General features: G+C 31.4%; 2 protein-coding genes, 2 long non-coding RNA genes and 2 pseudogenes across 4 annotated transcripts; 4 read left to right on the plus strand and 2 right to left on the minus strand.

The window, feature by feature from the left end:
- The first annotated feature begins 31,352 nt into the window (after window positions 1-31,352).
- On the plus strand, window positions 31,353-31,505 carry LOC112295667 (5.8S ribosomal RNA; annotated as a pseudogene).
- Window positions 31,506-40,310: 8,805 nt separating this feature from the next.
- On the plus strand, window positions 40,311-41,750 carry LOC141046513 (uncharacterized). The gene is made up of 3 exons (XR_012219564.2): window positions 40,311-40,723; window positions 40,882-40,974; window positions 41,415-41,750. It is a non-coding gene; the product is annotated as an uncharacterized LOC141046513 (long non-coding RNA).
- A 2,659-nt stretch (window positions 41,751-44,409) lies between these two features.
- On the plus strand, window positions 44,410-45,598 carry LOC149987483 (putative methyltransferase PMT18 pseudogene; annotated as a pseudogene).
- A 247-nt stretch (window positions 45,599-45,845) lies between these two features.
- LOC112295225 (putative methyltransferase PMT16) lies at window positions 45,846-48,283 on the plus strand. Its single transcript, XM_090244272.1, has 7 exons — window positions 45,846-46,013; window positions 46,324-46,391; window positions 46,900-47,209; window positions 47,368-47,420; window positions 47,620-47,687; window positions 48,028-48,156; window positions 48,243-48,283. The coding sequence occupies exons 1-7, from the start codon at window positions 45,846-45,848 to the stop codon at window positions 48,281-48,283; spliced, it is 837 nt and encodes a 278-aa protein (XP_090100398.1).
- Window positions 48,284-49,092: 809 nt separating this feature from the next.
- On the minus strand, window positions 49,093-51,116 carry LOC112295244 (protein SRC2). The gene is made up of 2 exons (XM_024546534.2): window positions 50,275-51,116; window positions 49,093-49,867 (listed from the first exon to the last, which is right to left on the minus strand). The coding sequence occupies exons 1-2, from the start codon at window positions 50,689-50,691 to the stop codon at window positions 49,421-49,423; spliced, it is 864 nt and encodes a 287-aa protein (XP_024402302.1). The 5' UTR covers window positions 50,692-51,116; the 3' UTR covers window positions 49,093-49,420.
- Window positions 50,693-51,365, minus strand: LOC149987484 (uncharacterized). The gene is made up of 2 exons (XR_016498323.1): window positions 51,180-51,365; window positions 50,693-50,895 (listed from the first exon to the last, which is right to left on the minus strand). It is a non-coding gene; the product is annotated as an uncharacterized LOC149987484 (long non-coding RNA).
- Window positions 51,366-72,089: the final 20,724 nt, after the last annotated feature.

Consider the following 72,089-nt stretch of genomic DNA (forward strand, 5'->3'; position numbering starts at 1 on the left):
CAGGTTTGGAGGTGGTGGATGTCGTACTGTAATTACTTACAGTATGTAAAAATTAGTGAAAACATGTAATATGTTTATAAGTCTTAATGTGAGTTAGAATAGTTAGTATGTTAATTTAAAATGAATTGAAATAAGAAAAATTATTTGGAAGTTAATCTAGTTTGATTATAGAGTTTATATTATATAGGATTTAGATAGTTAGTATAAAGATTAAGGGAAGGGAGGAATTAAAAGATGAAAATATAACTAGAAGGAGGCTTATTGGGAAGGATGAAAGTAAGGCATGGTTGGATGAAGGCAAGGGGTGAAGAACTTCATCCCTATTGGTCGAATACCATGTCCAATGGGCTTTGAGGAGGCTGCCCGAGGCCATATTAAGAATTAGGGTTCCTCTTTCGAGGCCATTCGAGCTTTTGAGGCTAGGGTCAGAAGGTTTAGGGTTTTGGGTATAATTTGGGTGAAGATTTTATGTGATTTCGAGTTTTTATGGAAAAGATATGAATGTTCAAAGATAAGGTGTCAATTTTGTACCTACTGTCACTTCTTTTGGGCATCACATACGAATACGGAGAGCAACGGAAGATCGGCGACTAGATTTGGAGGGAGCATTTTCTCGGCTACACATTCTACTTATTGTATAGTGAATTCTAAGATTGGGTGAAGGAGTTATGAGGCGTTGAAGACAGCACTTGTAATTTGAAGGCAATAAGTATATCGTTTTGTTGCTAGTTATGGGTGAAGCCATATCTTGAGTTTTTGGACGAATTTTTTGCTCAAAATTTCCACAAGTGTGTGTAATTGGATTAAAAATCTTTAGATCAAAGTTTCATAGTATTTGAATAATTACTTTGTGAGATATGAAGGAAGTTGTACACGGATGTAAAAAAGCTAGGGTTTGAAGCTATAGTTAGGATTTTCAAGATATAACAAGAACGAATTTACAGTTGAATTTTGGTGTGGTAGTTGCTAAAGATATATCAGTACTCCATGTAAAATTTGGAGTTGTTTAGACGGTTAGATCGTAAGTTATGAGCTGTTGAACTTCGGGAAAAATTCCTCATAAGGATATATAAGTTTTTTATAACACCTTATCAAGTATTTTGGTGTTCTTTGGATTTCAAGGCTTGTATATTGATGTAATTGCTCCAAAGGAGAGGAGTTTATATATATAAAATTGTTACCCTTATATTTCAAACTTGATTGAGTATTTAGTAACAGCCAAAAGTCTAGCGCTTTCTTGAGGCAAACTCTCTCTACCCCAACACCGTGATTCGGCCATAATAGAACTCTACTGATTCCTCTACAAACATCCTGCTATTCATAAAACTTTCTCTAAGCCGATCTTCAAATCCAATTGGTCTAAAATATGTTATGAAGGCATTCTTCAAGGCCTCCCAAATGGAAAATCTACCCAGTGGTTGCCGATTATACCATTCAAAAGTTATATCTTTTAAAGTTGTTGCCAACTATCTCAACCAAATGTCTTCAATTCTACCATTATTAGCCACACAAGCTATCAAGAATTGAGATATATAGTGATCAAGATCAGAGCCCAACTAACCACTAAAAGTAGGTAATGATGCCACACTTGTAGTGCGGTCTCCTACTGCTCCCATTTGTATCGCAATTGGTACTTCTGGCACTCCCGTGGCCATTGGTGTTATTACTAGTCTCCTTGCTATTTGAATTTTAATTTTTCTTCTTTTGGTTTTAATTGTACTTACAATTGCTATTTGTCGTTCTCGTAGGAGATTTCTTATGCATAATTGTTCCTGCCTTTCTTTTTCTAGTCGATTAATTCTTTGATAATCCTCTCTTTGATGATTATTACTCATAATCTTTCAATCTTTTTTATAAAATCAATATTTTCTTGAATTATAACTCACATATTTGTAATCCTAAAACTAATTCTTCTCACATTCTCATTCAACATATAATTCCATCTTCCATACAATCAATTTCTAATATTTCATATTGTTATCATTTTTCTAGCAGCGGCGCCAAAATGTTGTTCTTGTTCTGTTCAAGCTTCAATATATGAAAGCAATTGAATTAATAGAGGTGGGTTCGAACATGGAGAAAGACTGGTTATATGAATTGGATCTGTTAGTGTGAAAATTGACTGTACTCTAGCTATTTGAAATCAATTATCAAACTACAAAACACCAAGGCTTACTACTTTTGTCTTAATTCAACACATAATCCATTCTATGACTATCAATTCAACAATACTTCCATATTCTTATCAGTTCATCTCCCACTTACTCTCTTTGTGGTTTATATATATTCAATTACTGATCTCAAGCTTACTTATTATATTCTATTTCTCAATTCATCATTTAGAATTCAATATATTCACTTAACACAACACAATTTGATAATCTCAATTCTCAAGGTCACAAATTTTCTCCAAAACGGATAGTCCAAAGTCATATTCTACAATATTTTAATCACAATTTCAACAATACTTCTCTCAATCACAATTCTTCATAAGCAAATAATAAAAGCAAAAAAAACAAAGAAGTAGCACAAAGCTTACCCCGACTTATGACTCTCACAGTCTAGCTCCGATCTCCCTTTTTTTAACCTCTTTAAACTACCAAAAGATGGACCATCGGCCAACAGATTCCAAAGGTTATGAACCTTTGAATTCTTAATCATTTGTTCTACTAACAACCTACTGTTATCAACTAAATTGCCTAACCATAAGTCTAATTCTCAAGGTTGTCAATAACCAATCAGTAACTTATCACAAAATTTATTTACATATTCTACAAAACACCATTCAAGTACTAAAGAACTAAAAATTGCCTTATTTGAGAAGTTTGATGGTATAAGATTAAAGATTTATCAATCAAGTACAACTAAAAATTGAACTTCAATTCCAAAGCTATCTAACTCCAAGATCATAACTTAGGTTTATTAAAATATTACTTTTTGGTTTTACCTTATTATAATTTTTATCTTTTTTTAAAAAATCAGATATAATATTGGATAATTTGAAAGTTATTTTGGTGGAATTTTGATCTATATATAGAGAATATGATGTAATTTATGTTGTAATAAACAAGATTCATATTTTATAACAAAGAAATCAATTTGTAATATTATATACTTCATAATTTCAACAACTTATGATTGATATCAAGTAAGGTGATATTATACTTATTAGTCATTTTTTTTATAAATTATAATATGAGGTAAAGAAATTGATGCTCAATTTATTTGATCCTCAAACATCAAGTCTAATAATTAGTTTTGCTGTAAAGTGTGATAATCAACTTTTTGAATTTTGATTTAAAAATTACATAAGTAGGCCTTAATGTTATTATAATTCAATGGAAATACTAACATCTTCTCAAAACATACCTTTGAAAGTAGAAGATATATAAATTAATGTGGTACATTTTAAACCTCTTATTGAACAAGAAAAAACTTGTTGTCATCAAAGAAGATTATGTTTATAATATAAAGAACCAAAATATGCTACTCAATATTATCTAAAGAAGTGATTCAATCATAAAATGAGAAGTATAATTTTCAAAGAAGATAATATATTTCAAAAATAAGTTTATTTAGCTATAATAGAGATTATGTGGTTGGAACCTTGTACAATATCTAGTGAAGATCCTATTATCTCCTCAAAATCCTCTCTTTATTTTATAATAGTTGTTAGTTTAGGATCTAAATATCACAAAGCCTTTCCATTGCTAGATTCATAAGCCTCAGCCAATATCAAGATTTTTAAGATGCATTTGAAAAAAAGAATGTAGATATTCTTCTAGAACATTGTCTCTATGACTGTTCAATTGATTTTTAACAAGGAGATCAATCGTAATTTGGACCAATATATAGTTTATCACAAAATGAGTTGATTGAACTCAAAGATTATATTAAAGAAAATATAGCCAAAAACTTCATATGCCATTCTAAATCTCCAATAGAAGATCCAATTTTATTTATGAAGAAAAAAGATGGATCATTGTGGATGTATGTCAATTATTGAAGATTCAATAAGATAACCATTAAGAACACATACTTGCTACCTTTGATATCTGGACTTTTTGATCACTTGAATAAAACTAAGATTTATACAAAAATAGATCCATAAGGGGCATACAATCTAGTACACATCAAAAAAAAAGATGAATGAAAGATTATATTTCAAACTAGATATAAATATTTTAAATATAATGTCAGGCCTTTTGGATTTAAAAATACACTAGCAACTTTTCAACATCTAATGAATGATGTCTTTTAAGAATTTTTCGATAATTTTATTATTTTTTAACTAAAAAATAACTTTTAATTTATTCTAAGAATATAGAAGAATATAAAATTTATGTTTGTCATATATTATAAAAACTAAGAGATGTGAGACTCTATGCCAAGATAGAAAAGTATATATTTAATGTATACATTAAGCTTTCTTTGGCTTTTCATCTTCAAATTGATAGACAATTCTTTTATCATTGACAGAATTTACTCATAATAATATAGTACATTTTTTTAGGTAACAAATACCTTCTTTTATTAATTGTGATTATTATCTACAACTTAATACTTTTGACTTTTTAAAAGTTGATAATCTTATGGTAGAAGATTTGGCAAATCATTTGAAAAAGCTATATACAATAATAAAGGTGCATTTAAAAGAAATTCAAGAACAAAAAAAGATTAATGCAGATGCCTATCATAAAGAACAATCACAATTCAATATACATAATAAAGTATGGTTATTTTATTACAATATCTAGACTATTTGTTCTTATAACAATTTAGACTGTTGTAAGCTTAAATATTTTCTTATTTATAAAAAAATCAATCATATTATTTATCAATTATATCTACCAAAATTTATAAAGATCCATCTTATATTTTGCATGTTTCTCTTTAAGCCATATAAGATAGTGAATATCTCAAAAAAAAGACAAATGCCACTTCATCTTATAAAAATGAATAATAATCAAGAATTCAAGATAGAAGAAGTTTTAGATTCAAAGTGGCATTGAAATAGATTAGAATTCATTAGCACAAATATGATATTAATAAATGAATATGAAAGCTAGCAAAGAAGATTGAGATTTTCTATGAATAACATTCATTAGAACCTAAATAAAAAAAAAAAAAATTTACTACAAAAAATAAGATCTATAGAAGATAAGATTGTTTCTATTTTTATTTGTAACTTCTGTATATTTGTGATGCAAAAAAATAGAAAAATAATAACTAGCAGATTCAATTCAAGAGCTATCACTTGTTGACTTATTGATTGAAATATTACAATTGTCACAATCTTCAAGACAATATTATCAACATAAAGATCCTCAAGAACAACATGTTATTCTTTAAATAGATGGCAAGATATAACATGTTTGATATCACAACTTTAAAAGAGACTTTTGATATTTGGTGATTTTATTGAAAGTAGGAATGAATCCTAATGATGTTTCAAATGTTTTATTTGAAGGGAGTTATGAAGGCTTGAACAATAATCAAATAATAAGGTAGTCTTCTTATCTTGGTATAAAATACTATTGATTGCTGAGAAGATCTATTATTTATCTTTCAAGAAAACAAAGATTAGAGTATGTAGCAAATATAATTTGGTACATGGATTTTCTCAACATATGATAATTACTCTTTGTGAAACTCGTCTCTAAAAAGAGCGATGATGTCATGAATATATAAAATCAAAGTATCATCTATAAAGCTTTTAAGAAGCTTCTTTAAAAGATATTATGAAATAAATTTATTTTTATCTATTTCTATTTTATCATTTAGATAAACATGTTGACTTTACATGACATGTATTTTGACTTGAAGATGCATAAACCTGAGAAATTTGTGTCAAAAGAAAAGTGACAAAATAGAAATAAAATAGAATGTATATTAAAAAGAAATTACAATGCCTATTGCTAAAAGACAAAGAAACTTGAGACTCTTGAATTTAGACTAGAAGCAAGAAAGGAATTAATAAGAGTGAAGAAGGCTTCACTCTTGCCTCTATATATACTATCTACTTAGGATCTATTTGGCGATGTTCTATTGAACCTCCAAAAATATGTTGACTTTACATGATACGTATCTTAACTTGAAAGGCAAGTTTTCTATATGGCTGCCATATAATTAGCTTGTTCTGTAAGCTACAAATACATGTGGCACATGGGTAGCTTGTTGACCAATTTTTTAACCTACCAATCAATTACAAACATATGTAAAGTCAAAATAGTATCTAAGAAACTTCTAGGAGGCTTTTCTAAAAAGTATTATTAAATTAATCTATTTTTATCTTATTCTATCTATCTAACTAATGAGTAGGTATATATCCATAATATTATCCTTCTTTCTAGAGATAAGTTCCACAAGGAGTAGTAATCATATGTTGAGGAAGTCTAAGATGTGGCAAATTATATTTGCCATATATTTTGATCTTTGTTCCTTTTGAAGATAGTTGATAGGTCCTCTCAGCCATCAATAATGTCTCATTTCAAGATAAAAAGACCACCTTGTGATTTAATTATTGTTGAAACCTTTCTAACCTCCTTTAAATAAAGTATTTACAACACTATTAAGATTCATGCCTACTTCTAATAAAATCACCAAGCAACAAAATTCTTTTTTCAAGTCATGATATCAAATGTGTTGTATCTTGCTATTTATTCGAAGAAGAACATATTATTCTTGAAGATCTTCATTCCTATTATATTGTCTTGAAGGCTGTGATAATTATAATGTGTCATCCAATAACTTAGCAAATGATGGATCTTGAGTTGAGTCTGCCATTTATTGATTTTCTATCTCTTTGATACTACAATTAGATAAAAATTAATAACAAAGATAAAAGATAGAATGTAATCTTTCTTAAATTATATTTCATTTATAGCAAAGGTTTTGTTGAAGTTCAGCAAGTTCTTATTTAGTTACTACCACATAAAGATTAAGTATAGTAAATTATTAATAGTCAAAAGGTACCAAAAGATTAAAAGAAGTTACTATGGCGGGAGCTAGGATTTTAAGGTGGCGGCTAGATTAAGATGAATCTAGATCTAGATCTAGATTGAAAGGATAAAGGTGACTCTGGATGAAGTCTATGTACTTAAGATGTAAACTCCACCTATAAGTAAAGGGTATTGGAAGTAAGAGATCTCTTTCTCTATACTTCTCTTAGAGTACAATCTTTGCTGATGCTAAGTATTTGTAGCTTTTAGAATTCTTTTCTTCAATAGGTTATGGGCCCACTCACATTTGCTTGAGTATTTTTTGAAGTTCTTTGAAGTGGTTTTGTAAGTGTGGAGTATATCAAGTTGTTGTTGCTGATGTTAGGCTTTAGAAGTATCTAACTTTTAGATTCAGATCTAGATCTAGATCTTGGTTTGTTTTTACTTGTGGTTAAGAGCATTTTGATATTGGTATTTTTTTTTTTCACCTAAAGGCAAAGTTTGCATTGTACTATTACTGAGATAGATCCTTGGTGATCTAACTTTATAATTTCATGTCTTAAAGTTATTGATTATACTTAAAATACCTCTTATGGTATATAGAGGTGATTTGTGAGCATAAGAGAGATTTTAGAGTGGAAAATCAGATTTGAGACACTTTGATAGGTTATTAGACTTGTGAAAAGTCTTAAAAGTGAAGTTGAGAGTATTTTTGAGGGTTAAAATATTAGTTTGTTTACAAAGAAGGATTCTTTGATTTTAAGGTAGTAAAACCTTCTCGCTATTTTTGAGAGCATTAGGACTTCTTCTTACAATATTTTTTGATACAAATCTTCCTTAGACATGGCTTCAAGTGAGAGTGAAGGATTGAGAGTTATTGAAAAGTTTAGAGGTGAAAATTTCTACCATTCAGAGGTAAAAATGGAGCTTTTATTGGCATCTTTGGATCTTTGGGATATTGTAGATGAAAGTCAAGAGGCTCCAAGCAAAGATACTGATATGAAGGAGAAGAAGGAGTTCAAACGTCATGAAAAGAAGGCTTTTGGATTGATTGCAAGCAATGTGGATGAAGCCAACTTCTCTCATATTATTTCTTGCAAAGAACCAGCAGAAGCGTGGAAGATTCTTTGTAATAAATATGAAAGCAAAAACTTATCCAACATCATCTATACAACGAAGAACTTCTTCACTTGTAAGATGGAAGAAGTTGAAGACCTCATGGCTCATGTCAATAAGGTAAAGGCTCTTACAAACCAACTAGCAATTGTTGACAAGTCTTTAGAAAAAAGTGATATTATCATGACCTTATTGATGAACATTCTTGAATCTTACAACTACCTTATTGTAGCATTAGAGTCCATCAATCTAAAAGAGCTTACAATAGACTATGTGACGGTAAGACTTACCCATGAAGTAACCGAGAAGAAAAAAAAGAAGCCCCAAAGTGAAGATTTAGTATTCTATTCACGTCAAGGTAAGGGCAATTATCCAAATCAACAAGGTAATGTTAAATCTTGCTTCATTTGTGGCAAAGTAGGCCATTTTACTCGAAATTGCTACAAAGGCAAAAAGATGGAGAAGGAGAATGTAAATAGTGTACAAGATGAGTTTGGAGGACAAAATTATGCATTCACGACTACAAATAGGACCTATATGGCTGCCATGTCAAGATTGAAGAAATCCTTGTATGGATTGAAACAATCACCAAGGGCATGGTACCAACGAATTAACACCTTCTTTATCAATGAAGGATTTATGAGGAGTGAGGCTGATCATTCATTGTATGTGATGTAATCTAGAGAATTCTTGCTAATTGTAATCCTTTATGTTGATGATTTAATCATCTTGGCTAATAATATAGAAAAGATGGATTGGATAAAGGCCAAATGAAAGAAGAAATATGAGATGAATGATTTGAAAGAGTTGCACTACTACTTGGGAGTGGAATTTATAAAAGATTGTGATAACAAGACCATTATAATGAGCCAAACCAAGTACATTGAAGAAGTGTTGAAACAATTCAACATATAGGAATGCAAGTCCATTGAAACACCCTTGGAGGCAAATTTGAAGTTGATAAAATTCACGGATGAGGAGTTTACATAAGTTAAAGGTGACATATAAAGTGTTCCATACAAGGTAGCAATAGGCTCACTCATGTACACAATGGTGGCCATAAGAGTGGATCTTGTATATGCAGTAAGTGTTATAAGCCAACACATGTCTAAGGTTGGACCAATACATTGGACAATGATAAAAAAGATATTGAAGTACTTAAAAGGTACAAAAGACTTCAAATTGTGACTTGGTGGTAAGAACATTGATTTACAAGATTATTGTAATGTGGATTGGGCTAGAGATCCAAATAATAGAAGATCCACAATAGGATATGTCTTCTTCATTGGAGTGGGAGCGATTTCATGGAATTACAAGAAACAATCTATAATTATAAGATTAAGAATAGAGTCAAAGTACATGGCAGTAAGTCATTAAGCAATAGAGGCGTGTTGAATAAGGCAAGTCTTAGAAGACATTGGTCTAGTACAACTAGAAGAAATTCTAATTATGTGTGACAATCAAGGATGTCTTGCATTTGCCAAGAATCCAAAATACCACTCAAAGACCAAGTACATTGATGTTCAATATCATTTTATGTAAGAGAAGATTGAAGATGGAATAATAGGTATGAAGTATTGTGTTACAAAAGACATGCTTGTTGATGTGCTTACAAAAGCATTAGTGAAGGATAGACATCATGATTTCATTTAGAGATTAGGATTAAAAGCCTTTTGAAAATTAGCAAAGTAGGAGTGTTGAAGATCAGCAAGTTTTGACTTAGTTACCACCATATAAAGATTAAGCATAATAAATTACTAATAGTCAAAAGGCACCAAAGGATTAAAAGAAGTTACTATGGCAACAGCTAAGATTTTAAGGTGGCAGCTAGATTAAGATGAATCTAGATCTAGATCTAGATTGAAAGGATAAAATTGACTTAGAATGTAAACTCCACTTGTAAGTAAAGGATGTTGGAAGTAAGAGACATCTTTCTCCATACTTCTCTTAGAATACAATCCTTGCTGATATTAAGTGTTTGTAGCTTTTAGACTTCTTTTTTTCAATAGGTTTGCTATCCTTCATCTTAATTTTGATGGATGTCATTGATAAAAAGTCTCTACCATCTTTGTTGTATTTGTAAGATTCTTTGTTGGCTTCCATATGCATTCACTAATATTATTTCTATGCCAATAGAGAAGATATTCTAATTTATTTTGGCACTGCCTTGAGTCCAAAATTTCTTTTACTTCAAACTCTTCATTATTTTTTACTTCTATAGGAGAGAGTGGAGTATATCTTCTTCTTGGTATGTTCATAGTCTTGTATGGTTCAAAAAGAGACATGTAGAAGATAGGATGGATCTTTATTGACTTTGGTAGATATAATTGATAAGCAACTAGATTGATTTGTCCACAAATAGGAAAAGATTCAAGCTTGTAGTAGTCCAATTTATCACAAGAACGAGTAGTTTTGATATTATGAAAAAATAACCATATATTATTACTTATATTGAATTGTAGTTGTTCTTTTTGATAGGCATCTGCATTGATCTTTTGTCATTCTTGAGCTTCCTATAATTACACCTTCATTATTGCATATAGCTCAAATAAATATTTTACCAAATCTTCTGTCATAGGATTATCAACTTTTAAAAAGTCAAAAGTATCAAGTTGTAGATGGTAATCATAATTGGTAAAAAAATGTATTTATTGCATAGAAGAATGTACTGTATTATTATAAGCAAATTCTACCAATAGTAAAAGAATTTATCAATTGTCTTATTGGTAATTAATCCTATATCTTAAATATTATTCTAAAACTTGGTTTACATGTTCTATCTATCCATCAGTTTGAAGATGAAAGGCCAAAGATAGCTTTATATCTATCTTTAAAATCTTAATAAGGATTCTCAAAAATCTTGATACAAATTAAGCCTTCCTATTTGATATAATATCTTTAGAAAATCCATGATATCAATAGATATTGTCAAAAAAAAACTTGACTATTTCTTCACCTATGATAGATTTTGTACTTGGTACATAATGAGCCATCTTTGTAAAATGATCTATTATCACAAATATAAAATTATACAAACTTGAAACTAGAAGATCCATGATAAAATCCATAGAAATAAAAGACCATGGTTGTTTTAGAATAGGTAATGGCTCAAAAAGTCCATAAGATCAATGACGAAGAGTTTTTGATCTTGAACAAATATCACGTAATTGAACAAAAACTTTGACCACATTTTACATTTGCAGCTACCAAAAATCTCTAGATATTAGCTCTATAATCTTATTGTATCCAAAATGTCCAACTACTAGAAAATTGTGGCATGCTGGAAGAATACGTAAATATGCTTCTTCTTTTGGAACATATAAGTATTTTTCAAAATAGAGTAGGTTTTTTTTGAATTCAAATTTTGAAGCAACATGAGACTTGGAAGAAGGATTCTTGATATCATGAACAAGAATATCAAAAGACATGATTAATTGAATTTATTTGACAAAAGATGAATCAATAATTAATGTTAATTTTATTATTCAAAGATGAAAATACTTGAGCTTTAAAAGAATCATTCTTTGTTGATTAAAGGATGCATCTCTTTTTTTAGATACAAAATAAGAATGTCTAGAAAAAGAATCTAACAAACCTTGTTTTTTTTTATCAATATGTGATCTTTAAATCAAATCTTGATATAAACATGCTCCAATGAACTTAGCAACAATTTAAAATACCTACTGATTTGAAGTATTTAAGATTCATATAATCTGTATATATAGTGATTGGATTAGAAGTGCCTTTTAAATAATGATATCATTCTTGAAAAGAATCCACTATTATAAAAAACTATGTATCTCATAATTAATCTTAGCTACTGAAATTTTTTTGGAATAAAAAGCTACTAGGTGAGGTTTATCATTTGTTTCCATTTGTGATAATACAACACACAAAGCAAAGTTCAATGCATCTATTTCCATAAAGAATGCCTTAGAGAAGTCAATGCAATACAAGATTGGTGCAAAAATAAAGGTTGTCTTTAAATCTTCAAATGTTGCTTCCACTTTTGGATTCTACAGAAGTTTGTCTTTATAAGTTAAATGTGTATGCGAAGCTGCAACTAAAGAAATGTCCTTGATAAAGATTTGATAATAGTTTATAAATCCTAAAAAATATTGCACATCTTGTACTATTTTTGAGATCTTCCAATCTATAATAATTTGAACTTTCTTAAGATCCATTATAAATCTATCATTTGAAATAATATATCCTAAAAAATTAACTTAAATAGTATAAAATATATACTTTTTTTTATCTTGGCATAGACTCTCACATTTTTTAATTTTTATAACATATGACAAATATAAAGTTCATATTCTTCTATATTCTTAGAATAGATTAAGATGTCATCTAAATAACACACAATAAAATCATCCAAAAATTCTCAAAAAAAATCATTCATAAGATATTAAAAAGCTACTAGTGCATTTGTAAGTCTAAAAGGTATGACATTATATTCAAAATATCCATACCTAGTTTGAAATGCAATCTTTCATTTATATCCTTTTTTGATGCATACCAGATTGTATGCTCTTCATAGATCTATTTTTGTATAGTTCTTAGCTTGATTCAACAGATCAAGAAGCCTAGATATTAAAGATAGTGGGTACTTGTTCTTGATGGTGATCTTATTGAATCATCATTAATCAATAGACATCTACAATGATCTATCTTTTTTCTTCACAAATAGAATTGGAGCTTCTATTGGAAATTTGGAATAGCATATGAAGTTCTTGGTTAGATTTTCTTCAATATATTCTTTGAATTTTGTCAACTTATTTTGTGTTAAATTGTAGATTGGTCCAATTGGAGATTATGCTCCTTCTTGAAGATCAATTGAACAGTTATAAAGACAATGTTTAGGAAGAATATTCACATTTGTTTTTTTTCAAATATATCTTGAAATTCTTAATATTGGCTTGAAATTCCACTTGAATTTCTTGCACCATTAGAAACAGGTGTGATATAAATGACACAAGGTGATCCTTTTTTTGCAGCATATAAGAAAGTTCTTGTACCTATAAACACAGGTTTAATTGTATTATGATTTTTTATTTAATTAAATACACTCTTAGTTGTACTTTTAAAAAAATTTAGAATACAAGAAATCTAATTATTCAAGGGTTGTATTTTTCTAACCACGATAAGCCTAAAATGATTGGATTAGAAGGAGATCTAATGATATTAAATACCATAAAGCTATCATGATCATTGGTTATTACTTCTATAGGATGGATTTTATGAGTAATATTTCTAAAAGAAAACAAACGACCATCTATAATTTCTACATGAATAGGTTTAATTTTCTTCACTAAAGAAATATTAAGTCTTTTAGTAAATTTTTCATTGAAGAAACACTCTGAGGTTCTTGAATCTAATAAGACAGAGGCTTTGTAATATTTAGGTTCTAAAATAATATTTAATATAAAATAAAGAGAAGATTTTGAAGAAAAAATAGAATTATCATTAGATATTATATAAGATTCTAACTGCATAGTTCTTATTATAGCTGGACAAACTCATTTTTTGACATATTATCTTTTTTGACATTCATACTTCTCATTTTATAATTGTATTACTTCTTTGAATATTGTTGAGTAATGTACTTAGGTTTTCTATAATATAAGCATAATCCTTCCTGATAGCAATGAATCTTTTCTTGCTTAGTAAGAAATTTGAAACATATCATATCAATTTGCATATCCTTTACTTTTAAGTATATATATTAAGGAGGCATTGGTGTTACCATTGAATTATAGTAATGATGAAGCCCACTTGTTTAGCTCTCAGAGTGAAATTCAAAAAGTTGATTGTCACACTTTACAACAAAGTTAATTACTTGACTCAATGTTTGAGGATCATATAAGTTGAACATCAATTTCTTTACTTAATATTATAATCCATAGAAAAATTGGCTAATAAGTGCACCATCATCCCACTTGATATTAGTTGTAATTTGTTAAAATTGTGAAGCATATAATGTTACAAATTGATTGCTTTATTCCAAAATATGGATCTTGTTGGTTGTAATATGAGTTGCATCATGTTCTCCATACATAGATCAAAACTCTATTAAAAAAGTCTCCAAATTATCCAATATTAGAACTTATTGTTCAAAAAAAGATGAAAACCATGATAATGCTGAATCTGAAAGAAGTGTATCAATGAATCTAACTTGTGATCTTGGAGTTGGATAGCTTTGAAATTGAAGTTCAATCATAAGCTATATTTGATTGATTAATCCTCAAAACTTGGATCTTGTGCCATTAAACTTCTTAGATAAAAAAACTCTTAGTTCTTTAGTACTTCCACTCCTTCCCTAAGGTGTTGAATGATGGCTCACACTAAACCAAGATTTGTAGCCATGATGTTAAGAGGTCAGTCCAATTTTTCATAGTAATGCCAAATTATGAGAGACATAGAGATAAACTTAGAAAAAATTCCATGGATTATAAACATGATAATTTTTGGGATTTTTAGATTACACACATGAAGCATGGATAGCCAAAAGTACAAAAAAATTATCTATTATAACATATCCCAATGTACAAAGAAGTAGTTGTAAGATTTGGAGTTTGACAAAAGATAGATGTATAAATTTTCAAAATATTAAAGATTTGGATTCTAAGTATAGAAGATCAATTAAGAAGATAGAAGAAAAATTAAAAAGAATTGGTGTGATTTTGAGTGATGAATCTATTTCTAGAGTTATTGAAGAAGAAGGATTTTCAAATGATATTTTATAAGTTTTAAAAACTTTGCAAGAAGAAGATATTGTATTTATTGATATAATGGTCAAGATTCATTCAAGAAGGCTATATAAAGAAATATTAAAGATAACTACTAATATAAATTTGATTGAGAGTTATGGCTTAGAGATTGAGGTAATAGTGAATACGAAATATAAGACTATAACAAAGAAAGTAGGCCAGTGGTAATACAACTGCCATCAAACTCTAAAGATTATATTAAGAAGGCTGAAAAAGAGCTTGGACTAAGAAAGATAAGAAAGATTAGATACAATTTTATAGAGGAGATATTGACTAAGCTAAAGATTAGATGGAGTGAGTTTTTGAAAGAATCAAAAAGAAAATATTCAAAGAAATGATCTTCAGGCATGGTAAGACTTTTGCTTCATTATCAAATGAAATTGGATTTGTTAGTCCAAAGGTTGTTGCAACAATGGTCATTTTTACTATTCCACATGTACTTTGGAATTTGAAATCAATTCTTGTGCTAAAAGCTTTGCTACCTAAGTTAGTGAGTCTATTGAAGAAAAGATAAAAATGAGAATACTTGAATTATTTATGGCTCTATATTCTAATCGATGGTTCATAGTATCAAAGAAGTCTAGAGCTTTGAGATTCATTCAAGACATGCAGCGAGCTAATAAGGTGACAATAAAAAATAAAAGATTGGAATTGATTGTGGATGAAGTTGTTAAGGCTTTTATAAGATATGCCATCTATTCTATTAAAGATCTTTATTTTGATTATGATCAATTTCAGCTTGTATTAGAAAGTAGAGATTTGACAACCATGAAGACTCTATTAGAACTTATGAAGATGTGTACTTTGTCTCAAGGTGCCATTAACTTATTAGCTCATATGCAGAATGCCATGAACTAAATCTTGAGGAATTTTGTGCGTGAGAAGTTTATTCTCCTTGTAGATGATATACCTATGAAGGATTGCAAAGAAAAAGCTAGAGACTTGATGTTGGATACTAATGGATGTAGAAGATTTATAAAAGATCTCATTGAAGATATGGAGAAGATTTTGAAGACGCTCGAAGAAGTGGATTTAACCTTGTTGATTGATAAATTCAAGTTTGGAGTTGATGAGATTTTGGTGGTTGAATACTTATATAGAAGATATGGAAAAAAATTTAATCCTAATAAATTTGATATTATTGTTAGAATAAAAGTATGTAATAGTATCATTGAAGTAAGGAGGTTTTTAGAAGCTTGTATCTTCTATCAGATTTGGGTTCTTCACTTTGCTCACATAATTGAGCTATTATATAATCTCTTGAAGAAAGGAACTAAATTCATATGAGAAAAGGCAAGGACTTATTATTGATGGTCTAAAGGAGATTTTGAAGTCACCACCAGTCTTGAGGCAAGTTAACTATAATTGTGGCAAACTAGTTATTGTTATTATTGATACAAGTCCTATTACTATTGGATGGGCTATTAGTTAAGATGATGGAGAAGGTAGGAAGTTTGCCATAAAGTTTGGAATAAGAACTCTCATGAATAAATAGAGAGCATACTTACAAGTAAAGTAGGAGCTTTTGAAAGCACTTACAATTATAAAAATAGACAAAGTTACTTAATTGAGACCAATATGGTGCTACAAATTGAATACTTATTATTATTGGATATGATTGCCAATTTTTCTATTCTTGATATTGCTATGTTGAGATGGACAATCTATATTAGATCACTCAATCCTATATTGGTACATATTTCTAACAAGAAAAATTCTGTGAAAGATATGCTATCTAGAGTTAGATATATTTGTAAAAGAGAGATGGAAATATAAGAGATTGGTGAAAATGATGAAGATGAGGACTATAGCTATGTGCTAGCCACAAATAGAATAAATACAAGTGATAAAGATGTGGTTTTTAGAAAAGATCTTTGTGGAGGCAAGTTAAAAGACATTGATATCTATTTAAATACTATAAAGAGACAAGAAGGTTGGTCAAACAAGGCTTTCAAAGACATCAAATATCAATCTTGTGAATATATTTTGAGAGATAGTTTCTTATAGAAGAGGCCAAAGAGGATGGATGGAATACCATTAAAAGTGGTAGATGATGCAAAAATCAAGAATCAATTTTTCAAGGAATTTCGTGATATACTTTAGGCAGGCCGTAAAAAAATTTGAGCCACTTAATATAAGATCAAAGAGCAATATTGGTAGAAGGTCCTCTACAGAGATGTGGAAGAATTTACGGCTTCTTAAATTAAATGCCAATTTTAGTCCAAAGTTAGATTCATAGATGAATTACATCTTATTTATCTACTTGATATATATTTTCAATAGATGATTGACTTGGTAGCTATGCCATTCGGATTATGGGACATAAAGTATCTTTTTTTGGCAAAAAAAGAGTTCTCAAACTATATTGAAGAGAGCTTTGAAGACCAAAATCATAGAACAAGTGTGTAAATTCATCTTGGAAGATATCTTTAGTAGATATGGCAACATTGGAAGGATGAGGGCTGATCAAGGAGAATTGAATGTAATAGAGGCCAAAGATTTTTTTTGAAGATATGGTGTGAAGTTGAAGCTGACAATTGCTTATAATCCTAAAGCTAATAGCAAGAGTGAGAGAAGACATCCTCCTATTATTAATGCTCTTGTCAAGGATTGTAGAGATAAGCCAAAACAATGGCAAAGACTTCTATCATTTGCTTTATGGGCAGATAGAACTACTCATAGCATTATTACTGATTATATGCCTATTGAGTTAATGTTGGACTAAAAGCCAATCATGTCTGTGGAAAATTTTATACTTACTTGGATATTGTTGGATTGGAAGGATGGTATCACAAGAGAAAGATTATTGGAGCTCTGGATTCAATACCTTAAAAGATTACTTGAAGATGAAGAGATAGTATTAGAAAAACTAAAGGTTGCGAAGTCAAGTAATAAAGAGAGGTTTGATAAAACTCATCATTTGAGGTCCAAATCAATTAAAGTTGAAGATTGGATATTAGTGTTTGATAGTAGTTTGGAATATTAACATAGCACTCTTAAGAAGTTTATTTGAAGATAGTTTGAATAATATATAGCAGTAGCTGTGTATGATAATACTTTTTGCCTTTTTTTTTTTTTTTTTTTTTAATCCATCACAAAAAAGAATGCATAAGTTCTCACTTAGGGTTAGAATGAACGATGGAGAATCTCCTCATCTTGTAAAATGGGACCATCTTTTAAGATGATGGCTTTATTACCTGGTGGTGCTTGGCTAGAGTTTGGTGGTGGTAGTCTACCTCTAGTAAGATCAAATAATTGATTCATCTGCTATGCTTATGTTGCTCCTACCTTGGCCAATGGAAATCAATGATACTCCAAATAAGATGGCATGATGTGGTAGTACCAAAGGAGGACATTTGAAGGAGAAGAAGGGCCGAGCCTCATGAAACTTAGTTGTGTCAGATTATGTGATGTCGAAGTCAATTTTTTGTGGCTGCCATTGTAATTTCGCCTCTTCAAATTAGAATCGTTGTTACAAATGAGAAATACTACAGAAGAGTTGTTTGGAAAAGATTTGAGAATTATTTATGAAGTTACCTTATTCAATTGATCTAAGATCCATTATATTCATTATCAAACTATAAATGCTTATAGTATATAAAAATTAATTAAAACATATTATATGTTAATAAATCTAAAAGTGTGTTAGAGTGGTTAGTAGAAGAAACTTTACTTTGATTTATTTATTTATTTATTTATTTATTTATTTATTTACTTATTTTAATTTTGGCATTGAAAAAAATATATAGGACCTATATGTTTAATATGAAGCCTTGGAATAAAGTAGAAGCCTAAAGATGAAAATCTAAACTAGTAGGAAATTAATTGAGATGGATGAAAGCAAGGCATCATTGAATGAAGGTAAGGAATGGAGAACTTCATCCCTATTTGTTGAATACCATGCCCAATGGACTTTGAGGAATCTGCTCACGACCTTAACAAGGATTTTGGCAACTTTTAAAGAGGCTTTTGAGAATTAGAAGCTAGGATCATAAAATTTAGGATTTAGACTACAAATTGTATATAAAAATTAGAAGATTTGGAATTAGAATGAAGAATATATAGCCATTTGAAGTTAAGGTATTAATTTAAGATATATTGTTACTCTTTTGAGGATATGAGGTGTTGTACAATAGCTTTTGAAGATCAAAAGATGAGGCTAGAATGGCAATATTAAAGCCTATATTTTGTATAAAAGAATTATTATTTTTGGAGTTTATATGAAGGAGTTATAGGGAGTTTAATGTGGTACTTTCAAATCAAAGCAATTTTGTTTATAATAATAGTTGGAGCCATAACTTGAGTTTTTAGACAAATTTTTGGGTTAAACTTTTTAAAGAATGTAAAATTTTGTATTAAAAATCTATACATATAAATTTTGTAGCATTTGAATCTATATTTTTTGAGATATGAAGAAAATTGTATGTGGATGTATAAAGATAAGGATTTAAAGTGAGTGCTAGGATTTTCAAGATATCTCAAGATTCACAACAAATTTTTAGTTGAAATTTATTGTAAAATTTAATAAGAATACATTAGTACCTCATATAAAATTTGACGTTGTTTGGATAGTCGGATTAGTTCCTCCAACCCACTTTGGCTGATTGAGGGATTCTAGGAGCAAATTTTGGTGGCCAATGTTGGAATAGAGAGAACTTGCTTCCAAAAAATACTAGGCTTTTGGTTATTCTCTAATTGTTCAATCAAACTTCAAAGTAGAGTAAGCCATATCTCCTAACTTGGTTCAATAAGGATTACTCTATATGCTAGCCTACATCAATATAAGATGCAAGTTAGTTGTTTCTCCCCCCACACACTATTGCTTAGGAAGTGGACTGTTGATTTTCTTTTCTATCAAAGATTTGGAAACTAGGAAATAGAATGTATTTCAAGTAGTGCGGAGGATAGAAGCAAGAGGTAGATGAAATCGATGGGATGAGGTGATAGAAGGGCCAACTTTGTAGGAAGTTCTAGAGGTGTTCCATCTAAATGTTGGAAGAGAGATAAACGCCATACTAGTTTGGTACCATCAAATGGGTTGCTAAGCTTTCTTAGCATTGAAAGGGGACTTCAAAAGATAAATATCACAATTCAATCAACTCCAAATAGTTTTTTTTAGAAAATAAATGTGACACAGTGAAGAATGTGTATTATATTTTAATATTTATTGTAGATCATAATGAAATCTATGAAAGATGGGGTTCGATATTTCTTGCAAGGCACCAAAAAGCTAATATTAAGGCAGAGTTCCTTCAATCAGAGAGAACTTTTCTAGAAGTGATACCTCATAATGTTAGACAGTTTGGGATGTCCATCGAGCGGGTCATAAACTTAGAAGTTGAAAGGAAGGAGATTGAGGTGTCTATCTTCTTTGTCTCATCTATAATATGTAACTAATAATAGTCAATATTTCTTTGAATAGTAGACCATGCACAGGGCAAGAAAAGGGCCTTAAGCTTCATATCCAATTCAAGGAGGTGGACGCATAGTGTCACGGACATACTCATATCAGCTAGTAATTACATATACAAGTAGGTAAAAGTAAGTAAATTCTATAGTATTTAATATAGAAGCTTCTTAGAAGCTCCATAGAAGTTGCTTTGACTTCATAGGTGTCTTTAATTGACTTTTTGGATTAGAAACGTGGTCAACAAGTTGGCCATGTGCCACATATGTTGTTAGCTTGAAGATCAAGCTAATTATGTGGTCCACACATAGAAAAACTTATCTTGTAAGTCAAGGCATGTGTTATACAAAGTCAACACATATTGGAGGTCCTATAGAACGTCACCACATAGCCCTTAGTTAGATAGTATATATAGAGACAAGAATGAAGCCTTCTTCACTCTTGTCAATTCCTTTCTTGTTTCCAATCTAATTTCAAGGGTCTCTAGTTTTCTTGTCTTTTGGCAATAGCCATTCTAGTTTCTCTTTCAATATACATACTTGTTTATTTATATTTTGTTACCTTTCTTTGAGTGAAGGCTCACTTGTCTGAATTACTTTTTCATCGAGTTCTTCTCCTTGACAGATTGACAAGAATACACGTACAATATCAGAGCTTTGTCTAATCTTGATTAAGAGTAGATTATCCTTTTTTTTTGATAAGATATAAGCATATTAGAAGTTACAGATTACCCTCTTCTAAACTAATATTGTCCTTAGTATTTTTTTTGTTCTCAAGTCCTCTCTTTTATTTGTCTTGAGCGATATTAGACATCCTCTCTTTTCTAAGTGTTATCATAGCAGAACTTGTTGAAATGAAGAGTGCAATGGCGCAAATGCAAGAACAATTGACGGAGTTAATGCTTGCGATGCATCAAATCAATTTACTACTACAGGGAGCAAAAAGATTGGCAGGAAGTGAAGATATAGAAATGGTTGGAGCTACTTCAACATCTGTACCAAACCATGTCCTTTCTCCTATGGTGGAACGCCCTTCCACTGTTAGAGAATCAAGAATTATCCTACCTGAGAAGTTTGATGATACCAGATCCAAATTTCGAGGATTTATCAATCAAGTATAACTTGTGATTGAACTTCAATCTCAAAGCTATCCAACTCCAAGATCACAAGTTAGATTCATTAGTACGCTTCTTTCAGGTTCAGTACTATCGTGGTTTTCATCTTTTCTTGAATGACGAGATTCAATATTGGATAATCTAGAGGCTTTTTTGGCGGAGTTTTGATCCATGTATGGAAAACATGATGCAATTTGTATTGCAACCAATAAGATTCATATTTCATGACAAAGCAATCGATCAGTAACGTTGTATGCTTCACAATTTTCACAACTTGTAACTGATATCAAGTGAGATGATGTTGCATTTAATAGCCAATTTCTCTACGGATTACAATATGAGGTAAAAAAATTAATGCTCAACTTACCTGATCCTCAAACATTGAGTCAAGCAATTAACTTTGCTGTGAAGTGCGACAATCACCTTTTTGAATTTCGATTTGAGAACCGTACAAGTAGACCTCAATGTTACTATAATTCAATAGTAATACCAATACCTCTTCAACACATATATTTGGAAGTAAAGCATATGCAAATTGATGCAGTACGTTTCAAACCTCTTACTGAGCAAGAAAAGACTCATTGTCGTCAAGAAGGATTATGTTTATATTATAGAGAACCAAAGCACACTGCTTAATATTGTCCAAAGAAACAACGCAATCACAAAATGAGGAGTATGGCTATGAAAGAAGACAATATGTCAAAAAACGAGTTTGTCTAGCTACAATAGGAACTGTGTAGCTGGAACCTTGCACAACATCTAGTAAAGGTCCTATTCTCTCCTTAGAGCCCTCTCCTTGTTTTACATTAAATGTTATTTTAGGACCTAAATATTAAAAAGCCTCTGCCATCTTAGATTCAGAAGCCTCGACGTGTTTCTTAGATGAAGAATTTACTAAAAGACATAGCATATCTTTAGTAAAGAAAACTAAACCTGTTCATATAGAAGTCATAGATGGTCGTCCATTGTCTTCTGGAGATATTACTCATGAAATCCTTCCTATAGAAGTAATAATCAATGGTCATAATAGCTTTTTAGTATTTAATATCATTAGATCTCCTTCTAATCCAGTCATTTTAGGTTTATTGTGGTTAGAAAAATACAACCCTCAAATAGATTAGATTTCCCGAAATCTTACTTTCTCTAAAAGTATAACTAATAGTGTAGTTAATCAAGTAGAGAGTCATAAGTCCAGTTCAATTAAACCCGTATTTAAAGGTGCAAAAGCTTTCTTGCATGCAGCTATGAAAGAATCACCATATATTATTTATGCCACACTTGTTTCTACTAGTGGAAGACTTCAAGTGGCATTCTAAGCCAATATCAAGAATTTCAAGATGTATTTGAAAAAAAGAATGCGGATACACTCCCAAAATATCGTTTCTATGATTGTTCAATTGACCTTCAGGAAGGAGCACAACTGCCATTCGGACCAATCTATAGTTTATCACAAAATGAGTTGACTGAATTCAAGGAATATATTAAAGAAAATCTAGCCAAGAATTTCATACGCCATTCTAAATCTCTAGTAGGAGCTCCAATTCTATTTGTGAAAAAAAAAGATGGATCATTGTGGATGTGTGTTGATTATCGAGGACTCAATAAGATTACCATCAAGAACAGGTATCCACTACTTTTAATATCTGGACTTCATGATCAGCTAAATCAAGCTAAGATCTATACAAAAATAGATCTCTGGGGAGCATACAATCTAGTACGCATCAAAGAAGGAGATGAATAGAAGACTGCGTTTCGAACTAGGTATGAACATTTTGAATACAATGTCATGCCTTTTGAACTTACAAATGCACTAGCTGCTTTTCAACATCTAATGAATGATGTTTTTTGAGAGTTTTTGGACGATTTTGTGGTCTGTTATCTAGACGACATCTTGATCTATTCTAAAAATTGAGAAGAATATGAACTTCATGTTTGTCGTGTGTTACAAAAATTAAGAGATGCAGGACTCTATGCCAAGATAGAAAAGTATATATTTTCTACTACTCAAGTCAATTTCTTAGGATACATCATTTCAAATGATGGACTTATGACGAATCTTGAGAAAATTCAAACTATTATAGATTGGAAGATCCCAAAAATGGTAAGAGATGTCCAATATTTTTTGGGATTTGTCAACTACTATTGGATCTTCATTAAAGACTTCTCTTGAGTTGTAGCTCTACTTATACATTTGACTTATAAAAACAAACTCCAATAGAATCAAGAAGCAAAAGTTGCTTTTGAATCTTTGAAGACAGCGTTTATTTCTGTACCAATCTTGTATCGTGTTGATTTTTTCAAAGCATTCCTTATAGAAATAGATGCATCAGACTTTGCTCTAGGTACGATTTTATCACAAATAGAAACAGATGACAAACTTCATCCAGTAGCCTTTTATTCAAGAAAATTCTCAATAGCAGAAATCAATTATGAGATCCATGACAAAGAACTTCTTGTAATTGTGGATTCTTTTCAAGAATGGCATCATTATCTAGAAGGTGCTTCCAATCCAGTCACCGTATATACGGCTCACAAAAACCTCGAGTATTTTATGTGAGCACGCATATTAAATTGTCGTCAAGCTCATTGGAGCATGTCTTTATCAAGTTTTGAGTTCATCATCACTTATCGGCCAAGAAAACAACAAGATTTGTCTGATGCGTTGTTTAGATATTTTTATCTTGCACCAAAAGAAAAGATGTAGCTTTTGAGCAACAAAAAATGGTTCTCTTCAAGCTAGAGCAATTTCATCTTCGAGCAATAAAATCAATATGGACTGTTGATTTAACTTTTTCCAAGCAAGTCCAGTTAAGTATGTCTTCAGACCCTCTTGGTCATGATATCAAGAACAATTCTTTTAAATCTCATGATTCCTCTAAATTTGAATTCAAGAACAACCTATTCTATTTCAAAGAATACCTATATGTTCCAGAAGGAGAAGCACGTTTACGTATTCTTCAAGCTCGTCATGACTTCTTAGCAGTAGGATATTTTGGATACAATAAGACTTTGGAGCTGATATCTAGGAATTTTTGGTGGCATCAAATGTGGAAGGCAGTCAAAGATTTTGTACAATCATGTGATGTTTGCTGAAGATCAAAAACTCCTTGTCATCGACCTTTTGGACTTCTTCAGCCATTATCCATTCCAGAACAACCATGGTCTTCTGTTTCTATGGACTTCATCACGGATCTTCCAATTTTAGGTTCTTATGACTCTATATTTGTAATATTAGATCATTTCACCAAGATGGCACATTTTGTACCATTTACAAAATCTATCACAGGTGAAGAAACAGCTAAGCTCTTTCTTGACAATATCTATCGCTATCATGGATTACCCAAGGATATTATATTAGATAGGGGAACTCAATTTATATCAAGATTTTAGAAGATTCTTTTAAGATTCTAAAAGTGGATATAAAACTATATTTAGCATTCTATCCTCAAATAGATGGATAAATAGAGCGTGTTACTGAAGTTTTGGAGCAATATTTAAGATGTACCATTAACTACCAACAAGATGATTGGACAACTCTTTTGCCATTGGCAGAGTTTACTTACAATAACACGATACATTCTTCTACAAAACAAACATCTTTCTTTGCTAATTATGATTATCATCCATGACTTGATACTTTTGACTTTTCAAAAGTTGATAATCCTACTGCGAAAGATTTCGTGATTTATTTATCAGAGCTACATGCAACAATGAAGGCGCAGTTAAAAGAGGCTCAAGAACAACAAAAGGTCAATGCGGATGTCTATTAAAAGGAACAACCACCATTCCTCTTGGGTGATAAGATATGGCTATTTCATCGTAATATCAAGACGACTCGTCCTTGTGATAAATTGGACTATCAAAAACTTAGACCATTTTCTATTTTTGTACAAATCAATGCAGTTGCATATCGTTTATATCTACTAGAGTCAATAAAAATCCATCCAATATTCCACGTGTCTCTTCTTGAACCATACGAGATAGTGGATATACCAAGAAGATGACAAGCTCCACCTATAAAAGTAGACAATAATGAAGAGTTTGAAGTAGAAGTTTTAGATTCAAGGCGGCACCGAAATAAATTGAAATATCTTATCCATTGGCATGGATATGGTAATAGCAAATGCACATGGAAGCCAATAAAAAATCTTACAAATGCAGCAAAGGCGGTGGAGGCTTTTCATCAAAGACATCTATCAAAATCAAGATAAAAACCTTCTTTATAAAAGAAACAACATCTAGGTAAGATAACATTATACTTTCAATTCTTGTTCATAGCTTCTTTGTAGCTGTGACGCTCAAGAGATGGAGAACCAACAACTATGAATCATCTTTGAAGAGAACAAAGATCAGAGTATGTGGCGAATACAATTCGTCGCATCATAGATTTTCTCAACATATGATGATCTCTCCTCGTGGAACTCATTCCTAGAAGGGGGGGGGAGTAATGTCATGGACATACTCATGTAAGCTAGTAATTACATATACAAGTAGGTAAAAGTAAATTAATTCTATAGTATTTAATATGGAAGCTTCTTAGAAGCTTCATAGACACTGCTTTGACTTTATAAGTGTCTTTAATTGACTTTATGGATTAGAAACGTGGTCAACAAGTTGGCCATGTGCCACATATGTTGTTAGCTTGAAGATCAAGCTAATTATGTGGCCAACACGTAGAAAAACTTGTCTTGTAAGTCAAGGCATGTGTCCTACAAAGTCAACACATATTGGATGTCCTATAGAATGTCGCCACGTAGCCCCTAGTTAGATAGTATATATAGAGACAAGGAAGAAGCCTTCTTCACTCTTGACAACTCCTTTCTTGCTTCTAGTCTAGTTTTAAAGGTCTCTAGTTTTCTTGTCTTTTGGCAATAGCCATTCCAATTTCTCTTTCAATATACATACTTGTTTATTTATATTTTGTTACCTTTTCTTTGAGTGAAGGCTCACTTGTCTGAATTGCTTTTTCATCGAGTTCTTGTCCTTGACACATAGAGTCTTGTGTAAGGTATATTTAAGAAAAAATTGAGGTGCTAAAGTTTGATAACACAATTTTAACCAAAACAAGAATCTCGAGAGCGAAAAGAGAGAAGAGAGTAGGGCCCCTCTTTTGGAACGTGAATAATGGTGTATTTTGGTTTTTTCTTGAAAGGTGTGTATCCAAAAAAGAAAAATCAGAGAGGTCTAATGCATTGTGAAAAAGAAAGAGTCATTGATAAAAACAAAAAAAAAAAAAAAAAACTGAAAGAAGATGGATTTTGTAAAGATAGTTATAGTTTGAGCCCTAGGAGGAGGAAGAAGATCTACATGGTTGATCTTGCCAGTAGTCATATACTCGTCTCATAGATTAAGCCATGAATGTATTTGTATAAACTTTTTTGTACTGTAAAATTGGGAATGGCTCATTAAATCAGTTATAGTTTCTTTGATGGTACCTTGCTATTCGGATAATCATAGTAACTCTAGAGCTAATATATGCACAAACTCCCAACTTTCGGGAAGGGATGTATTTATTAGATAAAAAACCAATGCGGTGTCATATTACATGTTGTTATGCTCAAGAATGCACCGGGCATCTAACTGTGGAAGATGAGATTGTGTTTCACAAGCAACCAAGAAATCCTAATAGATTTCATCCATACGAGAAGAATATAATCTGAAATTCAATTCAAAAGTGCTAAAAACACTCTTCTTAGAAGTCTTAACTATACATAAATCCCAATTACCTTGTTACTTTTATATTTAAGTAATTTAGATTTTTCTTGTAAGCCCCAGTCCTAATTAGTTAGCTTTAATAAGCTGTAACATCCAATCTGACCATCTACTTAATATAGAGTTTTGCATGCAATTGTCAATGTAAGTCTTCTATATGCTTAAGAATTTTTAGCCCAATCCAACTTACAAATTGTGAGAAAACCTCCAAAAATTGCACTAATGTTACTTTGTCGCTAACTTGAAAAGTAAAGCAAAAATCCTAGCAGAGATTTCTCCCTTTTCAATAGTTAAATTTGTCTCAAAATTATTTTTTAGCTTGATCTTTAAATCTTTTAACACCATGCCAATTTTCAACTTAATCTGACTAATAGATCTTGAGATATCATAGAAATCCTATCCAACTTCAAATTGCTAGCTTTCAAAATCCTCTTGTGCTAAAAACTAGATATCTCTAAACCACGCCATTAGATTATCATAAAATTTTCTATACACTTAGCACATCCAATAATCCAAACAATATCAAACTTTCAATTATAGATATTATACCAATTGCATGAACTAGTTAAAATTGCTAGCCCTAATTATATTATATAAAATCCAAATTATTGATACAAACCCTAACTTCAAATAACAATTATTAAGTCTTCAAAAACCTTCCAAAAAAAATTCTTATGCCATTGAAAAGAACTTCAAGCTAGCTCTCAAATCCTATCCTTTGATCTTCAAATGAATCCCTAACTTGCCCTGAGCGGTCATTTTAGTGACCAGAGGTCTGATTTTGACCCTGTCTCACAAATGGTTGACCCTGGGGTATCAATCTAACTTATCCTAAGTATTTTTTAGCCCAATTCTATCCTTAACTTGATCCTAGTATCAACCATATCAACCATTTACTTCTTCTACTCTGATTTTATTAATTTATGGTCTTTCTAAGGTAATAGAAGAGTCTCTATAACCTAGAAGGTAAAATTACTAATTAACCTTCAACCTACTAACTATTAAGATAAAAAAATAACATAAGAGGCTTTCATAAAAGCCATGTTTAGATACCTCAAATTATAATTGAACTAAAATAATTAGATATTAATTAGAAATTTAATTTTGATTATAATTTCACTATATAGTCATATTACATCACAACAGCAAGTTTACTTGGTGTTGCAATGAATCATAATAACTTTGTTGAATTGCACGGCCTTGGCACTAGCAATGTTTCATTCAAATTTCTATCCTATCAACTTTCAATGGTTAGATAGATGCCTACCATGGTTGTAATGGATGACGAAGAATTAGGATTTGATTCCAAAGAGGGAGCTTGAGAAACGGCTACCACATCCAATGAAGGCAGCAAGGGTGCAAATTATTTAATCCCGATTCAAGGAAGTAGTGACAATAAATAAGAATACTAGGCTTTTACAAGTCAAGTAATTGGAATGTGTATAATATAAATCTTTTAACAAAGATCTATTAGAGGACAAGTGTGATGCTAGAAGCCACGATAATTCTAACTCTAATAATATATATTTAAGTTGTTGTAGTAAAAAAGCTTGTAGTTGGATCTTGGATCGAGGAAAATAGTTTGCCTCTTGTGGATGTGTACTGATCCGCTCAACCTTCTTGTTGGAGATGTGCTCCCGATTTTAATTAATCAGGATGCAGAGTTGATGATGTTACTTTAAAAAATTAAAGTACTCAAAGCAAGCCTATGCTTTGAATTCATTAGTATGGAATAACGTGATAAGACTTTGGTCTTATTTGTATTGGTCTTTGAGACTAGAGTAATGCTTAATATGGACAATTGGAGGTATTTGTATTTCATTATCAAAGGTAAAATTCTTGGATTTATAAAAAAAAAACGTCTGTAAAAGCATTTATCAATGATGTTTTTATTAATCAAGAATAAAATTTGGAGGCTCAAAGACGATCAGATACCATCGTAGTCTCAATCTTAAATGATGTCGACTAAGGATTGACAGATGTTACTTTGATGACTCCGCTAGTACCTTATGAGAAATCAAAGTTTTTGGATTTTAGAAAAATATGATAGCAAAGTTGAAACTTAAAAGAATTGATAAAAAAAACACCACCAAGAGTGGAACCTGTGACTTAATTTGATTCAACATGGAAAAACTTACCAGATCCAGATATTGTGAGGATTCACAAATTTAGAGCTCTTTCTTGATTCTATGGGTGGTGGTGCATGGCTATTGTTAGTTGGTTAAGTGATTTGTCTATTTAATTCTATTAACAAATGACACCTTAGTCTGCTAATTAGTTACACAAAAGATTTTTTTTATTTGCAACCAACTTCTTTGAGGGACTATCAGTGTCTAGCTAATAGAAGTTTGAGGCAATAACAAGTTTGTGATGCCCTTAGATGTTCTCGGCCACATACGATGTTGTACTATAATTTCTTATAATATGTAAAATTTAATTAAAATAAATTATAAGTTCATAATTCTTAGTGTGTATTAGAATGGTTAATAAATTAATTTAAAGAGAGTAGATATAAAAAAATTTATTTTGAGTTTTATATATTTTGATTATAATATTTTAAAAATTATAAGATCTAAATATTTAGTGTGAAGCCTTGAAAAGAGATTAGAGCCTAAAGATGATATTCTAAACTATTACGAGGATTATTGAGAAAGTTAAAAATAAAGTATGGTTGAATAAAGGCAAGCTATGAAGTTCTTCATCCCTATTGATCGAAGGCAATATTCAATGGGCTTCAAGGAGGCTGCGTGAGGCCTTATTAGGAATTAGGGTTTTTTTTTCGAGGTTATTTGAGCTTTAAAAGATAGGATCAGTAATTTTAGGTTTTTGGATATGGATAGGATACAAATTTTGTATGATTTGGAGTTTTTATGAAGGAGTTATTGGTGCTCAAAGTTAAGGTATCAATTTCATACCTATTATCACTCTTTGGAGTATAACATATGCTTACAAAGAACAATGAAGGATCAATGACTGAGATTGGAGAGAGCACTTTTTTGACTTTATTTTTTATATATTTTTTGATGAATTTGAAGTTTAGATGAAGATGTTACATAGAGTTGAAGTCAATACATCCAAATCAAAGGCAATAAGTGAGTGATTTTATTCATAATAATAGTTGGAGCCATATCTTGAGTTTCTTGACAAATTTTTGGCTCAAATCTTTTAGAGAAGGTAGATTATTATGTTAAAAAGCTATATATATAAATTTTGTGGCATTTAAATACTTATTTTGTGAGATTTAAAGAAAATTGCACGTAAGTGTATAAAAACTAGGATTTGAAGCTAGTATTAGGATTTTGGCAATATCTTAAGATCTGCAACAAATTTACAATTGAAATTTGTTGTCTTAGTTTTTAAAAATACATCAATAATTTATATAAAATTTAAGTATGTTTGAATAGTTCAATTGAGAGATATGAGTTGTTGAAGTTTGGAAATAATATCCTATAAGGATATATAAGGATTTAGAGTTTTTAATCATATTTTGGATATTTTTAGAAACTTAAGACTTATATATTTGGTCTAATTACTCCTAAAAGTAACATATATATATATATATATATATATATATACATATGAACTTGGTCTTTCTTATTTCAAGATTTGATTGAACAATTAGTAACAGCTAAGAGCCCACTATTTTTTTGAGGCAAATTCTCTCTACTTCAACATAATGGTGCTTCATTGATGAATTCACTGAGTTTATAACCTTGATTGATAGGTCTTAGTAATCTTTTGAAATTTTATTGTGATGAAAATAGATCATTATAATTATTGATCTTCAACAAGGAATTCTTAATAAGTGCAAGTCATCAGCTTGCATTGACTATGTCCTTGTCCTTTGTATACACTGCCCATTGCTCCTACTGATTGAATAATCTAGTGAAGTCTTTAGATTGCATCGATGTTGGCAGTTTGCTGTCAATGACGTTGAAAGAAGTTCATTAAATCTTATCATTTAGAAGAAGGAGAAGTTGTAATAAGGTTTCCATAGGTGAACCTACGGAAAGATCATTACACATACAAAAATTATAAACAATCTCTTTTTGAGAATATATCTTATTTATACAAACCACTTTATTGTTGAGTAGTCGGACTTATTTTTGTATGTCTTTGTTGCAAAAATGCATCACGGAGCACAAAGCAAGCCCAAACACAAAACATACATAGTACAATGATTAACATGATTTCTTTTGACTGAATTTGGATTGAGACCCTATGAAAAGCCTGTGATTTTTCTTAAGGGAGAGGTTTCATGAGTTGAGATTTTATGAATAATAAAATACAACTCTCAGCAATAGATATCTTAGTTCTTACAATGATGAAGAATGCAACAAAATGCAATACGTAATGTAAATTATAAAATTTTGTGAATCATCAAGTTTTTGAATGCAAGTTGCACTCAAGGCTCATCTGATGGCATTCATGCCAGAGCATCATCATGATACCTACGAACTTCTTTAGGAAAGAATTGAATAAAATTGACCAATTGAATCTATTATTTTAATAAAAAAGAGATTGAATTGGCTCAAATAGAGGAAAAAAATTCCAATAACATAGTAACATAGTCTGCAATCAGGTGATCTAAGATTGTCTTAGAATTATTTAGAGTGTGATTTGTGTCCCCTAGGTTTGGATCCTAAAGCAAGTTCCTTCTTTCCCTTCTCTTCTCTTGTTTGAAAAAACTTAAGAAAGGGTGGAGAGAAAGATGTTCTATCATAAGAGCAGGGATGTGATTTGATATAGATGTTGAAGTGGCTCCAATTATCTGAGTATCTTCACTTCCTATCATTTTTGCTGCTCCAAGTGGTGCTAAACTGAGTTGATGCATCGCAAGCATTGACTCCTTTAATTACTCTTGTATTTGTATCATTGCATTTTTCATTTCAAGAAGCTTTGCTATCACGATACTTAAAAAAAAATATCTAATATTATTTAAGACAAGCAGAAGAGAGGATATGAGAACAAAGAAGATACTAAGAATATTATTAGTTTAGAAGAGGGTAATCTACAATTTCTAATATGCTTATGTCTTATCAAGAAAAAAAAATAATCTACTTTTAATCAAAAAAAGAAAAAGCTCTAATATTATAAGTGTATTCTTATCAATCTGTCAAGGACATCAACTAGAAGAAGATACATAAACTTGAGAAATTTGTGACAAAATAAAAATAAAATAAAATATATATTAAAAAGAAATTAGAATGGCTATTTCCAAAAGACAAGGAAACTAGAGACTCTTGAATCTAGACTAGAAGCAAGAAAGAAGTTAACAAGAGTGAAGAAAGCTTCATTCTTGCCTCTATATATACTATCTATTTAGAATCTATGTAGCAATATTCTATTGAACCTCCAAAAATATGTTGATTTTGCATGACATATATCTTGACTACTAAGGCAAGTTTTCTATATGGTCACCATATCGTTAGCTTGTTCCACAAGCAACCAATACATATAACACATAAATAGCTTGTTGACGAAGTTTCTAACCTATCAATCAACTACAAATATATGTAAAGTCAAAACAGCATCTAAGAAACTTCTAGGAAGTTTTTTTAGAAGATATTATGAAATTAATCTACTTTTATTTAATTCTACACACCTAAGTAACAAATAGGTATATATCCATGACATTGAGATACGTATCTTACAAAGTCAGCACATTTTAGAGGTCCTATAGAACATTGTCACATAGCTTTTAGTTAAATAGTATATATAGAGGCAAAAATGAAGCCTTCTTTGCTCTTGTCAATGCCTTTTTAGTCCTTAATCTTCTTTCTAGACTTTCTATTCTTTTTATTTTTGGCAATAGCCATTCTAATTTAATATTATATCACCTTGAGTGATTTTTTAATCTTTTTAAGTGACACAAGAATATATTGATCTTTTGATTCTTTGAAATTCATGTCATTGACAAATGGTTTGCTAAAAATATGTTTTATTTTTTATTTTTATGAAAGACTAAATGTTGAATTCTATAACTTTAATCTTAAATTTTAATTAAAAATTATAATCTTAAATCCTAAAAATTTTAAAAATCTTATATAATATCACTTCTTATTGAAATGTATAGCAACCAAGAATTTATAATAAAAAAAATCTTAGATATAATATAATTTTAATTATTATATTTTATTATACTTTTTGCAACATGTCATTTAAGCTTAATTGCATCAATTATATTTCCATATACAAATAATCTTTTTTAACTATTATCTCAAAAGATTCACCACTTTTATTGACATTATCTTTCAATGCAAAATAATATGTTATTAAGTTGGGATGGCATAAATTGGCTAAAATAGACACTTCTCTCTTGAAAAACTTGTTAAGTGCAACATCCATCTTTTTGATTGCATACAAAACTCCAAACCACTTTGATTCATAAACTACTTCAAAACTTCTATTACTAATGCTTTTTATAATTTCAAGACTCTTCATATCTGATGATAATTTTAAATCATTCCATTCTTCATCTTTTATACAAAGATCTTCTAATCTTTGTAATAGATGCTTTGCTAATCCATAGTATTCAAAATCTTCTTCTCTATTTAAATGGATCATCTTTTCATGTAGAAATTTAACATCATCATCTACTTCATAATATGTTGCAACATTAAACGTAGCAGATGTGATATCTTCAAATTTGTTGGGATAAAGTTTTAAAAGCAATAATGTTTTAAAAACAATAGCATGGAAAGGACTAATAATCATTGGAGATGAAAAATTCAACGCAGTTCTTTTCACTGATGCATTCCAAAATACGTAGTTTTCAAGTATATCTCAAGTATCTTCACAAAGGTAACTAAGGAGCTTAAGAAAAAATCATACTCAAAAAAGAGAACTTGTAATTCACTATGATAATGTAATTCACTCCTATCATGTCACTACATCACCCAAGTATGTAATGCGTTCGCATACCCATTCCAAATGAGATGCTGCGTTTCGTACTAGTAGCTTGGTGTCATTCTACCCATTCCAGATTAGATGCTGTGTTTTGTACTAGTATCTTGGTGTCATTTTACCCAGCTTCTAAAGGGCACCTGAAGAGAATGCACTAGGGACTGAGGTAATTAAAAAGCCATTCAAACACTACTTCTCAACCCAATGAATTATGACGCCATCAAGGCTTGCAATTTCAGGGTGTAAATGGTTAAACCGTTACCTAAATTAATTTTCTAATATTATTCCAAACAAACAACATAATTGTTTCGATCAATATGGGGAGAAAGTGCACCAGTTGAACCGGATATCAAGCACGATAAGCAGTTCTTTGTCGAGTTGAGCTCCTACCTCATAAAAGATTTAGATTCAATATCACCAGCTCAGAACCTCAATGACTCAGAAAACCTTAAATTGCTCCAAACCAAAAAGTAGACTGTCGGCAGAAAGAATCCATATTTGCGTTTCCAAATAGCTTGATGCAGGGATAACCTGAAATGATCTGTGACTGCTGTTAAGCCAGGTAGGTCTGTAGTTGACAAACACACAGCTACCCACAGCAACAAAAGTGACATGGTATAGATCGATAGATCCTCGCTCCCGATAAAAAGTACACTCAAAAAATAAAACAAAATTGCATGCAGGACCTCCTAACTAGAAACGAAGTGCTGATGTCTAAACATATCAGCCTACGGTAACTTAAGTTTCAACTGGACCTAAGCATATGCATTTGCAAAGTTGGACCTAAGAATTGGGAACAGTCAAAATTGAGAAGCACGCGGCACATCAACCTGGGGCTGCCAAGAGATCCCCAGAATGCCATGAAGTCAGGCAAGGGGAGGAGTTAACAGACGAGGAATATGAGAGGGAATGAGAGCAGGTTTCGAAGGGAATTGTGAGATCCGGTTCACCGCACTAGAGGAGCACTCTGCAGAGTCAAAGATCGAAAGAGCAAGAGAAGAAAGGAAAGAAGACCATACCTAGGAGGCGGAGAAACGGAATGCGAGGGAAGGGGCAGGTTTCAGTGCAAGTGACGTAGTGGAGATGGCAGTGATGCGTTAGACTGCAGGCATGGGGAGGGATGGCGAGAGTCACGACAGGAATAAGGAGGAGGTTGCGGGGAAAAGGAAGGGAAAGGAGCACCTGTCAACGCCACAAGACCGAGTGAGACGCAGCAAGACAGATGATGGCATTGTTGCATATCCACCCAACGCAACAAAGTTGTTAGCATTGCTGTTAGCATTGCCAAGTCTCCTTGGGTCTCGATTTGAATATGCTCTTCGTTCGTTGCATAGATCTGCTAAACTGCATCGCATTTCAACCCATGTATGTAAGTCATTCTGTAATCACATTAATTTTCTTCCTCTTCATAATGTCTTTTACTGCATTGTGAGCCTAACTCAAAACACTATGTGTTTTCTACAGATTTTGAGGATTTAGAAATTTCCACATTGTTCATGAAGCTATTGCATAAAACAACGTACACACATCTAACTTAAGGCCCCAGTGCATAGTATTCTTTATTTGTCCAAAAGGATCAAACACCACATTATTTGTTTGACTTGGTTTTAAAATCTTGTATCAAAATCTTTAAAATTTATGGATTTTGAAAAGCTGGTTGTTTTCACCAACAAATGTTGCAAGAGTACAATCCTTTCTAGCTACTTTCAAGTTAGCATTATGAAAGTAGATTTTTCTTCTAAAATAAAAATGTTTTGATTTTTCTTTTTTATATTTAAATATCAAATTTTTATTTTTTTAATGTTTGGTGATATATATTTATAGAACGAATTTTATGCAAATATTTTTTGGGTGGACAATTTATTTTAACTTAAAATAGAAAAATATTTTTAATTCAAAATTTTCAAATCTACTTAACTTTTTATTTTTAAGTTTAAATTAAATCAAAAAATATTATATTTATTTATATTTTAAAGAAAATTTTTTTTAAAGATCTTTCCTAAAGAAGAGCAAATCATATATCAATTTCATCTTTATTTTTATCAACTTGTATGCTAAATGTTCATAGGTCATTTGATTTGTGAGAAATTTGAATTATAATTTGATTTTAATTATAAATATCTTATTTAAAGAATTTTATAGTATCCAAAATAAATAAATTTAAAAATAAAATAACAACAACAACAACAAAAATAGCAGTCTTAAAGTGATATTTAAGGTATATAGAATATTAGCAAAACAAACTATAAGAATAAATAGTTTACACTTTCTTTATTTTAGAATGCCAAAAATAACTTGTTAGGAGTTAATAGCAAGAAGTCATAAGATTAAAATGAATATAAATATATAAAGTAAAATAATTATAATATAATTTTTATGAATCTTAAATTATATATATATATATATATATATATATATATATATATATATTAATTTAATTATATGTATTACTTAACTATACATATATTTAAATACAATATTTTAGATTGTTATAATATTTTAGAAGTGTTAAAACCATTTAAATTAGGTTTTTAATAAACTAAAAATTGTAATATTTAAAATATTAAATAGATAATAAGAACTATTTGAGTTTTGTGGAATATGTCGAGTATAAATAGATAAAAAAACAGTTCTCTTAAATAAAGGGTTCTTAGCTATTCTTTCTTAATTCCAATCAAATATAATTTTTCTTCTTCTATTACAAGCATTATATTTTAATTTTTAATTTTTTTCTTGTATAGCTATAATTTGGAATAGAATGCTTAATCTTAAGATCTCTTTTAATTTTTACTTTAATTTTAACCTAATGTTATCTAAATTTTGTTGATTTTTTATGAATAAAGTTTAATTATTAGTTATTAAGGTTGTTGGTAGAAGGCTATGGATTTCCTTCATTTTGTCTTATAATATTTAATTTTTTTTTAAGTAGAAGCTTGTTAAAGTCAATTTTTTTTATAATCTTACAATTGTTGCATTTAGAACTGGAACGAATTTCTCACAGTAGTTTAAGTGAAGAATAGTCCTTTTCTTAGTAGTCTAAATCATCCAATTTTGGAAAAAGAATCTAAATACTCAATTAGGAAATTGCTACAAAGTTTGATGGTGCTTAAGTTTTTCAAGTTGGATTTGCAACAAATCAAGAATAATCAAATTTGAAGCAATATTGAGACAAAGATAAGTGTTGGAGTATGAAAGGTCTTTAAACTAACATATGATTTAATATGATAATATTCTACTTTTATTTGTTTCTTTCTTAGAATTACTTTCATTGTTTTTTTTTTGCATATTGAAAGATGAGAAATAAGATAAAATAATAGAAATTTAATTCCACAATTTTTCATTATCTTAAATTAATGCAATTAGAGTTGGATTTACTAGCTAAACTTTCAAGCAAAAAGAAACATTAAACATAAAAATTGGCTTGGAAAAATTCAAAGAAGACTAAAATATTTTAATATAAGAAAGATGGTAAAAATATTCAAGTTACAAAAGTATTTAATAAAGAATTATTATAGCCTTTTATGCAACTTAAGAATTGAGAAGAAAAAGACTATGAGGTAGAAGTTGAAATATTTCAGTGTCTAAAAAAATATAAAAAACAACAAATAATTTCAAAGAAGTCAATTTTTTAATTTCTATTGGTGGTGGGTGATTTGTTTTGTTCTTTTAAACCTTAGGAACCTTTTAAGGATAAAAACATAGAAATTTAAATAAAAAAGAAATAAAGAATAAAACTTAAATTTTAGAAGAAAATTATAAAATATTTTTTTAAAAGAAAGAATCTAAAAAGAATAATTTAAAAGTAAATAAAAGTCAATAAAAATCAATCAATAGAAATCTAGTTATGATATAATTTGGAGACTTCAAAACTATATTCTTTTAAGACTATAAATATTAATTTAATATAATTATTAATTAAATTTTAAATAAGTTATTATAATAAAATCACATATATAATATATATTATAGATAATTTGGATTGCATATAAATAATTTTATATGAAATCATGTTTTGATGTTAATTATTGCAACTATTTTTGTATAGCATTAGTAGTTTAGAATACATAAATCAATTAAAAAAAATGAATTATTGTAACATATAAAAATATTTTTATAGTATGTATTAGAAATGTATCAAATGATTCTTTTGAAATATTTTTAAGGATTAAAATTCGTCTTGATGAAATCTCAATGTGTATTGTTTTAGATACTTATTCAATAAGAAGTGATTATTTCAATATGTGTTGATTTATAGTTGGCCTTAACTTCTTTGAATATAGCAAGCATAAATATATGAAGATCTATGTTGAAGAAATGTCTTAATAATGATGCATTAAAAGTTATAATATATACATTTAAATTCAATTATAATTGTGTGTGCATTAAGGACTTAGTATTATGAAGACCTATGTTGAAGAAATGTCTTAATAATGATGCATACAAATTTATAATATATACGTTTAAATCCAATTATAATTGTATATGCATTAAGGACTTAGTATGTGAGTATTTAGAATATATTTTAAGATATTTTTATTATACCAATCAAAAAATATTGGAGGTTAAAAGAATATATATATATATATATATATATATATATATATTAAACTAAAAATGAACTATTTCATCCTTTCATATATATATATATATATACCCATATATTTTACTAATATTTAATTTAAGCTGCATACTAAATTAATGTAGAATTTGAACTTTGATTTATGTACATGAGTTTTTATTTTCAGGATTGAATCATGCATTTGTTTTCTTCATACAAAGGTTCTATTCTTACGTGAGAATAAAGATAACATTTCTAATGTCTACCATTGGCATTCCAAAGAAGCATCTTTTATGTGATGAGACTTCTCAAAAGTTATTACAATTTTTGTATAAGACAACAAGGAACATGACAGAGCTTTGAACAGAATGATACCACTTTTCTTTTCTTTTTCATGAATAAAAAACCGATTTTTTACTTCTCTTTTGGTTTTTAATTTCTACTTTTGCATGATACAAATGAAACATCAAGAGTAACACACGACAAAAACACAATCCACAATGCCACCCATTACAAAGTTCGAGTTCAAAGTTAGGTAGACTTTATATGAGGATAATTTATACTTTTGGTATCCAATATACTAGTATGGGCAAGATAGAGTAGTTTCAGCTTCTGCCTTCAGTAAGAGGGCAGCCTGCAAAGATGACTGACAGCATTGATTAATTCATTGTCGTCATTGTGATTGCATCATCACCGAACGCTCATATTTTTCTGATCTTTTGTGTGAGCTTCCAGTTCAATCAACTAGGTCACTGTTCTGGTTCCACCGTCTAGACCTCTAAAATATAGTCGCAAGGTCTAATGTACACAGAGCACAAACATTACATGATTCTACACCATATGCAGCTGAACTTGTTTCTATCTCTGCTGCCAACGGTATCAGTTGTCCCACACCACCACAATCTCGCAAACATATGTACAACGGGAGTCATGCTTGAAGTACATCTGAAGGTTCCAGAGGCGGGAGTCGTATGTCATGGCGACGATGGTGAAGTGAGAGTGTTGGCCGTTACTCCGTTAACGCTTCTATGCCCCATATCCACCAAAGAAGCTTACCGCAATATAGATGGCGCAGACACTGATAACGAAGCACAGGACACCAAATGAGCACTGGAAACATGAGTTCGCTGGTAGGTTCTTGCGGAGAGCAGACCCAACTCTGTTCAAACGGCTCTACAAGGCCGACTGGACAATTGCTGACGGATCACCCGTAGTCGCAAAGTTTCGGTGGGTTTTTTGCTTTCAGGGAGTGTAAAAGATAGAAGTGGCAACTAACAGCGACCATAGCCTGAAACTAAGCCTACCATGAAACTCAACAAGAAGATGATCAAGAGAGCTTCTACCCTAAGGGCATGCTGCACCTCCAAGTCACCTGAGGGAACTCTATCTGCATCCACAACCGCAACCCACTCACCGGAAGTCAGCTGATGCGGGTTCAAGTGGTGATATCGTTTGCAATTCCAAGAATTGCAACCATTCATCCACACAATCACCAACCACTCATCCATCCAAGACTATCATTACATCCATCCAAAACCATATCGTCATCCATCCAATAGTATTCATCCATTTTACATCCATCCATCCATCCATCCATTTGTTTGAGGGTGTTGGGCTTCAACAGCGACGTCGCTCCGTTGCCGGGACGAAGACAAGCCACTGGGTGCTTGAGCATGAAGCAATGTCGAAAAGAATCCTCGCAATGTCAATGTTGAAACTTGAAACTCTGAACTTTATCAAAAGGATCTCTTGTGGGAAGGGGATTTTTCACTAGAATTGTTGTGAACACTGGCATCAGTTGTGCGCGTGAGCGCTTGCTTCTCCGATCGCGCACATTAAGAGAAGGATGCAAGTGTTGAAAATTTCTGGATGCGAGCCTTGCTCGTCCGACAATATCGTATTTATCTGGCTAATTTGACGATTTCTCGTCCGAGCTTTCTAGTGGGTTTATAATGTGTGAGATTGAGCATCAGGTGAAGAGTCGGGGAATCACCGCAGGGATGATGCCAAGTTCAGCACACAAGCTCCGACTCTTGTGTTTGCACGGATTTCGATCAAGCGGTTGCATCTTGCGTCAGCAGATAGAAGAAGCGAAGTGGATGAAAGAGATTGGTGATCTTGTGGAGTTGGTAAAATCTTCGCCTTTCTGAGGTGTTCTAATCGGATCGTTCTCTGACTGGATGCGTGCATTGAAACGTGAGTTCTTCATGACTTCTCACTGTCTTAAATCGGCTGTTGGTGCCTTTCTTTAAAGCTGAAAAGATTTCATGATCCACACGTAGACAAATCTTGAGGCTCATTAGTTACGGCACAGGCACGTCTCGAACCTGAACCATTCGTCACGGTGGAAGCAGATTTTTGTCGACGCACCTTGGCTAGCCACAGGACCATCACATCTGGAGAAGGATTTCAAGCCTCCGTACTATGAGTGGTATCAAGCAAACAAGGTGCTTCCTAGTCTCTCTGCATAGAACCCTTCGATCCAAACACTGACCTCTTGGGAATCACAAATGAATGTAGTGCGATGAGTCTGCTCTGTCGAGCACAAGAGATAACTTCTCCGAAGCAGAGCCTCTGCAGGAGTTTACAGAAGCACGAGGATTGGATGTAGCAGTGGAATACCTAGAAAAAACCATCGAGGATCATGGTCCCATCGACGGATTCCTGGCATTTTCTCAAGTAATCGCCAGTGACTCCCATTCCCGACCTTGGCGTATTTGAACGTCGTGGGTTAAATTGGTGGTGGCAAACATGACTTAGATCACCATATTCCTGGAAGTGAAATCGACCTTACACATCTGAGGTCTACGTCATGCAGAATGCTCAGTTAACGACTCAAGCTTGAGTGTCCACCAGAAACCTAATTGTTCCAGCGTTTGCCTTGCAGGGAGCGATTCTGGGCTGCGCATTGATAGGGCTTGAAGAAATGGTACCTCATTTTGAGGTCACTAATAAAGCTGATTCAGTGCAAGAAAGTTCACTTAGAATCGACGTGCCTTTCTACTTTCAAATTACCCAAATTTTCATCCTATTCCACAGTTCCATGAGCTCTGGCAGCATGCTTTGAACATGCGACGCTGCTCCTGTTCAGAAACTACCTACAAAGCAGTGTTGGTGTTGCGAGCAAGTTCTTCTGTGTTCATCTTCTACTTCAAGTCTGTTCTACAGTTGTATTCGCTGAGTTCAGTTATTAGGCATATGAAATGTGTATAATTTAATAGCATATCAGAATTGGGTACAAAGAAAACATGGTGTATATGTCAAAGGAGAGAGAGATAAAGTATATCAATCTCTGTGTGTGTTGACATAGCCTTCAATGCCAAACAGAACTTGCTCTTGTTTAAGACGCCAGGTTGCGTTCTGTGGTGGTGTTGGGAGGAGCTGCAAGCCAAATACTGAGACTGAAACCAGCCTACTACGATCCCATACACTGCCCTTCTTTGCATTTCATTGGTGTTTCACTTGATCTGCTATAGATATATATATATATATATATATTTCTGTGTGCTCTTTAGGCTAATTATTGAGCTCAATTGGGCAGGTGGGAAACAATTGGTACTAATAAAATAACTTTAGTTTTGACTAAAGAATTAGCACTGATTTGTTTGTTGAATCAAATACATGGTTCACAAAAGAAAAAGATTATGCTTTTATTTGTACTTATATTTTATTTTAGAGAAGAAGGTGATTTTTTTTAAAATTAAAAATTTTACTATTCCAGAAATTGTACAATTTGAGTATTAGAATTTGAGTAGTTGCAAAATGTTAAATAATATGAGACCATTTAAAATCATTTGGAGTTTGAAATTTTATTCTTTAATTATTAGAGGAATAGCACCAAATTTTATATAGATAAATTTTTAATCTAAAGAATAATTAAATAGATTTTTAAACAAGTTCATATATATTTTTTAAACTTTGGTTTCTTGTAGGAAACAATGAAAAAATCAAAGAAAAAAGTGAAGCATTCTTAAAACATTTCAAATGCTCATTTTTAATTAAGCATGCAAGAGGTCAAAGTGTTCCACTTTTAGGTATAAATTAAGCTCAATTCTTAAAAATAAGATATTTTTTTTCAAATTAACTCCTACAACATTTATCATAAACGTACTAATTTTTCAACATATAAAATGTAAAATTATAATTCTTATTTAATTTTAAAATAATTTAGAATTAACTCTCTAGATATTGAAATGTAGATGAGATTGGCATACAAGTTTTTAGAATTTTTTTGACAAAACAACTAAACAAGAGAGGTGTAAGACAATATTAAAATAGAAATAAAAAATTTAAAGTATTTTTTAATTTTTTAATCTACATTGGTAGTATTCCTATAGATTCAACAAAAATATTGATTTAAAGTGATTAAATAAAATAGTGTACACTTTATATAAGAATAGGAAACAATAAAAATTATTTGTTTGTTTCAAATAATTTAACATCAAATAACGATTAAAATATTAATAAAATATTAATAAAATATTAAAAAATATTAATATCAAAGTATAAATTCATGAATATTTTATGCTTATTAAATCTATTAAAATTTTAAAAATATTATTTAGAATATACCTATCTTTTTTATTAAAATATTATAATAAAATTTATTATTTTTATTATAATTTTATTTCTTAAATATCTACACAAGATCAATTTTTTTTTATATTTTCTACTACATACTACCAAAAGTTGCAAAATATTCCATATATTATTTAATAAAGGACTTGCTCATAATCTTTAACAACCTTTAAAGGGTTTCAATACCAAACAACTAACTCCTATTTTTTATTAATCTATTAGTAGCTATCCAAATATTTTCTTACAAATATAGATACTAAGTTCAAAGAATACAATAAGAAACTTACAATTTTATGCAATAAGCAATAATTAAACTATTATTAATCATTAGATGAATTAAGTTTATGATTTTTTTGTTGTATAATATGTTCTAAAATTATTGCAAATAAAAAAAAGAAAAAAAAGAAACGACATAAACAAATCCTTGTTTTTATGCTCCATATCAACCTCTAAGTTTGTTGTAAATAAATCTTTCTATCAACAAGAATATTTTAAATGTTATAATGCTTAATACCTATTTATTTCATTTTTTTGAATAATATACAAATTTCTTTACTAAAGATATATAAAAAATCTATCATAAAGTATTAAAATTTGATTTTATACCAAATCAAATTCAATAACAAATCTTCTCAAAAATATTATTTTTTTGGTTGTTTTGCAAAAATCATATATTATACTTTAATAGTTAAAATTACTTTGGTACAAAATCAAATTAATTTCTAGATTAAGATTCCACCAACCATTGTAAAGACTTAATCTATAATAGACTATTTTTTGTTCAATTCACCAACAAAATTACCATCAATAAATCTTAAGATTTTTTTTTTTTTTTTTTTTTTTTCCAATATTTAGCATAATACATGATACAAACATTTATAGTATCTTTTAGATAGTAAAGTATCTACTCTATTACTTTCTAATACTTCCTTATTTTTATTTCTCCATTCTAAAGCATTTCAATAATTTTTTTAATACACTTTCTTTTTCTTTGTAATATCTAAAATTTATATTTATTATAAACTCCATAGATGTCAATACTTAAAACCCTCTTAATAAATTTTAATTGTTTCATATTAAACTCTTAACACAATTACACCTTTAATCTATTTGCATTACTTAATTTCTTTGCTGCAATCTATGCATTAAGAACTTATAATATTTTTCTAACATATTGATAAAAATTAGTTTCTGAAGTCAATCCTTGTCGCAGTGTGAAAGACATTAATGGGTAACTTCCACAATTCTATTTGCGTAGGGTTCAATTGGATATGTAAAGACCTCCTCAGTGTAGATTACTGTCGATGGGGGGTATGGTTTACTCCTGCACACAACTGTCCACTAGTCCCTGACGAAAAGTGATATTGAAATTCGTGTGCTTTACTTCCCTCAAGCAACTATACTTTTTGGGATCATTCCTTACCTTCACTGCGAAGCACTACATTTGCTTATGATACAACTTTCTCTGCGTGTACAGTGGGCACTGAATTTACACGTAGTGATAGGTGGCATGTCTCTCCTAGATCAGTTGCAGATCATTGTTTGGGTAAAATATGCACGTAACATGTAGGTCCGGATTCCATTCTTGTAGCAATTGCTTGAGTAGGTTATCTACGCATCAACAGTTGTAAATTATATGTTTAAGAACTTTCAAGAGGGGAAAATTTTGACAGAAAGATCAGGGGCGGAGTCAATTCTAGTTTCTAATAAAATTAACGTATCGTTAGTATTTGCTCTGTGTTCTAGGAATATAACGGCTCCTCTCAACATGCATGAAGTCCTTTTCGGTTACTGACCCGTCACTCTTGGTCGTTTAATCAGGTGTGCTGGGGAACGAACCAGGGTCGCCTAAGATTCATACTGCCGAAACAGCAAAGCGTAAGAGATTCCTTTGGATGGTCAGTTTTGCTGGCTTGTGTTGCTATTTCTACATCTTAGGTTCCTGGCAGAACAGCAACCATAACTCATTTCCCTCTGGTTTGGGGTCGAACTATACTACTTTTCAGTCATGTGACATTAAGTTCAGCGAGTACACTCCGTGCGAAGACACCGAGCTGTGGTTAAAATACCCGCGAGAGAAATTGACATACAGAGAACGGCATTGTTCTGGAAAAGGCGAACTCTTAAAATGTTTGATTTCTGCTCCGGCTGGATATAAAGCTCCACTCCCATGGCCCCAAAGCCGAGACTATACGTGGTTTGACAAAACTCCTCATAAGGAATTAACTGTAGAGAAAGCGATCCAAAAGTGGGTGCAGTTTCAAGGTGAGAAGTTATACTTTCCAGGAGGCGGAACTTTCTCTGCTGGTGGTGCTGATGAGTATATCAACGACATTGCTGCTCTGATTCCCCTCAACGGTGGGTCAATTCGAACAGCAATTGATATTGGATGTGAGGTAAGGACCCAGCCGAACCTGGATTGATATTTTGCTCTGCTTAGTGATCTAGTTACAGATCTTAAATTCACCATCAAAGTTGCAGTATAGTTGCCATGGGCTTCATCCTCGTTTCTATTGCTCGATCATTTGATTTTTCACTTATTAAAAACTTCTTCTTTTCTGTACTTTAGACAACATGGTTTTCAGAGAGATCATATGCATTCTCAGTTCTTTATACTTTCTTACGTATGTCTTACGTTGTTCTTTCGATCAAATTGATACTTCTCGTCACAATAATTCAAGTGCTGGTTTTTCAGGTCACAAACTGAGGCGCATACTTGCTGAAGAAGAATGTACTAACTATGTCATTCGCACCAAGGGATACAAATATTTCACAAATCCAAATTGCGTTAGAGAGAGAGGCGATCCGGCGATCCTTGGCGTCATGGCTGAGAATCGCATGCACTACCCAGCACGGTCTTTGGACATGGCTCACTGCTTCCGATGCTCCATTCCATGAGCCGAACATGGTATGTTAACCAATGTTTCTAGTTTGAAATGTGACAATTTAGACATTTTTCATCTTTAAGATTATTAAAACTTATCCAAAACTCATCTTCGAGCTGAATTAGTTGTTTTTAAAAATATCTTGAGAAGAATATTTACGTGCTCAGATCCAAATAATAGAATGTTGTTTCCTAAAAATGGTCTATACGTTGACTTTCGTGAAAGATAATTTCTAAGGTACTTGATTGTTTAAAAATCTTTGTAAATAAGTAGAAACTCCAAGAACTCAAAGAGAATCCTTCCGAGGTTTGTCTTTGAGTTAAGTATGAACAGCTGCGACAGCGTAATGCAAGCATCCGTCCATACATCTGCAGCCAGGCTGAAAACTCTGACTCTGCCTGGTGAGAAACCCTCCTTCCTTGTACGATTGTTACATGTTCTATTCACGAGGAGGTACATGTTGGTGACACAAAAAGATCCTGAGTTTATGTTGCAAGAATTCAGATTATGTTGCAGAGTTAAAAACTCACTTTACCTGGGATTTTTTACTTCGGGTTGTCCATTGTGGATTTCTCTGTATTAAATTGATTTAATTTGCAAAGCATTGTTTACTTGCCTTGCTCAACCTCTCGAATGCAGAGTCTAATCGGTTTGGGTCTCTCTTAGTTTGAAATTACGTGGTCACGCCTCTCCACCTAGCACCAGTTGAATACGTTCGGAACTCTGCTCGTCAGGGACGACCTCAATTCTTAACAATATCTGGCTAAATTTAACAGATAATTCAGATGAATTGTAATGTTACTCAATCTACAGAGTGCTGCGTGAGGGAATCCTAGATTACGATGAAAATTCAATAGTTATCAAAGCAGATCAATTCTGTTAACACATAACACTTTCGGTTTTCTGCAGGTATCGGAAGATGAAAACAAGCATTAGTAGCCCTCTTCCGGGGGTCAGAGACACAAAAGAAGTTGCTGGTGGGACTCTTTCCAAGTGGCCTGCTACGCTAACATCTGTGCCTCCTCGAATTGCAAGTGGTTCAGTTCCCAGAATGACTGCTGAAAGTTTTAGAGACGACGCTCTTCTATGGGCCAAACGAGTGAATTATTACAAGGCACAGCTCATAACTCCGTTGGCCTCAGGCAGATACTGGAATATTATAGACATAGGTGCCGCACTAGGAGGTTTTGCTGCCGCTTTGGTAAATGATCCTGTTTGGGTAATGAATACATTTCCGCATCATTCGAATGAATACTTGAGTGATCTTTTGGAAATTTTAAGTCCTTGGTCATCTTCACCCGCCACTTTGTCACTCGCCGTCTCCCTCACGAGCCTGTGTTAGCTTGCCTCGCTGCTGTCAGGTTCTCCATACTTCAGGAATCGATTGTGCGGGTCCTCTTAAATGGACTCAATCTGCAACCCGTTGCCCAGTAATGATAAACCATTCTCGGAGTACAGAGACTGCTGTAGGAACATAGAATTTTGGGGGTGACTGCGTCGTTTTCTGTTTTTGGTTTCGTCATGAAATGATTTCGTGACCGCAAGGATTTCTGGGTGATGATGGATTTTGGAGGAGAAGAGGGTGGTTCCCCTCACTCAGGGTTTGAATTCTGGTGTTGGTCTCTGCAGTGTGGCTATAATGTACTCTGGGCGTGAAGAAAGTAGGCTGCATGTTTTTTGCTGGAAATTTGGTGACGGTGAGTGATGTGGGCGTCATTACTTGTCGTCGTGGTTGTCCTTGTTGTTGGTGTTACTTTCTTCATTACTCTTTTTTCTTTTTGTTTCGTTTTTTATTTTTTAGAAACTAAAAATATACATGACGTCTTTGAAGAAGCTACACGAATGGTGGAGAGGTGGTTCTCATCCACGACAGTTATGTTCCCTTAATATGCATATGTGCAATATTTAAAATTTTCTAACCGAAAATTCCACCAAAGCGAATCATTTATGGAAATGAGGGTATACTTCAGGTGCGAAGCATTTTCAACGTATTCAAGAACATACGACCTTATTCATGCAAGTGGCGTTTTACTGCAGGATATCTGTTGAATCTGATTTCTATCCCCATGCTGGAGCCATATTCGGCTCCTCAAACCTTCGTGCTGTGTTTCAGTTGCGATATTGAAGATATTTTGCTGGAAGTGGACCGGATTATGCGAACTGAAGGTGCAATAATAATTCGAGACGAACTAGATGTCTTATAGAAGGTGAAGATGATTTCAAATGGTTGCGCTGGGATTCTCGCATGGCAGACCATGAGGATGGGCCTATCGTGCGTGAAAAGATACTTTAAGGGGTGAAAAGATACTTAAGGGGGTGAAAACATACTGGGTGGGATCGGACATGAACAAAACAGGTGCCAGCCCCTAGAATGAAATTAGTGTACACTGCAGCGTGATATGAAGATCTTAAGTGTCGATTTTGTCAAAACCTTATTCCGTTCTTCAGGGACTAAAGCAAGTCTTTTCGGAGGCTCATAATTCTAGTGCATTAGCATAGACCCCAAGGTCCCTCAATCTTTAAGTACACTGCTATAGAGATTCCCTAACAGTAAGGACACAATACTCAGTAAGCCTCTACTTGTGTGGGTTTTTTGATCATGGAATGCTTTGAGCACCGTGCATCTACCAAACGTGAAATTACCGTCGGCGGTTGACCTGATGCAGAGTAAGTCAATTTTCTTTCTCAAAGGATTCACTAAGTCCCTGAGATCAGGAATGCTCAGTACTTTGGTTCTTGCATGTGCTTCTGCATGCTGTAACTATTTCTTTTCAATATTCTGAGTGATGACCGAACCATCAACTTCGTCGCAATATCTTCCGTAAGACCTTCACAAATTACCTGCAAATGATGTTGCTGGTGCTTCTCTGAAGTGTCACCACGCTCCGCTGTCTAAAAACATATTTGAATGTTCAGATATTAGTGGAACAACAGCTATGGCATTAGTAATCCATGATCAACTAATACCATCCACTACCCACGCATTAGTGGTGCAACGCTATTCTCGATATGGTTGGTTGATGTTGGCTACTTTCCGCTCGAAACAGATGTATTTTCAATCTGGTCTTAAAAAAAATATAAAACGCACGTGCAAACGAAGGGTACATCAGCAGCCGCTGTACAATCAGCAACAAAAGTACTAAATTCATAACATTCATAAAACTCAATATTATGAGTTCCTTGAGCAACCAATAGAGTCTGACTATCGTCAGCAACAAAGCTATTAATTGGGATTCTACTGAAATACTGAGCAGAGCATGGTTTTAGTAACTAAAACTCTTATTGCAAGTACAATTACTCAGCTTAACTTCCTACTCTAATGTCGTACCTGAACCTGCTTGATGAAAATAACATATGAAACAGTAAAAGTATCCAGAAAATAAATGTAGTTCATATGCCAAAAGGCGCTGGTCGCAACAAACCAAAACTCTTAGCCTCCACAGCCACCACCGCAGCCTCCACCACAGCCACCACCATCACTGAGCATTGAGCCAATTAGCAACCCTCCAAGAGCACCGCCCACTAGACCAGCTCCCAGTCCACCACCCATGCCGCTACTTCTGCGTGGAGGAGGTTGACCATACGCACCCGGTGGATAATATGGTGGAGGCATACCGCCAGGAGGTGTTTGATACATAGGGCCCTGTTGGTACATTGGATAAGGCTGGGCAGCACCCGGTTGGCCATAAGCAGGAGGATAGCCAGGAGCTGGGTATGCATACGCAGGAGCATCTTTACCATTACCACCAGGCACGGGCATCCCCATCATGTAAGGTGGCGCAGCTGCTCCCATTGGTTGCTGTGGGTATTTGATCAGCTCTCCCAGTTTGATGGATACATTCAAGGTACCTTTTGCTTTCCCAGACTTCCTCAACACCTGTGAAAAACAGAAAAGTACGAGGTGCTCCAAAATAAGTTATCTTTTACTTCGGGACACAGAAAGTAGCAATCAAATATCGATTCAACTCACGAAGTAGGTGTTCCAAACATAATAAACGTAAAATCAAGCCTGAAATTAAAACCTGCTCAACAGATGCTAGCTGAAGCATAAATTGAAGTGTTGCTATGATAGGATCACATCAGAATACACGTTGCACTCTTTTGTTAAAACAAGCAGTGGTTGGTCCAGCCAAACCCGCTTTACTTCGGCACGATGAACGATGGGAAAGAATGCATAATGAAATGCACTGATATCCGTAGTTGATTACGCCCAGTAAAACCACTGAAGCAACAGAATACGGACGTGGAAGAACAAAGAAGAGGAAAGAGAGAGCGGGTCTTTACCGGCACAGACATGAAGTTGGCGCTGTTTGAGGAGCTTCCCTCTGAAGCATTCGCCTCATCTGCTGGGACCTTGTCTGCTTTGTCCTTATCTTTTTCGACCTCCGTAGGTTTGATGGCTTTCGCCAGGCTTTGCAAGGGAATCGTGCACGAACCAACATGCTTGTTGCCGAAAGTTCCATGGTCGTAAAGGTCTATCACAAGAACCGCATTACCATCCTGCACGAGACGCTCCTCGGCTATGAGCCTAAGCGTAGCATTCCAAGTAGGGCTCGCATTACCATTCTTATCCATCGGCGATGACACCTTCACGGAGGGGTATATCCATGCCACGCAGTACACCGTCATCTTCCCAAAGGTGTTCACCTTCTTCAGATCCTGGGCCGAAATCACCGTCACCAATATCTCTCGCTGGTCCATGTTGATATCGCTTACTTGAATTATTTTTCAAAAGGAGAGAGACAGGAAAGAAACACAACCCAACTGTACGAAAAACACTAATCCCTGTCACAACTCGCCGTAACCTATCTTCACGCAGAGCGTTTCAACGATCACCTTCCCGAACAGAGCATCCTCTTCCACAACCACCCCACCCCTCAAAGAACCACGCGCGCTGCACAATAGCTGCATCCAGGCGCAGCCATCCAAACACACAAACAATCAGGCATGGCACAATTCAGCCAAGTTTTGCAAGCAACCAATGGCGTTCAATCCGTCAACGTTGTGGAAAGATGCAAAAGTTTCTTCTCAAAAAAATATCAACACTAACTCATCCACAACGCGTAACGTGCCGCAAGGATAAATCCACCTTCCCAAACACGACTACAGGAACAACAAACCCGGCCACAAAACTCACACAATCCGAGAAACTCGCCTTGTCAACAACAAACCCCAGGTCACGGAGATACCACACTATGCAGCTTCCTGAACACTTTCCATTGTCGTCGCATGAACAGTACCATTCCTGCAAAGCACCTTCAACACGAGCTTGGGCTTGGGATCGGGGCCATCCGACTGGGCCAGGGTACCGATCAGCGACAAATTTAGTGGGCCTTACGGAAAGCACGCATCAAACGCACACGCACACGCACCAACACCCGCAGAATGCTTCTCCCTCGAGGCCACGATCACGGTCACCGCAACGCACGTTGGGGGAAAAAAGGTGCCGCACCGTGTCCCACCTACTACCGTGAATTAGTGGTGGTTCCTCGAAGCCGCTTGGAAGCAGCGTGGCAGTTTAGAAAAAAACCATTCGATGCACAGAAGACGATTCAAACCCGTTGTCTGCACGCACATTTTGTGATAAAATTATTTTGCTTTCACAATCTCAAATTATTGTTCCTCTTTAATTTATTTTATTTTATTTTATTTTTTTCTTGTTTGGGATAGCACGAACTTTCCCTCTGTGCAATTTTTTATTGATTTTTCCCTGTGTTCCGTGTTTTCCATTGGGTTTGAACAATTGAAGAGAAAAATGTTTTCTATGACACAGTGCAGGTAAAACCTGTGTGTGTTCCATCATGTGTGATCGTAATTTTACAGATGAGAATAAATATGTATTAAGAAACTTAATTTTTTGAAACTAGAAGAATATCTGCTATGCTATTCTATTCTATTATATTTAATAAAGCTTCAAAACACTAATGTTAAAGAGATTGAGTAGTTTTTTCTTATTTATATTTCTTAATTGTTGTGTTACTGTTTTGTACACATTTAACATATTTTGTTCTATTGAAACTATACTTGTTCATTTTTAAAATGCATTTAAGAATTCAACAATATTAATACAATCATTGATTTCTTTACATGTTAAGTTTTCTTGTTTCAAATATAAATTATATATATATATATATATATATTTTTCCCGTAAAATCTGATGGATAAGCACAATAAATATGTGATTTTTGGGACTATGGATTTTATATTTGTATTACTTATTAAAGTATTATTTTTAATAAAATAGTTATAAAATGATGTAATATTTTAATTTTTAAAATTTTTAAAAGATATTATATATATGTATGTATATATACACACATACATATATATATTGAGTCAAAATTTAGATAAAGTTATAAAAATCAAATGAATCTTTTTTGATGTGTTGCTACATGTGCCTTATAAGATTTAGGAACCTTAGCTTGTTTTAGAGAGGAAGACTTTGTTAATATATATATATATATATATATATATATCTTTAATTAAGAAAATAAAGCTCTTACATGTGGAAGTCATAGATAGTTCTTTGTTATCTTTAGAAGATGTTATCTATAAGACTATTTCTATAGATATAACAAGTAATAGTCATAACAGCTTAGTAATACTTGATATTATTAAATACATTTTTAATTTAGTTATTTTATTTTTATTGTAGCTATAAAAGTATAATCCTAGAATAAACTAAATTTCTTATAATCTTGATATCTCCAATAGCATAATTTAAACTTTTATTATTAAAATAAAATATTATAAGTTGAATACAACCAAATTCTTATTTGTAGGTGCAAGAACTTTTATGTACATTGTAAAAAAAGGAACATGTTTTGTTATTAATGATACATCTATTTTTGATAGTGAAAAGACTTCAAGCAACATTTTGAGTTAATATCAAGTTTTTGTAGACGTTTCTGAGAAGGAAAATATATATATTTATTCAAAGCATTGTTGTTATGATTATTCAATTGATCTTCAAAAAAGAACTCAATTGCTATTTGACCTAATTTATACTTTAAGATAAATTTAGTGAAGAAAAAGAACAGATTGGTGTGGATTTGTATGAATTATTAAAGATTCAATAAGATTATTATTAAAAATAGATATCTTTTATTTTTTATATTAATTTTTTTTATCAACTGAATAAAAAAAAGATTTATACAAAAATAAATCTATAAAGAATATACAATATAGTATGCATAAAAAGAAGAAATAAATGACAAACTATATTTTGAACCAAGTATGGACATTTTGAATAAACTATTGGACATTTTGGATTCACAAATACACTTGCTACTTTTTAACACCTAATAAATGTTGTTTTTTGATAATTTTTAGATTAATTTTTTGTCTATTATCTAAATAACGTATTCATCTATTCTAAGAATATAAAAGAGCATAAAATTTATATTTTTTGTGTATTAAAAAAAATTAAAAATATAAGATCACATGCCAAAATAAAAAAGTATTTATTTCACAATTCAAATTGACTTCTTAGAATATATCAATTTAAATGGTGGTCTCATGATTAATTTTTCTAAAAAATAGACTATTATGGATTAGAAGATTTCAATAATAGTAAGAGATTATCAATATTTTTTGATATTTATCAATTATTATTGGATCTTATCAAAAAAATTCTCAAATTTCAACTCTACTTATATGTTTGGCATGTAAGACAAATCTTAGTAGAATAAAGAGACTAAAGTATCATTTTAAGTTTTAAAAATAAAATTTATTTTTGTATTAATCTTATATTGTGTCAACTTTTTTTAAGTGTTTTTTTTTATTGAAAAAAATGAATTAGATTTTGCCTCAAGTGTGGTATTATCACAAAAAAAAGCATATATCAAGCTTCACTTAATAGTTTTTTATTCAAGAAAAATTTAGCAATCAATTTCAATTATAAGATCTATGAAAATTAATTTTTTATGATTATAAATTCATTTCAAGAATGGTGCCACTATCTAAAAGGTGCTTGTGGTCTAGTGACTATTTATAAAAATTACAAGAACCTTAGGTATTTTTACTTAATAGATATTTTAAATTATTTTTAAGTCTATTGAAATATGTTTTTATTAAGATTTAATTTTAAATCAAGTATTAATTAAATAATCAACAAATTTTGTCAGATATCTTATTTTTTAGACTGTTTAATCTTACATCAAAAGATATAAATGTAATTTTTTATTAATGACGATTTTTTTGAAGCTAGAGAAATTTTATCTTAGAGTTTTAAAATCAATATTGATTACTAATTTAATTTTTTTATGCAAGTTAAATTATGAATTTACTTAGATCTTTTTATTTGTAATATTAAAATAATTCTTTTAAATCTTATGACACTTCTAAGTTTGAATACAAGAACAATCTTTATTATTATAATAGATTCTTATTTATTTGAAAAGATAAAGTACAACTATGTATTTTTTAAGCTTATTATGGCTTTCCAAATGTATGACATTTTTGATACAACAAGATCTTAGGATTGATATCTAGAGATTTAAAGTATCTTCAAATGTGGAAGGTAGTTTAAAATAAAAAATTCTTTGTCATTGACTTTATAAAAAATTTTAATTAAATTTTTAATTAAATTATTGAGATTTTTAATTCAATTTTTAATTTAATTTTTTTAAAGACTTTGTACAATCATATAATGTATGTTTAAAATAAAAAATTCTTTGTCATTGACTTTATAAACTTTTTTAACCATAGTCATCTATTTTTATCGATTTTATCATGGATTTTTTAATCTCAAATTCATATGACTCTCTATTTTTCATAATAGATTCTTTCACAAAGATGGCACATTTTATAATATGTACAAAAACTATTATATATGAAGAAAAAAATAAATTTTTCTTTCACAATATTTATTGGCATTGTAGATTGTTAAAGGGTATTCAATTAAATAAAAGAACTTAATTTATATTAAGATTTTAAAAAATTCTTTTTAAGATATTAAAAATAGATATAAAACTATCTTTTGTTTTTTATTCTAAAATTAATAGATAAAAAAAACTAATGAATTAAGTTTTAAAGTAGTATTTGAGATGTACTTATAACTACTATAAAGATGATTGAATAATTTTTTTATAGTTGGAAAAAATTTCTTATAATAACACAATATATTTTATTATTCAATAAATACCTTCTTTTGTTAATTATGGTTTTCATTTATGATTTGATATTTTTTACTTTCAAAAGTTCATAATCTTGCAACAAAAGATTTAGCTAATCATTTATCGAAACTACATGTAATAATAAAGATACAATTAATGAAAGTACTAGAACAACAAAAATTGAATGTAGATGCTAATTGCAAGGAACAACTTTAATTCCACCTTGGCAAAAAAATATGATTATTTTGTCATAATATTGGCATTAGTTATCTTTGCCACAAATTGGATTAATATAGAATTAGACTATTTTTTATTTATAAACAAATTAAACTACTTACTTATTGATTATATCTATTAAATCTATAAAAATCCATCTTTTATTCTACATGTCTCTTTTTAAGCCATATAAGATAGTAGATATATTCAAAAGAAGGCAAATGCCACATCTTCTTTGAAAATTGGATAATAATTAAAAGTTTAAAATAAAAGAAGTCTTAGACTAAAGATAGCATTAAAATAAATTAAAATATCTTGTACATTGGTGCAAATATGATATTAGTAAATGCATATGAAAGCCAATCAAAAATCTTACAAATTCAAATAAAAAAAATTGATTTTTTTCATTATTAACATCTATCAAAATTAAGATAAAAGTCAAGTAATTTTTTGTTATAAAGAAAAAAAATATTAAATATTTTATTCTATCATCTATCTTCATTTGTGGTTTTTATATATTTAAGATACTAATAAGATGAAAAATCAACTACTATTAGAATCAATGTAAGAACTATTATTTGTTGAGTAACAAAACAAAGCATTGAAATTGTGACAACCTTCAAGGTGACGTAAGAGAAATAAAGATCTTCAAAAATAGCATTTTATTTTATTTTATTTTTTTTTTTTTTTAATAAATAGATAGTGAGATACAATATATTTAGTATAATGATCTTAAAAAAGACTTTCAATGTTTGATAATATTATTAGAGGTAGAAAATTTTCTTAATAATATTCTAAATATTTTATTTGAAAGAAATTATAAAGACTTAAAAAATGATCAATGAAAAAAAAGCTGTTCTTCTTGTCTTAGTATGTGATACTATTAATCATTGAGAAAATATATTAACCACCTTTAAAGCAAATAAAGATAAAATATGTAGAAAATATAATTTATTGTATCTTGAACTTCTTTAAAATGTGATTACCACTCCTTGTGGAACTTTTCTATAGAATAGAAGATAATTTTATAAATATACATACATAATTTTATTAAAATATTTAATTAAAAGTAAATAGAAGTAAAAAGAAGTAAACATATTTCATAATATCTTGTAGAGAAGCTTTATAGAGATAGATTTGACTTTCCACATAATTATAGGTCATTGGTAGGTTAAAATCTTAGCTAATAAGTTGCCCATATGTTGGATATATTGATGACTTCTGGTCAAATTTGACAATTTTTTGCATATATAAGAAATTTATTTTGTAAATTTAACATATGTCCTACAAATTGAATATATGTCAAAGGTCCTATTAAATATTATCACATTGTCATACTATGTGTATTCTTACTTGAGAATGTACAAGCCACGTAGTTGTGGAAGTGTGAAGGACAAGAACTCGATGAAAAAGCTATTCAGACAAGTGGGCCTTCATTCTAAGAAAGGTAACAAAATATAAATAAACAAGTATGTATATTGAAAGAAAAAATAGAACGACTATTGCCAAAAGACAAAAAAACTAAAGACCCTTGAAACTAGACTAGAAGCAAGAAAAGAATTGAGAAGAGTGAAGAAGGCATCACTCTTGTCTCTATATATACTATCTAACTAGAGGCTATGTGGCAATGTTCTATAGGACCTCCAATAAGTGTTGACTTTGTAGGACACATGCCTTGACTTACAAGGCAAGTTTTTCTATGTGTGGGTCACATTATTAGCTTAGTTTTCAAACTAATAACATGTGTGGCACATGGCCAACTTGTTGACCATGTTTCTAATCCAAAAAGTCAATTAAAGATACCTATAAAGTCAAAGCACCATCTATGAATCTTCTAAGAAGCTTCCATATCAAATACTATCGAATTAACTTACTTTTATCTACTTTTACTTACTTCTACCTATTTATATATGTAATTACTAGCTTACATGAATATGTCCATGACATTACCCTCTCTTCTAGAGACGAGTTCCATGAGGAGCAGTCAACATATGTTGAAGAAATCTATGATGCGACGAATTATATTCACTACATACTCTGATCTTTGTTCTCTTCGAAGATGATTGATAGGGCCTCTCAACCATCGCTAGTGTCCCATACCAGGGCGGAAAGACCACCCAGTTATTTGATCATTGTTGAGGCCTTCATAACTTCCTTCGAATAAAATATTTGGAATACCATCAAGAGTTGTTCTTATCTCTAGTAGAATCACCAAACATCAGGAGTCCCTTTCTAAGTCGTGATATCAAACGTGTTGTATCTCGCCATCTATTCGAGGAAGAACATGTCATTCTTAAAGATCTTCATCTCCATTGCATCGTCTTAAAGGTTGTGACAATTATAATGTCTCATCCTGTAGATCAGCAAATGAAGGCTCTTAAGTCGAATGTATTGGTTGTTGGTTCTCTATCTCCCGAGCATCACAACTACAATGAAGCTATAAATAAGGATTGAAAGTAGACTGTTATCTTGCCTAGATCTTGTTTCTTTTATAAAGAAGGTTTTCATCTTGATTTTGATGGATGTCATCCATGAAAAGCCTCCACCACCTTTGTTGCATTTGCAAGATTCTTTACTGGCTCCCATCGGCGTTCACTAATATCATATCTATACCAACGGACAAGATATTCTAATTTATTTTGGCGCTGCCTTGAATCTAAATCTTCTTCTATTTCAAATTCTTCATTATTGTCTACTTTTATAGGAGGAGGTGGAGCTTGTCGTCTTCTTGGTATGTCCATTATTTTGTATGATTCAAGAAGAGACACATGAAATACTAGATGGATTTTCATTGACTCTGGTAGATATAAACGATATGCGACTGGATTGATTTATACAAAAATAGAAAATGGTCCCAGCCTTCGATAGTCCAACTTGTCACAAAGACGAGTGGTCTTGTTATTATGACAAAGTAGTTATATCTTATCACCGAAGTGGAATAGTGGTTGTTCCTTTCGATAGACATCCGCATTGACCTTTTGTTGTTCTTGAGCTTCTTTTAACTGCACCTTCATCGTTGCATGTAGCTTTGACAAATGAATTGCCAAATCTTTCGTAGTAGGATTATCAACTTTTGAAAAGTCAAAAGTATCAAGTCATGGATGATAACCATAATTAACAAAGAAAGGTGTTTGTTTTATAGAAGAATATACTGTGTTATTGTAAGCAAACTCTGCTAATGACAAAAGAGTTGTCCAATCATCTTGTTAGTAGTTAATAGTACATCTTAAATATTACTCCAAAATTTGATTAACAGGCTCTATTTATCCATCAATTTGAGGATGGAATACTAAAGATAGTTTTATATCCACTTTTAGAATCTTGAAAAGAATCCACCAAAACCTTGATGTAAATTGATTCTCCTATCTGATATAATATCCTTGAGTAATCCATGATAGCGATAGATATTATCAAGAAAGAGCTTAGCTATTTCTTCACCTGTGATAGATTTTGTACATAATACAAAATATGCCATCTTAGTAAAACGATCTATCATCACGAATATAGAGTCATAAGAACCTAAGATTGAAAGATTTATGATGAAGTCCATAGAAACAGAAGACCATGATTGTTTTGGAATGGATAATGGCTGAAGAAGTCCAAAAGATCGATGATGAGGAGTTTTTGATCTTTAGCAAACATCACATGATTGTACAAAATCTTTAACTGTCTTCCACATTTGAAGCCACCAAAAATCCTTAGATATCAGCTCCAAAGTCTTATTGTATCCAAAATGTCATATTGCTAGGAAGTTGAGACGAGCTTGAAGAATACGTAAATGTGCTTCTCCCTTGGGAACATATAGACCTCCTTTGAAAAAGAGTAGTTTGTTCTTGAACTCGAATTTAGAGGGATCATGAGATTTAGAAGAATTATTCTTCATATTATGAAAAAGAGGGTCTGAAGACATATTTAACTGGACTTGCTTGAGAAAAGTTAAATCAATAGTCAATATTGATTTTATTGCTCAAAGATGAAATTACTTCGGCTTCAAGAAAACCATTCTTTGTTGCTCAAAAGCTACATCTCCTTCTTTTGGTGCAAGATAAGAACGTCTAAATAAGGTATCAGACAAACCTTGTTGTTTTCCTGGCCGATAAGTCATGATAAACTTAAAACTTGATAAAGACATGCTCCAACGAGTTTGACGATAATTTAATACACATGCTGACATGAAATACTCGAGGTTCTTGTGATCCGTATATACGGTGACTGGACTAGAAGTGTCTTCTAGATAATGATGCCATTCTTGAAAAGAATCCATAATTGCAAGAAGTTCTTTATCATGGATCTCATAATTGATTTTTGCTGCTGAGAATTTTCTTGAATGAAAGGCTACTAGATGAAGTTTGTCATCTGTTCCCATTTATGACAAAATTGCACCCAGAGCAAAGTCTGATGCATCTGTTTCCATAAAGGACGCTTTGAAAAAATCAACATGATACAAGGTTGGTGTAGAAATAAATGCTATCTTCAAAGATTCAAAAGCAACTTCCGCTTCTTAATTCCATTGGAGTTTGTCTTTACAAGTCAAACGTGTAAAAGGTGTTGCAACTCGAGAGAAGTCTTTGATGAAGATCCAATAGTAGTTGACAAATCCCAAAAAGTATTGGACATCTCTTACCGTTTTTGGGATCTTTCAATCTATAATAGTTTGAACTTTTTTAGGATCGATCATAAGTCCATCATTTGAAATGATGTAACCTAAGAAATCGACTTGAGTAGTGTAGAATACACACTTTTCTATCTTGGCATAGAGTCCTGTATCTCTTAATTTTTGTAACACACAATGAATATGAAGTTTATATTCTTTTAGATTCTTAAAATAGATCAAGATATCATCTAGATAATAAACCATAAAATCGTCCAAAAACTCTCAAAAAATATCATTCATTAGATGTTGAAAAGCTGCTAGTGCATTTATAAGTCCAAAAAGCATGATTTTGTATTCGAAATGTCCATACATAGTTTGAAACGCAGTCTTTCATTCATCTTCTTCTTTGATGCGTACTAGATTGTATGCTCCCTGAAGATCTATTTTTGTATAGATCTTAGCTTGATTTAGCTGATCATGAAGTCCAGATATTAAAGGTAGTGGATACTTGTTCTTGATGGTAATCTTATTGAATCATCGATAATCAACATACATCCGCAATGATCCATCTTTTTTCTTCACAAATAGAATTAGAGCTCCTGTCGGAGATTTAGAAAGGGATATGAAATTCTTGGCTAGATTTTCTTTAATATATTCCTTGAGTTTAGTCATTTCATTTTGTGATAAACTGTAGATTGGTTCGAATGGCAGTTATGCTCCTTCTTGAAGGTCAATTGAGCAATCATAGGGACAATGTTCTGGGAGTGTATCTACATTCTTTTTTTCAATTATATCTTAAAATTCTTGATATTGGCCTGGAATGCCACTTGAAGTCTTTGCAGCGTTAGAAACGGGTGTGGCATAAATAATATATGGTGATTCTTTCATAGCAGCATACAAGAAAGCTTTTACACCTATAAACAAAGGTTTAATTGAACTGGACTTATGACTCTCTACTTGATTAAGTACACTATTAATTATATTTTTAGAGAAAGTAAGAGTTCGAGAAATCCAATCTATTTGACGGTTGTATTTTTCTAACCATGATAAACCTTAAATGACAAGATTAGAGGGAGATTTAATGATATTAAATACTACAAAGCTATTATGACCATTGATTATTACTTCTATAGGAAGGGTTTCGTGAGTAATATCTCGAGAAGATAATGGACGACCATCTATGACTTCTACATGAACATGTTTAGTTTTCTTTACTAAAGATATGCTATGTCTTTTAGTAAATTCTTCATCTAAGAAACACGCCGAGGCTTCTGAATCTAAGAAGGCAAAGGCTTTGTAAAATTTAGGTCCTAAAATAACATTTAATGTAAAACTAGGAGAGGGCTCTAAGGAGAAAATAGGACCTTTACTAGATGTTGTGCAAGGTTCCAGCCGCATGGTCTCTATTGTAGCTAGACAAACTCATTTTCTAACATATTGTCTTCTTTTACGGCCATACTCCTCATTTTGTGATTGCGTCATTTCTTTAGACAAAGTTGAGCAGTGTGCTTTGGTTCTCCACAATACAAACATAATCCTTGTTGACGACAACGAGTCTTTTTTTGCTCAGTAAGAGGTTTGAAACGTACTGCATCAATTTGCATATCTTCTACTTCCGAATGTATGTGTTGAAGAGGTGTTGGTATTGCCATTAAATTATAATAACAATGGGGTCCACTTATATGGTTCTCAGATCAAAATTCAAAAAGGTGATTGTCGCACTTTACAGCAAAGTCAATTGCTTGACTCAATGTTTGAAGATCAGATAAGTTAAGAATTAATTTTTTTACCTCATATTGTAATCTATAGAAAAATTGGCTAATAAATGTAACATCATCCCACTTGATATTAGTTACAAGTTGTCAAAATTGTGAAGCGTACAACGTTACTGATTGATTGCCTTGTCGTAAAATATGGATCTTATTGGTTGCAACACGAATTGCATCATGTTCTCGATACATGGATCGAAACTCCACTAGAAAAGCCTCTAGATTATTCAATATTGGATCTCGTCATTCAAGAAAAGATGAAAACCACAATAAGACTGAACCTGATAGAAGCGTACCAATGAATCTAACTTGCGATCTTAGAGTTGGATAGCTTTGGGATTGAAGTTCAATCACAAGTTACACTTGTTTGATAAATCCTCGAAACTTAGATTTGGTGCCATCAAACTTCTCGGGTAGGGCAATTCTTGGTTCTCTAATATTGGAAGGGCATTCCACCATAGGAAAAAGGACATGGTTTGGTGCAGATGTTGAAGCAGCTCCAACCATTTCTATATCTTCACTTCTTGCCAATCTTGTTGCTCCTTGTGGTGGTAAATTGGGTTGATGCATCGCAAGCATTAACTCCCTCAATTGCTCTTGCATTTGTGCCATTGCACTCTTCATTTCAACAAGTTCTGCTATGATAACACTTAGAAAAAAGAAGATGTTTAATATCGCTCAAGACAAATAGAAGAGAGGACTTGAGAACAAAAAAAATACTAAGGACAATATTAGTTTAGAAGAGGGTAATCCACAACTTCTAATATGCTTATATCTTATCAAGAAAAAAGGATTATCCACTCTTAATCAAGATTAGACAAAGCTCTGATATTGTACGTGTATTCTTGTCCATTTTTCAAGGATAAGAACTCGATGAAAAAATAATTTAGATAAGTGAGTCTTCACTCAAAAAAAGGTATAAATAAACAAGTATGTATATTGAAAGAGAAACTACAATGGCTATTGCCAAAAGACAAGAAAACTAGAGACCCTTGAAATTAGATTGGAAACAAGAAAGCAATTGACAAGAGTGAAGAAGGCTTTTTCTTGTCTCTATATATACTATCTAACTAGGGGCTATGTGGCAACGTTCTATAGGACCTCCAATATGTGTTGACTTTATAGGATACATGCCTTGACTTACAAGGAAAGTTTTTCTACGTGTGGGCCACATAGATAGCTTGATCTTCAAACTAACAACATATGTGGCACATGGCCAACTTGTTGACCACGTTTTTAATCCAAAAAGTTAATTAAAGACACCTATGAAGTCAAAGTAGCTTCTATGGAGCTTCTAGGAAGCTTCTATATTAAATACTATAGAATTAACTTATTTTTACCTACTTTTACTTACTTCCATCTATTTGTATATGTAATTACTAGCTTACATGAGTATGTTCGTAACAGTTTCGTAGAAGCTTCATAGACGTTGTTTTAACTTTATAGATATTTTTAATTAACTTTTTGGATTAGAAACGTTGTCAATAAGTTAGCCATGTACCACACATGTTGTTAGCGTGAAGGTTAAGTTAACTATACGGTCCACATATAGAAAAACTTCCCTTATAAGTGAAGGCATGTATCCTATAAAGTCAACAAAAATTGGAGGTTCTAAAGAGCATCGCCAGACATCCCCTAGTTAGATAGTATATATAGAGACAAGAGTGAAGCGCTCTTAACTTTTATCAATTCTTTTCTTGCTTCTAGTTTAGTTTCAAGAGTTTGAAGTTTTTTTATCTTTTGGCAATAAGCCATTCCAATTTTCTTTTAATATACATATTTTTTTATTTCTATTTTGTTACTCATTCTTTAATATGGATTTCATTGGTTTATGCATTATCTTTTAGTTCATGTCTTTGAGAGACTGACAAGAGTATACTTATAGTATCAGAGCTTTGTCTTATCTTGATTAAGAGTAGATTATGCCTTTCTCATGATAAGACATAAGCATATTAGAAGTTACGGATTACCTTCTTCTAAAATGATATTTTTTTTTAGTATTTTCTTTGTACTCAAGTCCTTTCTTTTACTTATCTTAAGTAGTATTAGATATTTTTTTGAGTGTTATTATGACAAAGTTTGTTGAAACGAAGAGTGCAATAGCAAAAATACAAGAGAAATTGAAAGAATTGATGCTTGCGATGCATCAAATTAGCTTACAAAGTTCAACAAGAATAGTAGAAAGTGAAGATATGAAAATGATTAGAGCTGCTTCACCATCTGTACCAAATCAGGTCCTTCCATCCACTGTGGAACATCCTTCAAGTATTAGAAAATGAAGAGTTGCCGTGCTGAAGAAGTTTGATGGTACAAGATCCAAATTTTGAGGATTTATCAATTAAGTATAACTTGTGATTGATCTTCAATTTCAAAGCTATCCAACTCTAAGATCATAAGTTAGATTCATTGGTACACTTCTTTCAAGTTCAATACTATCTTGGTTTTTATCTTTTCTCAAACAACAAGATTGAATATTGGATAATTTGGAGATATTTTTGGTAGAATTTTGATTCATGTATGGAAAACATGATGCAACTCGTGTTCAACCAACAAGATCCATATTTTGTGATAAGGTAATCGATTTGTAACGTTATATACTTTATAATTTTAAAAACTTACAACTGATATCAAGTGGGGTGATGCTACACTTATTAGTCAATTTTTCTATAAATTACAATATGAAGTAAAAAAATTGATGCTAAACTTATATCATCCTCAAACATTGAGTTAAAGAATTAACTTTGTTGTGAAATGTGATAATCGATTCTTTAAATTTTGATCTGAGAGTCGTACAAATGGGCTTCAATATTACTACAATTCTTAGACACAGAATTTATTAAAAGTCATAAAATAATGTTAGTACAAAAAATCAAACTTGTTCATGTAGAAGTCATAGATGGTCATCCATTGTCTTCTAGAGATGTTATTTATGAAACATTTCCTATAGATGTATCAATAAATGGTCATAGTAATTACATATTCTTTAATATAATTAGATCTCTCTCTAATCTAGTCATTTTAGGTTTATCATGGTTAAAAAAATATAATCCTTGTATAGATTGGATTTTTTGTAGCCTTGATTTTTCTAAAAGCATAATTAAGAGTGAAATTAATGTAGTAGAAAGTCATAAGTCTTGTACAATTAAACCTATGTTTGTAGATGCAAGAGCTTTCTTACATGTTATAAAAGAAGGATCTCCTTGTGTCATTTATGCCACACCTGTTTCTAGTGATGCAAAGACTTCAAGTGGTATTCCAAGCCAATATCAAGAATTTCAAGGTGTATTTCAAGATGAAGAAAAATATGGATACTCTTTTAGAACATCATCCTTATGACTGCTCAATTAACCTCCAAGAAGGAGTACAATCGCTATTTAGACCAATCTATAGTTTATTACAAAATGAATTTGCTGAATTCAAGGAATATATTGAAAAAAATATAGCAAAGAATTTCATACGCCATTCAAAATCATTAGCAGAGGTCCAATCTTATTTATGAAGAAGAAAGATGGGCCGTTGTGGATGTGTGTTGATTATTGAGGACTCAATAAGATCACCATCAAGAATAGGTACCCTCTACTTTTAATATCCAAACTTCTCGATCAATTGAATCAAGCTAAGATCTATACAAAAATAGATCTATGAAAAACATACAATCTAGTACATATGAAATGAATGAAAGATTGTATTTTGAACTAGATATGGATATTTTGAATACAACATAATAACTTTTGGACTTACAAATGCATCGACAGCTTTTCAACATCTAATGAATGATATTTTTTAAGAGTTTTTAGACAATTTTGTTGTCTATTATCTAGACGACATCTTGATCTATTCTAAGAACATAGATAAACATGAACTTCATGTTTGTCATGTGTTACAAAAATTAAGAGATACGCGACTCTATACCAAGATAGAAAAATGTATATTCTATACTACTCAAGTCAACTTCTTAGGATGCATCATTTCAAATGATGGACTTATGATGGATTCTAAGAAAGTTCAAATAATTATTGATAGGAAGATTTCAAAAACGATAAGAAATGTCCAATGCTTTTTGGACTTTGTCAATTATTATCGAATCTTCATCAAGGACTTCTCTTGAATTGCAGCTCTACTTATACGTTTGACTTGCAAAGACAAACTTGAGTGGAGTAAAGAAGCTAAAGTATCTTTTGAAACTTTGAGATGAGTCTTTATTTTTGCACCAATCTTATATCACTTCAATTTTTTTAAAGCATTTTTTATGGAAATAGATGCATCAAACTTTACTTTGGGTGTTGCAATATCACAAATGAGAGTAGATGATAAACTTCACCTAGTAGCTTTTCATTCCAAAAAATTTTCAGCAGTCAAGATTAACTATGAAATCCATGATAGAGAGCTTTTTGCAATCGTGGATTCATTTCAAGAATGGCGTCATCATCTAGAAGGTACTTCTAATCTAGTCACCATATATACGGTGTTGTATTGCATGATTTGCTATTTGAGAATATATAGGGTATATAGTTGTAGAGAGTTCAGCTTAAACCTTTATATGTATCTTGTCTTAGCTCCCAAAATTCCTTTATTTTGTATAAAATTCAAAATATAGCAAAATCCCTTCAAAACATATTTTTCCTGTGAAGGATTTTTTCTTCTCAAACTTTAGAAATTAATCACTCTTGATCTAACTATTCAATTTATTTCATATTTAGATAATAGGTATAATTCACCTTTAAGTTTTACCACAAAAAAAAACAACTGCAAATTCACTCCCAATCATGTGGCATCTAAGAAATCCTAGTAGATACTCTAAATCCTAATTTACAAGCACCTGAGCACTATTTTCTTAATATCTTAAGAATCCAATATTCAAATGCCATCAAACTTATGTATAAAATTTATTAACATACATATACACATTTTTTGAAATTTTTAGCTAAAATCTTGTCAAATTGCTTAAGATGTAGCTCAAGACACAACCACTAGTTAATAAAGTCACTTACTACCCTTAGGTTGCATGTACTGATTTCAAAATCTAATAACTTCTTTATTTTAACTTGGAATCTAGAAAATAGCATGCAAAAAGTATAACTACAAAAGTACTCTTTTTAGTTGCAATTGTTGATCCTCAATTGCCCTCTGTATATATGCGTTATATCAAAAAGAGTGACAGTAGCTTCCAAGTCAATACCTTAACTTTGAGTGCTTATATCTCCTTCATATAAACTCCAATAATACAAGATTTGGACTAAAACCATAGCCAAAAAGTTAAAATCTCTAATCCTTATCTTCAAAGTTCAAATCCTTATGAGAAATTAATCCTAAACTCTAATATGAAATTAGGCAACCTCCTTCAAGCCTATTGGATATGATTTTTAGCCAATAGGAATAGAAATTTATATCATCCATCTCTATTCATCCATATTGGTGCCCTAATTACTCCTTTTACTACCAAAATCCTTCTTCAATCTTTTTTCTTATAAATTTTACATAATTTATGTTCTAAATACCAAATAAAAGAACCAAAAATAAATTTTTCAATGTCACCAATGTCTAACAAAGATGACTCTAAATATTTAGAAGTTATTATCAAATAAAATCAATCTTGAAAGCTACTATCAAAAGAAATTAAAGTTATATAAATTCTATAGTAATATTTTTAAACAACCTCTTTTCAAGGTAATAATCAAATTATATTCTACAACCAATTAAAATCTACTAACATGGCTCTCACCATGTTACTTAATAAATCATGTATTAAGTATATAATTACATTATTTTTATATAGCAACCAAACCACAACACAATAATAGATTATAAGAAACTTGATTATTTCATGTCAGCGCATGTTTTAAATCATTGCTAAGCCTATTAGAGCATGTTCTTATCATGATTTGATTTTAAGATCACATATCAACCTAAAAAATAACAAGGTTTGTCAGTTGCCCTTTCTAGATATTCTTATCTTGCACCAAAAGAAAGAGATGCATCTTTTGATTAGCAAAGAATAATTTTCTTGAAGCCAGAGCATTTTCATCTTTGAGTAATGAAATCAATGTTGTCTATTGATTTGACCCTTATGAAATAAATCCAATCAAGTATGTCTTTTGATCTTCTTCTTCTTTACAATATCAAAAATCTTTCTTGTAAGTCCCAAGATACTTCTAAGTTTGAGTTCAAAAACAACCTATTCTATTTTCAAGGTCGATTATATGTTCCAAAAGGAGAATCACGATTACGTGTTTTTTAAGCACGTCATGATTTTCCAACAGCAGGATATATTGGATACAAGAAGACTTTCGAGCTTATATCTAGGGATTTTTGGTAGCCTCAAATGTGAAAGGATGTGAAAGACTTTGTTCAGTCATGCGCCATTTATTCGAGATCAAAAACTCTTTATCATCGGCCTTATGAACTTCTTCAACCATTACCTATTCCAAAACAACTATAGTCTTTTGTTTACATAGATTTCATCACGGATCTTCCAATCTTAGATTCTTATGATTCTATATTTGTGATAGTAGAACATTTTATCAAGATGGCATATTTTGTACTATGTACAAAATCTATCACAGGTGAAGAAATAGCTAAGCTCTTTCTTGATAACATCTATTATTATCATGGATTATCCAAAGATATTATATCAAATAGGAGAACTTAGTTTGTATCAAGTTTTTTGCGGACTCTTTTCAAGATTCTAAAAGTACATATGAAACTATCTTTGGTATTCCATCCTCAAACTGATGGACAAATAGAGCATATTAATCAAGTTTTATAGCACTATTTAAGATGTACCATCAACTATCAACAAGATTATTGGACAATTCTTTTGCCATTGGCTAAGTTTGCTTATAATAATATAATATATTCTTTTATAAAATACACATCTTTTTTTGCCAATTATGGTTATCATCTATGACTTGATATTTTTGACTTTTTAAAAGGTGATAATCCTATGGCACAAGATTTGGCAAATAATTTATCAAAGCTACATGCAACAATGAAGGTGTAGTTAAAAATGGCTCAAGAATAACAAAAGATCAATGTAGTTGTCTATTGAAAGGAATAACCATCATTCCATGCGGGTGACAAGGTATGGTTACTTCATCGTAATATCAAGATCACTCATCCTTTTGACAAGTTGGAGTATCATAAACTTGGACCATTTCTTATTTCTATACAAATCAATCTACTTGCATATCATTCATACCTACCAGAGTCAATGAAAATCCATCCAATATTCCACGTTTCTCTTCTTGAACTATACAAGATAGTGGACATATCAAGAAGAAGACAAGTTCTATCTCTTCTTATAGAAGTGGACAATAATGAAGAGTTCAAAGTGGAAGAAGTCTTAGATTTAAGGCAGCACCAAAATAAATTAAAATATCTTATCCATTAGCGTGGATATGATATTAGTGAACGCACATGAGAGCCAACAATGAATCTTGCAAATGCAGCAAAGGTGGTGGAGGCTTTTCATAGACGACATCCATCAAAATCAAGATGAAAACCTTCTTTATAAAAGAAAAAAAATCTAGGCAAGATAACATTCTATTTTCAATCCTTGTTTGTAGCCTCTTTGTAGTTGTGATGCTAAAGAGATGGAGAATCAACAACGAGCAGATTTGACTAAAGAGCCTTCGTTTGGTGACTTGTTAGATGTAATATTTCAATCGTCACAACCTTCAAGATGATGTAATTGAGATGAAGTTCCTCAAGAACAACATGTTCAAATAACTTGGTGGTCTTCCCACCTTGGTATGGAACACTATTGATGGTTGAGAGGCTCTATCAACCATCTTCAAAGAGAACAAAGATTTGAATATGTGATGAACATAATTCATTGCATCATAGATTTTTTCAATATATGATGAATACTCTTCATGGAACTTGTTTCTAAAAGGGGGAGTAATATCACGAACATGCACATATAAGCCAATAATTATCTGTATAAATAAGTAGAAGTAAGTAGAAGTAGGTAAAAATAAGTTAATTCTATAATATCTTCTATGAAAGCTTCCTAGAAGCTTCATAGACGTTGCTTTGACTTTATAGGTGTCTTTAATTGACTTTTTGGATTAAAAACGTGGTCAATAAGTTGACCGTGTATCACACATGTTGTTAGCTTGAAGATCAAGCTAATTATATGGCCTATACATAATAAAACTGGCCTTATAAGTCAAGGCATGTGTCCTACAAAGTCAATACATATTGGAGGTCATATAGAACATCACCACATAGCCCCTAGTTAGATAGTATATATAGAGACAAGAGTGAAGCCATCTTCACTCTTCTCAACTCCTTTCTTGCTTCTAGTCTAGTTTTAAGAGTCTCAAGTTTTCTTGTCTTTTGGCAATAAGTCATTCCAGTTTCCTTTTAATATATATATTTTCTTATTTATATTTTGTTATTCTTTCTTAAACATAGATTTCATTGATTTATGTATCATCTTTTAATTCATTTCTTTGACAGCCTAATAGCTTAAACAAAGCCTATTAAAAAAATTCTATGAATTACGGAGCCCAATTTGAAATGATGATACGAGACAATCCATGGTGACAAAAGATGATGTCCAAGAAGACTCATGCAAGTACTAGAGCATCAATATAAGAATATATTATAACCAAATGAAGTTGCTTCGAGAGTCGATCCACAAAGATAGCAATCATTGTGTGATTGTGAAGCATCTCTAGTAAACATGTAATAAAATCTATAGACACATGCTCTTAATGTGCCATAGATAGTAGAATTTGTTGTAATAGCCTAAGAAATATTGCATTGTATGCTTTGTTATGTTGGCATGATTCATCAGAATGCACAAAAGCTCAAACATCATAATTCAAATCTTCTTAAAACTATATCTTTGACATTCATTCAAAAATCTTTTTATACCTTAGATATATAAATATTCGAATATTATGTCTTTCTTGAAGTATGTGCATTTGGAATATACCATTGTTAGGTTTATAAATTTGCTTCTTAAAATAAAGAAAGTCATCATTGCGACAATAATCTCAATACTATACATCACCTACCTTCAATCAATCGATAACCATTTTGAAATAAGCATTGTGATGCATAGCTTCCTTCAATTCTACTTCTCTCATTAAGTCTAAAATGACACTAATAATGGTAGTGACTTTTGCCTTACCATTTGATTTGGTTTTTAAATCAAATCTATGTTATAAGGTATCTAATATGATGTATTATCACTCTTATTTGTATTCAAGCTAAATATCAAAGAGCTGCAAGTGTTCTTCTCAATGATGATGTTGTGATTTCATATTTTTTAAATATAAATCATATAGCAAGGATTGGTAGTCAGTTCAAACAATCACAAGCTTTTTCAACAAATAGTGTAGCCACACTCTTGTGGTATGTGTAATTACTAGCTGCTCTTGATCAAGTACAAAATAATTTCATTCTGTTATTTGAAGTTTGTGCAATTTATATGCCATAGATTGAAGGTTCTTAGCAAAGTCTTATTGAAGAACCACGCCAATAGCAATGTCAAAAGTATCAATGTTAAGTGTACATGGAAGATTGAGATTATATGGTTGTAATTTTTGAGTAGTGTCAGTGCCTCCAACTTCTCAAAATCCCTTTTCTATTCTATTTTTTATTCAAATGAGGCACCCTTCTCTAATAAGCTTATTAGTGACACAACAATGTGAGCAAATTTCTAAACAAAATGGCGATAATATCCAACAAGGACCAAGAATGAACAGACTTCAATAGCATCTTTGGGAGTTGGTCAATCTTCCATTGCTTTTACCTTGTTCTATTCAATAAGCATGCCTTCAAAAGATACTACATGTATCAAAAAGATGACTTCCGACTTCTAAAGTTTATACTTTGATTGCTTGTAATAGAAGCAACTATCACATAGTTAATATAGTACTTCTCCTAGATGTTGCTCATGATCCTCAAGGATTTTACTAAAGACTATAATATTATCAATAAAGATGATTATATAATTATTTAAAAGGTCCCAAAATAATTTGTTTATATGATCCATAAAAGAGATTGGAACATTAGCGAGGCTAAAAGATAATTCAAGCCACTTAAAATGTCCATAGGATGTATAAAATGCCATCTTTTTTATATTCTTTTTGGTAATAGGGATTTACCAACAACCATTTTGAAGGTCCAATTTACTAAAGATGGTTGCACCTTGAAGTTGATTAAAAAGATCATCTACAAGTGAAAGTGGATATGCATTCTTGAGAGTCTATTTATTGATGCCCCGATAATTGATGTAAAGTCAAAGTCTCTCATCTTTTTTAGATGCAAAGAATATAGGTACTTCTCATGGCAACGTGCTTTCATAAGTGAGGCTCTTTTCTAATAGCTCATTTAATGACTTTCACAATTCTTCAAATTTATTTGGTATTAAATAATAAATTGGCCAAC

The sequence above is a fragment of the Physcomitrium patens genome, chromosome 18 (genome assembly GCF_059467195.1).
Source record: "Physcomitrium patens ecotype Gransden chromosome 18, ASM5946719v1, whole genome shotgun sequence".
Taxonomy (NCBI): domain Eukaryota; kingdom Viridiplantae; phylum Streptophyta; class Bryopsida; order Funariales; family Funariaceae; genus Physcomitrium; species Physcomitrium patens.

What these genes read in the sequence shown, in the direction of transcription:
- LOC112295244 (XM_024546534.2), bottom strand. Translation starts at nt 50,691, where the DNA reads ATGGACCAGCGAGAGATATTGGTGACGGTGATTTCGGCCCAGGATCTG. An exon ending in CCAACTTCATGTCTGTGCCG is followed by an intron (nt 49,868 to 50,274) that starts GTAAAGACCCGC and finishes TGTTTTTCACAG; the next exon opens with GTGTTGAGGAAGTCTGGGAA.
- LOC112295225 (XM_090244272.1), top strand. Translation starts at nt 45,846, where the DNA reads ATGTCATTCGCACCAAGGGATACAAATATTTCACAAATCCAAATTGCG. An exon ending in GAAAACTCTGACTCTGCCTG is followed by an intron (nt 46,392 to 46,899) that starts GTGAGAAACCCT and finishes GGTTTTCTGCAG; the next exon opens with GTATCGGAAGATGAAAACAA. An exon ending in CCGGATTATGCGAACTGAAG is followed by an intron (nt 48,157 to 48,242) that starts GTGCAATAATAA and finishes CTCGCATGGCAG; the next exon opens with ACCATGAGGATGGGCCTATC.